The 72,089-nt window shown below is 39.5% G+C and overlaps 2 protein-coding genes and 1 long non-coding RNA gene across 3 annotated transcripts in view; all 3 read right to left on the bottom strand.

Annotated features, from left to right (window-relative positions):
* Nucleotides 1-1,844, bottom strand: part of LOC124291372 (solute carrier organic anion transporter family member 2B1-like) — a 21,517-nt gene extending 19,673 nt beyond the window's left edge. Inside the window, exon 1 of the mRNA XM_046728360.1 lies at nucleotides 1,753-1,844. The gene's annotated coding sequence lies outside the window, so the exon portion shown is untranslated. The remainder of the gene's footprint in view (nucleotides 1-1,752) is intronic.
* Nucleotides 1,845-21,170: 19,326 nt separating this feature from the next.
* Nucleotides 21,171-33,956, bottom strand: LOC124291299 (solute carrier organic anion transporter family member 3A1-like). The gene is made up of 8 exons (XM_046728273.1): nucleotides 33,311-33,956; nucleotides 32,294-32,380; nucleotides 29,186-29,350; nucleotides 28,412-28,604; nucleotides 25,685-25,814; nucleotides 24,583-24,737; nucleotides 23,375-23,439; nucleotides 21,171-21,448 (listed from the first exon to the last, which is right to left on the bottom strand). The coding sequence occupies exons 1-8, from the start codon at nucleotides 33,954-33,956 to the stop codon at nucleotides 21,171-21,173; spliced, it is 1,719 nt and encodes a 572-aa protein (XP_046584229.1).
* Nucleotides 33,957-36,101: 2,145 nt separating this feature from the next.
* Nucleotides 36,102-53,435, bottom strand: LOC124291321. The gene is made up of 2 exons (XR_006902188.1): nucleotides 53,370-53,435; nucleotides 36,102-36,136 (listed from the first exon to the last, which is right to left on the bottom strand). It is a non-coding gene; the product is annotated as an uncharacterized LOC124291321 (long non-coding RNA).
* Nucleotides 53,436-72,089: the final 18,654 nt, after the last annotated feature.

The following is a 72,089-nucleotide window of genomic DNA, read 5'->3' as shown; positions in this document are numbered from 1 at the left end:
CGATCAAATGGTTTATTTAGTACTCAGATAAACTTTACTGGTAATCTTATATTCACACTTGAGAAATAGACGTCACTAGTGTAAAGTTTACACATGAATACAATATTCATATATGATGATTCGATCGTAGGCTGTGCGATGAGTGAGTTAAAATTTAAAGTCACATCGGCAGTATTTTTGCCATATCGTGAAAGTTGTAAATTTATAAACATTGAATAAAAACAAACACAGAAAAATAAACTTACCTGTCCGCAAAGGACAGTAAAATAGCTAGTCTATCACAGATTTACACTTAAAAACATATAACCATAAAACGCTATTTCAATCTGCAACAATTCAATACAAATATGGGCTATAGGTCGCCAACACCTGAAGGCTGTGCGAAGTGAGTGAGTGAGTTAATATTTATCGTCACACCGGGAATATTTCAGCAATATCGTGACGGGAACAATCAGTGATTATATCATATATCAATAAAATAAGAAATTAAAAGCCCGTTGACGAAGAACAGTAAAAGTACTAGTGTATAACATATATTCATTTAAAACCAGCAATTAAATCTGAAACATTTGAACTAGAAATGACAAGACAATGTAAAAACAGGCTATAGACTGCCAACAACTGAAGGTAGATCACCATACTAGGGACCATGGGGACTTACAGTACATTTACTTCCTGCATGGACCCTAGCTGGAGGCTGGGCGAAGAATAACTCTGGATATATTATAAGGAAACGAATGATGCGCCGTTGTAAATTATGTCTTTAATATCTATACCACGGTTATCATTAAATCATGAACATCAAGCTATATATTTCAAACAGATTGATTTCCTGCAGAAGACATGAGACACGATTGGGATGTCACCAGTGCATGTATGCCGTCTCTCGTGTCTAACCGGAGCATCACAGTCACAGTTCCTTTGCTGTGGTTAATGGTACCATACTGATGCTATGAAAAATATGTGGTGTTGTGATACCTTTTCCATGTGTCTATGTTGACGAGTCAAGTTACTATAATTAGTTGAATATATTTATATTTCAAACAGTACGGGACGCTCTGGTCAAATTTACTAACGACACTTACGCAACCAATTCCTCGTGATGGTCAGATCATGTTGGAAAATGGGGTGAAAAACAATCGTTTATTGTTCTAATTGTAAAACGATTGTCACGATTATCCCCAGAAACTGTTCATTACATTGTGGGTAAAAGGCAAAATAGCAGTGAAATAGATTGATTGCTTAAATGAAAATTAGCGATGAAGCCAAAGCGGTAAATCATTTCCTGTCCTGCCAGTAGCCTCTGTTTGTTTCGCAAGTTTTAATGCCTCCAGATCAGCTAAAGCAATTCTTTAAAAAAATGGATGTATGTCAGAACATCTAGCTCTATTCTACGAAATATTGCGTTTTCATGACAACCTTTTGTCCAGCATATGACGCAGCAGGTCAAAAAGAAGGTCGCAATAGTACATGGTCTACAATACTGAATGAGCTACGTCAGCTTAACAATGTCAGTTATATACAAACGCTAGTATGGCCTCCATATACCATACAATACAGACAGACGTACAACACGAAACATCTACCTCAATGTGTTGACCAGTATCAGATGACGCAACCCTGTAGTACTGATCATAAAGTGATACTCCCAGGAATCCTGAATGTCAGTTATATAAGAATGCCAGTTATATAAAGACGCTAATGTGGCCTCCATATACCATACGCTACAAACATACAACAGGAAACATCTACCTTAATGTGTTGATCAGTATCAGTTGACGCAGACCTCCGTAGTATAGATCATATAGCGGTACTCCCAAGTATGTGAACATAGAGACTTTTCTATGTCCTTGTGTGTGGCCAGCCAAACATGCTCGACATGTTGAACAGAACATGACCCATCTGTCAGCATGTGATGGATGTGCCCCATCAACGGGGAACATGTGTCAACGTGAAGCTGCTTGGAAAGTATACGAAACAGAGCATTGTCTTTGCAGTCCGAGACTCCGAGCGGTAGCAAACATCGGATATGTAATACAGGCATAACCCCTATGCTGGTTTGCTGACATACTGATGTGTTAATGTAACCGTTTATGCTTGTTTGTGTTTAGTAGGTGACTTTATGACTGGCGTATTAAGTCATGTTGCGGGACAGGTTGTTGGTGGGGATTAGAGCCTTTTCCAGGAGTTTAAGGTATTTAGATGCAGGGCATCTTGTAGCTGAATCTGGCAATGTCCTATTTCTGGACATGTATGTTGGGCAAGGTCTCTTACGTGAATTTAGGACAACGGTCAGTACCAGAGTCATATTGCGAATAATGTCGCAGGGACAATGGACAGGAAGATTATCAACATTTTGAGTCGAGGTTTATTACATTAAGCAGGGCTAACTTGCGTGTTCTTGTCGCTTGCTTGATAACGGAACTAGCATCTGTACCAAGTGTACTAAATCTTCGCTTTTATTCAAACATACAAACCCTGAAACTGATGCTGCTATCCTTAAAACGAGGCTTAAATGTACTGCTACTGCTTTAATAAGAATATTTAAAAAATGGCACAGGTAGATAGATACATTTCATTCGACCTGACCAATCCTCAATAAACAGTGCCTGGGATGTGAAAAGATCACGGATCAATTTCCCATTCATTCTATAGTCAAACACCTTTGAGTCGAACTGTGATGTGTCGAACGAATGGTTGTCTCGAATCAGAACATTGGCCCCTTCATATGCTTTCACGTTTCATGATTTACCGGTTGTGTCGAAGTTGGATAACTTGGAGTATTTATGAAGGTACTTTTAACAGTGTTTGTATTACTGAAGTAATTATAGGTATAACAGAAAACAAATTCTGTCAAACATAAGCAAACGACATGTAACATTATACAGTTGACGACTTGAGAACGCGATACATAATGACAGGGAGTCATTTGATCACTTACATTACTGATTGACCTTGAAGAAGTATTCAGCACGATATAGTTGAAGGCATATTATTTGAAGAACATTCCTGACTAACAATTGCATGACATTTTGATCTTATTTCGTCGTGACAAATATACACGACAACCATCTCAGATTCTCGTTGTGTAATTGTTGGATCACGAGTATGGGGAAACTAGATTGTGAAGTATTGTGATGTTAATTACTATACGCACGGATTTAGGAGCGTTCACAGGGGCACAGATGACACAGTTGTCTGTACAGTTCGTTGTGCAGATTGTGTCTCTCAGTCTATGATCGTGTGCAAGAACACCTGATCTCTTGTAACTTTCGATGAAATGGTGTATATCCATTGCATTTAGAAGTCCCTCGTGTCCAATTTGGATGTGAAAAATTTCAGCAACATGAAGTTAGAAACGGATTGGGGATTGGGGATTGGGGATTCGAATCCCGAATCTGAATGTTTTTTTCACATTTGGGATTCGAATCCCAAATCTGAATATGTTTTTCACATTCGGGATTCGAATCCCGATTCTGAATATTTTTTCTATAGTGGGGATTTGAATCCCGAATCTGAATCTTTTCAGATTCGGTATTTTTGCACATTCGACACTCGGCATTCGGTATTTGAACTCTTATATTTCATCCCCCTTCTAAAGTACTAGGTGCTCGTTGTATACCTGGGTAACTACAGTTTCCGATATTTGAACCTCAAATCTGAGTTTTCTCAACATACGGGTTTCGGGATTTCAATCCCGATATGAATATTTTTTCCAGATTCGGGATTCGAATCCCGAATCTGAATATTTTTCCATCTTCGGGATTCGAATCCCGAATCTTAATCCTTTTCACAGATTCGGTATTTTTGCACATTCGACACTCGGCATTCGGTATTTGAACTCCTATGTTTCATCCCCCTTCTAAAGTACTAGGTGCTCGTTGTATACCTGGGTAACTACAGTTTCCGATATTTGAACCTCAAATCTGAGTTTTCTCAACATTCGGGTTTCGGGATTTCAATCCCGATATGAATATTTTTTCCAGATTCGGGATTCGAATCCCGATTCTGAATATTTTTCCATCTTCGGGATTCGAATCCCGAATCTTAATCCTTTTCACAGATTCGGTATTTTTGCACATTCGACACTCGGCATTCGGTATTTGAACTCTTATATTTCATCCCCCTTCTAAAGTACTAGGTGCTCGTTGTATACCTGGGTAACTACAGTTTCCGATATTTGAACCTCAAATCTGAGTTTTCTCAACATTCGGGTTTCGGGATTTCAATCCCGATATGAATATTTTTTCCAGATTCGGGATTCGAATCCCGATTCTGAATATTTTTTCTATAGTGGGGATTTGAATCCGGAATCTGAATCTTTTCAGATTCGGTATTTTTGCACATTCGACACTCGGCATTCGGTATTTGAACTCTTATATTTCATCCCCCTTCTAAAGTACTAGGTGCTCGTTGTATACCTGGGTAACTACAGTTTCCGATATTTGAACCTCAAATCTGAGTTTTCTCAGCATTCGGGTTTCGGGATTTCAATCCCGAATCTGAATATTTTTTTCAGATTCGGGAATCGAATCCCGAATCTGAATATTTTTCCATACTCGGGATTCGAATCCCGAATCTGAATTTTTTTCAGATTCGGTATTTTTGCACATTCGACACTCGGCATTCGGTATTTGAACTCTTATATTTCATCCCCCTTCTAAAGTACTAGGTGCTCGTTGTATACCTGGGTAACTTAAATGGCCTTGTCAACTTTCGGGTTTTGGGACTTGAATCCCGAATCTGAATTTTTTTTCATATTCGGGATTCGAATCCCGAATTTACTGCTGGTGTCATTGAGAAGGTGTCACAGATGTGGCCTGGCACCAAGATCATACATGGTAAACCACGTCACCCCCAATCCTAAGGTTCCATTGAGCCTGCCAACTGTGATGTGAAGGACATGTTAACAGCCTGGATGTCTGACAACAATGCCACTGCTTTGACCTTGGGACCCAAGTTCAGTTCCTGCTACCACAGCGGATGCGCAACCAGTTACTGTAGCTGTTCCAGATCCCTCAGCAGAAGCAGCTATGCCAGATCCAGATCCACCTGTTGTAACAGATGTGCCAGTACCAGATCCACCTGCTGAAGCAGCCGTTATAGATCCACCAGCTGCACTCGCCGTTCCAGATCCGCCATCATCAGCAGAACTCCTTGTTGCAAAGAGACGTCAGCAGTTCAGTATCTAGAGGAAGAGGGCAGTAGACTCTCAGTTGCAAAAAGCCGAGAGAATGGTGGAAAGTAGTAAAGTTGTTCAGTCAGAAGTTCACGTTGGTGACAACGTTACAGTTCCAATCCCATCCGTGGACAGGTAGAGCGCAATAGTGCAGTGGTAAGGCGTCAGTCAATCATGCTGAAGGCCCGGGTTCGATTCCCGGTGGAGGCACCTATGTTCGGGTCCCGAGGTGGGCACATTTGCGTAGTATCCTTGGACAAGATACTTAGATCCACATTGTCTCAGTTGACCCAGCTGTAAAATGGGTACCCGTGAGGGTGTGCTGGCAGTGTGAATGCTTAGTTCATTGCGCCTAACAAACAGCATGGCTTTATGATCCCAAGGGAGTTGAAAGAGTATCGGAATGTACGATAGTGTCCTATTACCGAGAATAGTAATGTACGTAGCGCCGTGAGCAGGCAATGTGCCTAGATAAGAACGCCATATAAGCGGACTATTACTATTACTATTAGAGCTGATCCCATTAATGACAGTGGGATATACACAACTGCTGTCAAAGCTAGTGTTTTATCAGGAAAATATTCTCGTAATTTCAATTTGATGAGTGCGCCACAGCTCCGTACACCTTAGGATATGTCTTCTGAAAAACTCGCCTCCTTTCGCTTAGCAGTCCAGTTTGGGTCAGCCTGTGGTGGACAAGGCTTTGTTAAGAGCAATTGTGCTGGAGTCAAGAGGTGCCAGACAAATAGATGCAAATGCTACAAGGCTGGTGTAAAATGTAATTTAAGGTGCCACTCATCACTGTCTTGTCAAAATAAAAACTGAATTGATGTTCTCCAAACATGTTCATCATGCTTTTCCTTATGCACATCATGTACATCTATTATGTTGAATAGAGATATCATTGTAGCAAAGAAACGTCTCTATCCTTCTTAATACAAAAGTCTAATTTCACATCTTTTTGGAAGAAATATACCTCAAACTATACAAGTAGTGATTTCAGGGAATATGTCTAACATTCTAGTATACTTTTCAGTGATTATGTATAATCCCTGCAAAGTTCAGTGATTATGTATACAAAGCAGCAAAAGAAACGTCAGTTTGGAATTTTCCTTCACAGAAACGGATAACTGTGAACTCATTTAATGTCTTGATTGTATATTTTTGACAACATCTCCAACTTTACCTGAGCAAAGACATTCCTTCCCAAACTCAGAATGGAACCCAGGAAATGGTCTCAAAAACAAAACCTGATCTCGGAGATGGTACGGTGTTTTTCATGCAACTGCAACTGAAACATTCACGTTGCAACGTCAGCAGGATGCCGAGACTCACGACAGCTCAGAGGAACCAGGCGCTAGGAAGACTTGAAGCTGGCAACACTGCACAAGCCGTTGCCAATCACTTCCAGATCAACGTTCGGACCATCTACAGGCTGCAGCAACGTTTCCGGGCCACCAACACCACAAATGATCGCCCCCGTACTGGCAGACCAAGGGTGACCACAAGACGACAAGACTGCCATATTGTTCGACAGCATGTACAGAATCCCTTCATGCAGGCATCCGAAACAGCACGCCAGACAGGGGGAACACACGGAAGACCAATCAGTACTGATACAGTACGAACATCCATTGCCGTTGACCTTACCGTGGACCTATCCTCACCCCTCGTCATCGCCGTGAACGACAACAGTTTGCCCAACAACACCAAAACTGGCGATACGGGCAATGGAGAACTGTTCTGTTCACAGATGAGAGTCGGTACTGCGTATCAACTGCAGATGGCAGAACAAGAATATGGCGACGACGTGGCCAGCGTTACTCAGACCAATGTGTTATGGAAAGAGACTCATGGGGAGGTGCAAGCATCATGGTATGGGGTGAATAGGCCTGAACCAGAAGGTGGGTCCTGTGGTGTTCCAGAACCTTGGTCGAGGGAGAGGAGGCGGCATCACAGCGGTGCGCTACATCGACCAAGCTCTCAGACCCCACGTCATACCACATTTCGCACGTCACCGGAACAACAATTACCAGCATGATAACGCCCGGGCCTATACTGCCAGAGCTACACGGGACATCTTACAGCAGAACGGTGTCAACATTATGCAGTGGCCAGCCCTTACTCCTGATTTAAACCCAACTGAACATCTTTGGGATGGAATTCAAAGGAGACTGAACACTGACATACCAAGGCCGAACACAGCCGATTTACTGCGCCAGGCCTTTCTCAAAGTGTGGTTCCAGGTGCCAATGGCCTTTATCAATCGATTGGTGCATAGACGCTGTGCTGCAGTTATTGCCGCTCGTGGTGGTCACACTAGATACTGATCAAGTCAAGAGTCTGAATGGACTGCAAAGTTGACGTAATGTCTTGGCATTGTGCTGAGTTATTCATCGATGTGTCAAGATATTGTACACCAAAAGTGTTTTTGATCCGCTTATTATGTCCATTTCTGTAATGATCTGATTACAGTGCCTATCTAATTTTGAGACCGCCTCCGTGGTGTAGTGGTTAGAGCGTCCGCCCGGAGAGCGGAAGGTAGCGGGTTCGATCCCCGACCGCGTCATACCAAAAAACGTTCAAATATGGTACTTGTTGGTCCCTGCCGGGTGCTCGGCATTAATGGGTACAACTGGTCGACTCGGAGTCAGTATAATGTGTCTGAGTGGGGTATTCATGCTTCACTGCGGCATGGTATCTCAGTGGGCTAGCATTATAAAACCAGCTTAAGTCTGGGCTAGTACAAGCAGCCGCACATACACATACACACGCATGCACGTCGTCATATGAGCGAAATATTCTCAAGCACGACGTTAAACCCACTTTCACCTCACCTCTAATTTTGAATTCGTACTGACGTTTTTTTGCTGCTGAGTATATAATCACTGAGTGAGTTAGACATTATACAAAATCACTGAAAATGTCAGGTATTATACATAATCCCTGGTATTACACATTCACTGTAACATATAATGATTGTAATTATACATAATTCCTGAAATTTAAGACACAAAATTATACAATTTGCTGAAATCATTTGAGTTACTGAAGCGTTGATATTACTTCTAAAGTCAGTCAGGTTTTCATAGATATGTCTTCATTTTTAGGAACAAGGTACAGCACGTTGATTTCAAGAATTTGTATTTCATTGTGTTCATGAATTTTTATTTGAACTTTCTAAACTACTCGAAAGCTCACAGTTAGTTGGAACTGATGTTTGGAAACTGAATATTTGGTTGTGGCAAAATTACTACCATTAAGAATAATCATAGACTTTGCGGAGACGTTGACCATATTTACGCCCTTTATAACATGGCTGACTTTTCCCTAATCGGTTGTTTTCATTAATGTATTTGCACATGTCAGTGATGTGTGATTATTCACAGTGATATGTGATTGTTCACAGCTTGACATTCATATAATTAGAATAAAACATCACTTAAAAATGAAATTTCTATAAATCTTAAGTCGCACACGTCATTAGCTGAGGGACACATGTTTTACATCATAATTGCAATATAAGGTATTCATAGGTGGGTTGAGACAACAGATGCATTGTTCCTCGGTCTAAATAGTGCCTCAGTATCCATTTTCGTTGTAGCTAACCATTCTTTGGATAGTGTACATTACTTGGTTCGCAAGTACCAATCGTAGTTTGCAGGTTTAATTGCATCACACAACCTCACTTATGGTGCAGTCGCTTCACATGACTCCACCTCACTTTAGTGATAAAAATGCAAGTTTTTTTCAAAGGTACATTAATATCCATTAAACCACAAACCCGCATTTAGAAAAATTGTGCTTAGTCGGGAAAATCTCAAACTTCATCCCTTCGTTTATTCAATAATGCATTCATTCATTGGTTCCTGTCACTGGTTCTATAATATAGGATGGGTGACTTAGTTGGACGTTTTAGCTGAATGAAGAAATATGAATATTGACATTGTTCGTCTTTCTTCGATCGTCATCGATGGTTGACGCCTGCAAGCAGGGAAGAGCTTCAGGACCGTTCACTATTTCCGAGGGTGCACTGCAACGTCGAGGACAGATACGCTGACAGATGAAGGTGCAAATAGTATAGTTACAAGGAGTGAGTGAGTGAGTTTGGTTTTACACCGCTTGTAGCAATAATCCAGCAATATCACGGCGGGGGACACCAGAAATGGGCTTCACACATTGTACTCATGTGAGGAATCGAACCCGGGACTTCAGCGTGACGAGCGAACGCTTTAACCACAAGGCTACCCCACCGCCCCATAGTTACAAGGACACTGAAGTTCCGAATTCCAAATATGTAAAAGAAATGCATAATAAGAGTTATACTGAATACTGAATGCCGAATGCCGAGTACCGAATGTGCTAAAGAAAAATATCGAATGTGAAAAAAATATTCAGACTCGGAATTCGAATCCCGAAGATGGAAAAATATTCAGATTCGGGATTGAAATCCCGAAACCCGAATGTTGAGAAAACTCAGATTTGAGGTTCAAATATCGGAAACTGTAGTTACCCAGGTATACAACGAGCACCTAGTACTTTAGAAGGGGGATGAAATATAAGAGTTCAAATACCGAATGCCGAGTGTCGAATGTGCAAAAATACCGAATCTGAAAAAAATTCAGATTCCGGATTCAAATCCCGAATATAGAAAAAATATTCAGATTCGGGATTCGAATCCCAAATGTGAAAAAATATTCAGATTCGGGATTCGAATCCCAAATGTGAAAAACATTCAGATTCGGGATTCGAATCCCCAATCCCCAATCCGTTTCTAACTTCATGTTCCCCAAAAATTCTGGGTTTCTTGAACTCAAATCCTGGTGCCTGCAAATGTCTTCGTTTCATTATTATACTGGTATCTGTTAGTGATTAAGGTGGACATTTATGTATAGATTGTATCAATATCTTATGATTTGTATCCAATCAGGAATGCAGGTCGGTGTTGTACTGATGGACTGATTTACGCTGAAGCACTTAAGGTCAACTAACAGCAGAGACTTTCTTGAACAGTATAATGTGGGCGAACACGCGATATTGAAAAAGCAGTGCATGTATAATTTGTCTGAAGCTATTGTTTCCGATACAAAACCGCTATGCCTGATTTTTCAGTTCGTAAAGAGACAAGGCCGAGAACAAAGTAATATGGAAACTGAATTGTATACACATTGAAATGTTTGTCTCTGATCAAAACCTCCGGACCCAATAAAAGTGTCATACATTATCAAATAAAATTGCATAGTCTATCAGGGTATGTATGTACTGTTCCATATTCCACTGCTCCTTCCATCGTAAAATAGCAAACATTATGCTTTTATTTATGAAAGGCAATGATGTTATCGATTTCTGTTGAGGAAAATTGTTTGAGGGACATTCAAACATTCATGTAATTACTCTCAACTTGTTTTCCACTAGGCCACTCAATTGTCCATCACTTAAGTGAACTTTACCACTGTGTATGAATAATATATGATGAAACTCTGTGAAAATTGGCGAATTCTTAACAAAAATTTACACCAAAACGCAGCTGTTCACATGCACGATATTTGCACAATCTTTTCAGCAATTTGATGCATGATCCTCTTGCAATTCATCTGCATAAAGTTTGCTGTTGGTTCCCCCAAGGTAGTGGAGAAATTCATCTTCGATGTAACCGCATATATATACATAACATATAGTGAGTGCTTTAAGTGAGTCTAAACTTTTGATGGGTAGTATAGTAGAGACAGTATAGTGTAGTAGACAGTAACTGTTTTCGGGTATCATAATATTAATATTATTAATAATAATATCCCCAAGTATCGACTCAAGACAAAACTCACCACATCACATTTAAGTCAATCAAAACATCGTGCACCCCATACTAGTGCTAAAACGTGTCATTCACGTGCCAACGGTCACGTGATCTTATCATTGCACGTGCAATCGATCGCACATGTTTCCATCAACTGCACAAAGTGAAAAAACCACTTTAAAGCTCTATTCGGAACAGCCAATTCTTTGGCTGCTCCTCTCAAATGTGCAGCGTGAACGTGCTGTTGGCATGCTGGAAGCGGGAACGTCAGTAAGTGACGTCGGACTGTTTATGATTTACAGACTCGACTGCAACAAACTGGTACCACTGATGAATCGTGCTGATCGCCCTAGTCGACCACGTGTGACGCCACAGGCGGAGGACCGTCAAATTGTGTTACGTCACCTCCGTATTCGTTTTTTGACGGCTACAGGAACCAGAAATGAGCAGTGTAGGGGTCGATTGTCGGCACAAAACCGAAACCGAGCGGCTCACCCTCGTATTCGACGACCGTATAGCGGAATCATTTTGACGCCATTACATCGTCGTCAGCGTTTGCTGTGGGTCCGACGACACCTTCTATGGACTCAACGAGAGATTGGAATCGATTTGTCTTCAGTGATGAGTGAGTTAAAATTTAAAGTCACATTGGCAGTATTTCAGCCATATCGTGACTAAGAAAGTTGTACATATATAAATGAATAAAAAGAAAGTTAGTAAATATACATACCTGTCTGCAAAAGACAGTAAACCAACTAGATTATCACAGAAATACATTTAAAGCTAGTAATTAAATCTAAAATACTTTAACTATAAATGACAAGACAATATTAATACAAGCTACAGATACCCAACAACTGAAGGTAGATCACCATACTAGGAACCATGGGGACTTACAGTACATTTGCTTCCTGCATGGACCCTATAGTTTGGCATGAAATGCATGTGGACCCGGGTTTTTTGTAAATATCTCTTCATCCAATGATCCAATCGATCTCAAACTGTGCAAGTGGATGTTTTGTCAGACAACCTAATCACATTGTAAATCACCGATCTTATGCATTTGTATTAAATAATCTGTCTATGTAACTGTCAACAAAATAAACAGCAGAACGCAGACGGCTTGCAAAGGGAGGGAGCCAACGACCTGTAACAGCGGCAGTGTTTGGTCATAAAGGTCAACGTTCGTCAATGTAGGTCAGCTATGCACGTGACATTTATGAAGAGGTGTCACAGGTCGTGAAGAGGGTAAGGTGGGTGCCAACTGTTAACCATCATACGGAGTCTGAGTTGTTCAACATTAACCACAAAACCCATTAGTGAGAATTATTCTGTAGGTTACAAATATTTAAATTTGTAATGTTAATGTCATATTTTGTTTATGCAGTACGTAAGTGGAAATGCATTTAAAGAACACAGAAAGTATATTTACACTAAATTATTAATCGGACCACCTATGGTTAGAACTCAACAACTGTTAAAGCCCCGTTCCCTCGGACACAAGCACACACAATCATGCACACTCATTGAAGAAAAGATAGAATGAAGACAAAAGTGTTATGTTTTGATGTCGTTCACATTCCAAATTAAGCAATGCATTTCTAATAGCTTTAAGCATATAGATAGTTAATATTTATATTTTCATGATAATTTTATGTGAAATGAGTGTTTCATGTTACACTATACGTCGTTGGAATTAGTCAGTGCTGTCATTGTGAAAAGAAGTTATATTTCTTTGAGCATATCTGGCTGGATACCATTATTATCTGTAAATATAAAAACAGAATTAAACATCATCAAGTTCACTCCATTCTTCCACAGAGGAGTCATCAGTGTCCAGACGAATGACAACTGGATTAACTGTTTGCTCCTTCAAGCCATCTTTGAGCCAGTACTCTTTCTCCACCTTCTTGACATGTTCAACACATGCATGCCAGCGTGCAATGTCAATGTCACATATAGCAGTGTTGACAATGTGCTTGACATCACTCAACTTGAATAATTGATTTTTCCGGGCCACTGTATTTTTAAGGTCTCCCCAGATAAGTTCGATTGGGTTGAGATCACAGTGGTACGGTTGTAATCTCAAGACCTTATGGCCGTGTTGGCGCAGAGTGTTGTCAATATTATATGTGTGTGAAGGGTTTGTTAGGTTTAATCAAAGAGTACAACTGTGGTTTAGTGGCCTTAATTGAAAATTGTATATTGTTATTTGTTAGCCATTGCTGCATATCTGACTTCTTTGTATTGGAAGTTGGGCACCTATTGTTTGGATCTCGAACACTGTGATAGGAAGCATTGTCCATGACAACAAGACTTTTGTAAGGCAGAGCTGGCAACAATTGTTCCTCAACATACTGTGTGAAAACCGTTGAGTTCATTTCTGTATGATAGTCCCTACCATCTGTGCCCTTTGACCGAAATACCAGATCACACCAAGGTAGGAATCCACGGTGGGAACCAGCATGAAGAACGATTAAACGTTCACCTTTGCCTGTTGATATTTTCCTACCATCACTGGGATCAGTGGGTAGCCACTGTCTGGCAGCAGTATGGTTTGCATTGACTCAGGTCTCATCCAGATATATAGGTTCGAACCGATCCTCTCTTGCCTGCTTAATTTCTCTTATTTTCACAATATCAGATCTCTCACACATTACAAGTTTCTGGTTTGCTACCTTCTTGTATCCAAATTTGAGCAGTAGTTTGCTTAGCATAAACCTAGAAACATTAATGTCATGATCCTCTGCAAAGATGTGTTTTAACTTTCTTGTGGATAGGTGTTCATTTCTAGCAAATAGCCAACGAATGACATCTCTGATGACCCTGATGTCAAAAGAATCTAACTTTGGATGCCTACCTTTTTGTACAAGGTTTTGTTTATTGGTTGTTGGTTTATTTTTCACAATTTTCAGAACGATGTTCTTTTTCATGCCAAGAGCAAAATGTGTACGTTACATGTAATCCGACACCTTATAAATCGGTTTGCTACGTTTGCTCTCTTTTGAAAAAAAGTTAAACACATTTCTAATTAAACGTTTAGCATCATCTGAATAAGCTTTCATGATGACAGCTAGAAGTAGTCAATGTGAATTATCCAAACGGTCTATCACTGTGCAGTGCGCAGGTAACTATCATGAACTGCACGTGCATTGACCTTTATGACCCACCACTGCCGCTGTTACAGGTCGTTGGCTCCCCCCCCCCTCTGCAAGCCGTCTGCGTACTGCTGTTTATTTTGTTGACAGTTACATAGACAGATTCTTTAATACAAATGCATAAAATCGGTGATTTACAATGTGATTAAGTTGTCTGACAATACATCCACTTGCACAGTTTGAGATCGATTAGATCATTGGATGAAGAGCTGTTTACAAAAACCCGGGTCCACATGCATTTCATGCCAAACTATAGCTGGATTTACACCATCCCTTCAGCTATTGGCAGTTTTAGATAATCTAGGCATATATTAAAATAACATATATGCTACGATTAAAAACAGTGGTAGGTTTAAATTAACTTTGAACTATTTTGGGACTTACGTACCCTCTCAGGAAGACAATAATTTTACGATACTTCAACCCCCTTTGAGGGTACAGCCACTAATAATCTCAGTTACTAATCCAAACTACCAATATTAAAATATATATCAATTTACAAACTATCCATCAAAATGTATCTAATAAGTCTATTCCTTTTAAAAATTCAATAATTTAATGAAAATTAACAGTACTAAAAAGATCCTGAACAGTTTTTACATCGAAATACTTATCCTTTGTGATGGAAAACTCAATACAGTCAAGCAGGACATGCTTGACCGTGATTCCTACAATGGATGCAAAACGGAGGGTCTTCGCCTTTTAACAAATATTCATGAGTAAACCTTGTATGTCCAATGATGACCTCTTCAAACCTGGACTGACAACTCAAGTAGGTGTAACCAATATAGGGTTTTATTTCATGTAATTTGTTAATACCTACCTGGGTGTCCCACTTCTTTTGCATCAGATCACGGATGTAGGTTCTAATGCTAGCTTTGTAATCAGAGTATGGGATAAGAAGTGGTGTCACAGATTTATTGAGTGCTGCCTTAGCAGCAAGATCAGCAATTGTATTCCCATAAATGCCAACGTGGCTGGGTAACCAACAAAAAAGGTGTCGCATTGGCCAGTAGCAAGCTCATTATACAATTCAATAATTTCTATTAAAAGTGGATGTTTACAAGATAGATTTTTATAGCCTGAAGACACGAAAGAGAATCGGAAAAGATTCTGTATTGTTTATATTTACGGTGTTTATTAATATATTTAAGAGCTGTTAATATGGCGTTAGATTCTGCTGTGAAAATAGAGCTGTTATTTGGTAGTCGAGAAGATATTGTTCTGGATCCAATGACAGTGGAACATGCCACCGCGCCACCATCCTTGGAACCATCTGTAAATAAGGATTTGTATGTATTATATTAATTTTTAATTGATTATATTCTTGTTTATATTGTAATTCATTAGTTTCAGATTTCTTAAACTTTGTCAGAGTTAGGTCAAATTCAGGCCTTACCAGTTGCCAAGGAGGAGAAGAAAGAAGACGGGAAGGAGATATATTTTCCAGCTCAATGCCGGCAGTAGAAATGAATGGTTTAATTCTTAGCCCAAGAGCCGAAACAAGAGAAGTCTTTTTGTTGTATAAATCCTCATAAAGAGGATTGAAAACACAGTTAAATGCAGGATTAGACTCGATAGAATAGAGTTTTGTTATGTACTGTAAGGATAATTTGATACAACGTTGGTTAAGGGATGGCTCATCTGCCTCAACATAGAAACTGTCAACAGGAGAAGTTCTAAAAGACCCAAGACAAAGCCTTAGGCCTTGGTTGTGGACATAATCAAGTAGTTTTAGGTTGCTTTTGCAGGCTCCACCATATACGATGGAGCCATAATGAAGTTTAGATCGCACCAATGATCTATATAAATGAAGGAGGGTAGTTTGATCCCCTCCCCACTTTGAATTGGAGACAACCTTTAACAAATCTAGTGCCTTCAGACATTTAGCTTTAAGGGATTTAATATGTGGCAGGAATGTTAAATGGGAATCGAAAATTAGGCCCAAGAACTTGGCCTCCTTTACAACTTTGATGGGAGTGCCATTTAAAGATAGTTCTGGGTCCTTATGAGGCTTATATTTTCTACAAAAATGTATACAATTGGTTTTGGATTTAGAAAATTTAAAGCCGTTTTCAAGACACAATTTATTCATTTTGTTTAAATATAACTGCAGTTGCCGTTCAATAGTATGCATATTTTTATCACGACAAGAAATATTGAAATCATCAGCAAATAATTATCTATTAATTGAATCATTTAAAACCGTTGATAAACTATTGATCTTGATGCTAAACAGTGTAACAGACAAAATACAGCCTTGAAGGGACACCCTGATCTGATTGTAATGATCAGACAGGGTTAAACCCACTCGGACTTGAAATTGCCTGTCTTTTAAAAACTGTGATATAAAAAGAGGCAAACGGCTTCTCAAACCAAAATCATGTAAATCCTTCAAAATGCCATGCTTCCAGGTCGTATCATAAGCTTTCTCAAGATCAAAGAAAATTGATACAGTATGTTGTTTATTTACTATAGCATTTTCAACAAAGGATTCTAAACGTACCAAATGATCATTGGTACTACGATTTTTCCTGAAACCACATTGAATATTTGTTATACGGTTATTTGTTTCAAGATTCCAAGTTAATCTATTATTCACCATACGTTCCATGGCTTTACCGACACAGCTAGTTAGATATATCGGTCTGTAATTAGACGGATCTGTACGATCCCTGCCAGGTTTTGGTATTGGGACTACAATGGCATTACGCCATGAAGGAGGAAATTCTCCAGACGTCCATATTTGGTCAAATATATCTAAAAGTGTCATCGGATATGGTTCAGGTAAGTGTTTCAGTAGCTGGTAATGTGTATTATCATCACCCGCTGCAATGTCATGAGCTTGCTCAAGAGCAGTATGTAGCTCATGTAATGAAAAAACTTCATTATAGTCTTCACCGTTATTTGATTCGTAATTAAGTTTTGTCTTTTCCTGTTGTTTCTGATATCTCTGAAACTCAGGGACATAATTTGCCGATGATGAATTTTTTGTTTTAGTTTTGTCAGTAATTAAGTTATCACCATCTTTAAGATGGTGAACAGCAGATTTGGAACCTTTGCCTTTAATTCTTTGAACCATGTTCCATACCTTAGACATTGGCGTGCGTGAATTAATTTTGGAGACATAATTTCTCCAAGATTTCGGTTTGTTTTGTTTTTTCAATGCCTTTGCATTGAGTATTTTTTATTTATTTAAGTTATGGACAGTTGGATGATGGCGGAAATAATGCTCTGCCTTTTCCCTTGCTTTTCTGGCTTGTCTACAATCTGTATTAAACAATGGTTTTCATACATGTGAAGTCGTAGAGGACTTTGGTATACACTCATCAGCTATTTAATTTAAAACGTCAGCAAAACTTTGAATGGGATCGGTTATATCACTTAAACATTCAGGTCGCAGTTTCGATTTACAAATAGTTTGATATAAGACCAGTTAGCATTCGAAAAGTTCCATCTTGTATACGATGGAGAATCAGATGGAGTTATTTCTGAAAGGATAGTTGGGAAGTGGTCACTTCCACAAAGGTCATTATGAACAGACCAATCAAATTCATTCAGGAGGTTAGAATCTGCAAGAGATAAATCCAGAGAAGAATAAGTGCCAGTTGCAGGATGCAGATAGATACTTGAATCATCATTGAATATGCACAGGTCATTATTGGAAATGAAATCTTCAAGTATTTTGCCTTTAGTATTAGTGTTAGTACTGCCCAAGAGTAGTTGTGACCGTTTAGGTCAACCATAATAACACATGGCTTTGGGAGTTGATCATAGAGTGATTGAAGATCAGTCTGCTGAAGTGCCGATGAAGGGCATAATGTAAATGCTACACTCAGAGTAAGCCGCACTGCAACAGCTTGCAGATTAGTGTTAAGGGCTGTGAATAACATCCTGTCCTATAAGGATAGTAGAACCTCCAGTGGCTCTATCACCCAGAGGGGAAAAGTAATGATAGACTTCAAACTGACGTAAGCTAAAATTATCTGTCTGTTTCAGATACTGTCTCTTGCAGACAGAACGCTCATGGTGTTAAATCCTGGATTAATAGCTGTATTTCACTACAATTTGTCCACAGTCCTCTACAGTTCCACTGCATGATATGTTTAGATAGTCCTATCTTTTAGGTGGATTAATAGGGGATCTACCCCGCACCTTTTTGGAGGACGACAAGCTATGTGCCCTAGAATGGACGTTTTCGGACACGTCCATGTCCTCAAGTGATCCGTATTTGTTAAATAATTTGATTTTATCATCTGACCCTTTTGTGGGTCTGCCACTTTGTTTTTCAAAGAATCTGGCTTCGGTTTGCTTTTGCCTTTGACGGTTTGTTGAACGTTTCTGTAAGATTGAGTCATTTGAGATGCCTGAGAAGATGTATCACTTTCATAAGATGGTTCTGATTGGGTTTTGGGCGCGCCAGGAAGTGGTTCCAAAGTTTTTGTAGACATTGCAGGTGATAAAATCTTAGGAGACTCGGTTTTGAGCCAAGTCAAGTTCGTCTGATAGCTTGCAGATGACTTGGTTACTGTAGGGGTTATATCAGACGATGTTGTTTCTATGGACGCATAAGTTTCCTTGATCTCAGATCTTAAGACAAGCTTTTTTGCATCAGAGAAACTAATGTTTTGAGTAAATTTGATCTTATTGATCTCCATATGCTGTTTCCAGATCGGACATTCTTTGGAAAATGATCAGTGAGTGCCTGCGCAGTTGGTACATTTCTTAAAGGTACTCTCACAATCTTCTGTTGTATGTATCTTCTCACCACAGTGAGCACACACAACAGACAATGTGCAAGTACTAACACCATGACCAAGCTGATGACATTTAAAACACCTCAGAGGATTTGGTATGTAGGTGTCAACAGTAATGTTACAGTATCGTGCCTTTATTGATCTGGGAGCATTGGGAGAAGAAAATGAAAACAGGTAAGTGTTCGTCTGAATGGTTTCCTGGTTTTTACGTGTTGTAAAACGCTTAACATAAGTGACCCCTTGATCTGTCCTTTCTGAAACAATATCAAGTTCGGACATGTCAGTGAACAATCGATCTCGGTCTCTAACGATTCCTTTGCTGGTGTTAAGTGATCTATGAGGAGAGACTGAATGCCGACGAACGTTTCAGTAGTCATCAGGTTAGTTGCCTGTTGCCTTTTGCTGCACTCAATGAGCAATGACCCTGAACGCAAAAGTTTAATGTCTTTCACATCACCGGGTATGCCTTGTATGCCTTTTTGTACTGCAAAAGGATTCAACTTCAATCTTGTGTTATCTTGAGTCTCCATCACTACGAAACGTGGCCAGTAGTCAATTGATTTGGGCTGTCTATGGTCATCATCATCAGGATCAGTGTCAAGAGGACGTTTTTTTTTTTTTAGGGGAGTTTCGTAAGCCATGGTTAGTGTTTAAAGATTCATCATCCGAGCTCCCCACCCACCACGGAGTATCATGAAGACAATCCTAGAAACAAGTGTGTCCCCAACTTGCTGCACGGATACTCGGATGATATAATCCAGCAGAAAAACTAAAATAATAATTCTTCGACCAGATTGGCCCATGAGCCACCGCCTTCTGGGCATAAGACTCTAGGTTCATAATAGACAAGTCAAATGCTGTCCTATAAACAAAGGGTGCCAAGACCAAAATTTATACAATTCCAAATCAAATTTTGTGCAGTTGCAAAAAATCCCTGCACAGGGCATGGCATGACTAGCCGATTGATTGAACCGGGCCCATTCAACCATCCCTCTAGGTGAAGTAAGGGTCGAAGTGGTGTTTTGGGGCAAAGGAACACTGTTCCTGGAACCAGTGCCCTCAACCACCAGACTCCCATCGTCCACCGACACACGGGCGCAACCCACGGCAAACAGGTTGCCCAATTCGGTCTAACGACCAGCAATGGGGTGCTGTGGACCAAATATATCCCCGGGTCCACACGGGGGGTTGAAGAGCTCTTAGCGTTACCCAGCACCCACCACGAGGAGGTGGCTCTTCACGGGTGCCGATGCTGGGATGAGAGTGTGGAGGCTACACCGTGAACGTTATGCTCAGTGTTGTGTACTGGAAGCTGACAGATTTGGGGGCGGAAGTGTCATGGTTTGGTGGGCTTTCTGTGGGATTGTCCGTTCCCGACTTCTTGTTATCCGTGGGAACCTTGATGCTGCAGGTTACCGCGACCAGGTGCTAGCCCCCGAACCTATTCCATTCACGGCAGCACTTGGTCCAGGTCTGCTCTTTCAACAGGAGAATTCAGACCCCATACAGCCATCTTGACCAGGAATTACCTGCAGAACGCAGGAATCAACATTCGTGATTGGCCGTCAAAGTCACCTGATCTCAATCCAATCGAGCACATCTGGGGTGCTCTTGGTAGATGTCTGCGCACTCTCAGGAACCAACCCCAGAATTTGCAGGATCTTGGTGCTGCTTTGCAGGATCAATGGCGCCGACTCCCCAATAATGTGTTTACACATATCAGACAGTCCATGAGGACGCGTTGCTTGGCAGTTGTGAACTCACGGGGTGGCCATATACCAGATTTAATTTCTTGTGACTTGAAACTTTGTTTACGCCTTTTATTGATAAATTCTGTAACCACATGGAACGGATTTTTGGCATTGTGATTATTCTAAGTTCATCCTATCGACCTTAACAAATAAATGATACCGCATTCCTGTGTCCTTTCTTTTATATATTATTTAATATATACTGTATATGATTGTGTAGTTTCTAGTTTGACTCAGTATATATCAAATGTATGTCTTATCACTAACAGAGCTGAATAGGTTCGCTAGGTTTAGTTTTTAAGCTATTGGTAAAACACGGGAAATAAGACGAAATTTCAATCTTTTAATTTTGAACTGCTGAACGGCACACTGGAAATAAAATTGAATCTGAGTGCAGTGGAACGTCAAAGTGTTGATAACTGTGAATACACTCTGGAAACTGTAGAGGGGAATAGGTATGAATCGAAAGTCTGCAGTTTATTAAATGCTTGAATTCAGTTTTAAAATATTTCCAGTGAAAGTAACGCTCATTCATTTGGCCGACGACTCCATTTTCTTGTCCGTTTTCCTTGTCAGTTCAAGGGTTTCCTCAGTGGGTTTATTGCCACCTTGTAACTTGAGAACAATTAAGGCGACACCGAAAAAGATCAAGGCAGCAACCTTTAAAGCGGATTCCACAGCCTTCAGTCTGACTCGCAAGGATTCCAGGTTGTACTGGCCGCACGCACCACTTACTCCACATGGCCTCTCCCAAATAAGGCATGCACTGTCGATGATGTAGCCGAACACAATTGGAGCCGGAAGGTATCCTGCAACAGCATGTCTCAATTTTGAAACTCAATTCTGTATCTGTGACAATAATCCTATGACTACAAAAACATTATACATACATAATTCATACGTGTGATCGCACGGTCATTGAATGTTGTATTATGTAATGTTAATGACATCAACAATATGACATGACGGCTGATCAAGTCTGGTTCTGTACACCAATACCTGAGAACATGAGCAATGCTCTGCGTCTTCCAGGCACGATGACACAGCCAAGGTTAGACACTGTAAAGCCAAATCATCCAAACTACTCCGCTCTCACAACAAGCATGGGCTGTATGCCAAATGCAATCCTCGGAATCCCAGCGGTCTTGCCGTTCAGTGAGTGAGTTTAGTTTTACGCCGCACTCAGCAATATTCCAGCTATATGGCGGCGGTCTGTATATAATCGAGTCTGGACCAGACAATCCAGTGGTCAACAGCATGAGCATCGATCTGCACAATTGGGAACCGATGACATGTGTCAACCAAGTCAGCGAGCCTGACCACCCGACCCCGTTAGTCGCCTCTTACGACAAGCATGGGTTACTGAAGGTCAATATTCCAACCAGGACCTTCACGGGTACCGTACAGTGAGTCATACTAAACCTACAAAGAAAAGGTCAATACCGACAGCTCTCAAACATTGAAAGTACAAGCGGCAAAACCCTTTCCAGATCCATAGGAAACCTCTGCTTAGCAGCAGAGTCAATTTTACAGTTTCCCCTCTATTACGAAAACGTGTTGTTTTGTTAAATGCAACATTCAGCTACATTACAGCTATATAACGTCGGTCTGTAAATAATATAGTCTGGATCAGACAATCCAGTGATTGACATCATGAGATACGATGACAGAGAATGTCACTATCAAAAAAGATTGATACCAGATGTTCGCGAAAAGGAGAATGTCATACACCCACGCAAAAGCTAGTCAATTGTTCATCTGAAACCAAAATGGCACAAGTCAAAATAGGGCGGTCGCATCGGATATCATCTTTGTCATTGATGCATCAAATTTTGATCCTGAACCTATGATGATAGTTATGTAAGTTTGTTCACCTCATTTGTTGAAAATACAGATATGGATCAAGGGATGTAGATTCCCTGAAGTGTCATGTGCGATAGTAGTAGGGCTGGCTTTCGATATAGATCATACAGATCGATAATCGTTAACTAAATATTGATCGATTGGCAATAATATATATCGGTGATTAACTTTGAGGAAAAATGCCCCCAAAATCTCAAAGAAATATATATATATATATTTTTTACATCACAACTGAGTGGGGACATGTTTATTGAAGAATTACCATTGTAGTAACAAAACAGCGCTCTGAGCATGATTTATAAGCAGCAATGAATAATGTCCAACCTTTGAATATTGCGTGGGTAAATTAAAACATTATGCTATGACAAAAGTTTATGTACGATAGTATCGATGACACAATTTCCATATAGATAGTCATTAATATTTTGTCCTATCGACGATATTTCCAATTATCAGTCAGTTGAGCCAGCCCTAGATAGTAGTGTACAACGTTGAAAAATCAAATGTTCTGACCGAAGATTTTAGAAATGTTTGCGTTGTTGAGAACAAACCGAGAACCGAAATAATTTCCGTGAATATAGGAATAAATAGAAAGTTCGTCCTTGACAGTATAAATATATATACTTTGAGATCTGGAATTGGTGGTACATTAGCTGGACCCAGCAGTATATTTTATTCCTCTTTGTACGGATTTTATGGAGCTTTGGAATCCGTACTGACAAAGAGAACTGGACATCTTCAGGTTTTAGAGTCAAGCCAAACGTTGATACTACAGGAATTGTCACTACAGTCTTATAGGGTTGTAATCAATTCCAAGGGGCACTAAAATAAATTCAATACATGCAATACCGACATGTTATACATGTACATACCTAGCAGGGATGATAAAAATGTAAACAACCCAAACGCCGTTGCCTTGTCTCTGCCCTCTACGCTCCTGCATAAACAAAACATGCACAGTTGTCTCAGTAGTTGTGACGCAAGTATCATTAGATGAGGTTATGACAAAATAAGTATTCGGAAAGAAACTACAGTGTAACGAGTTTTTCTGAGCATATCATTGTTGAAAGGCGATTTGGTGCCTGACTCTGAGGGTGTGGGTTCGAAACCCGGACGGGAGTCAACCCAAAAAGAATTTGTACTTTACTAAGAAAGTGTAATCCCAAATATAACATATGTTGCATTTGACCACTTTCTAAAGGACATTGTGTAATCATGAAAGTTGTTTGTTCAGTTGGCCAAACAGGTCACCCGTTGCGATAATAATGTTCTCTGTACCTTGTGGAGAATATACGTGGAGACGCACGTTGTATCTCTCATATGGTGCAACAACGACTTGAAATGTGCTCACCCAAATACCTTAAGGAGGAAGAATATTTTACTGTACAATTGTAGTGTGATACAGCTACCCTTGCAAACGCTGTCTGTGAAATTCACGCACATCACTCATCATTTTAACGAAAATCTACCATCTGTACGGATGCAAATCTCTACATTTTGTGGAACTGAGCAACTGAGATGACCATTGAGGATATCATTTACGACAAGACATCAATGTTGAATAACTGGGTGATTAAGTAAAGTAATTAACACCTGGTTGTGGATGGGAACGACAACACGCATGGTGATCTTGTCCCTGTAATGTACGCCAAAGTCCTAATAACTAGTGAGTGTCCTATTTTGTGTGCATGACGTACCTTGATGAGAGTCGTGTCATGAACTGTCTGCATGGTGAACTTAATGTGGGCCATATCATATACATGTATTCCATGTATGACGTACCTGATAACGATCATATAATCTTCTGCATGTATGGCGCACCTGAGGAGTGTCACATTATGCATCGAAGGTATGACGTACCCAGAGAGGGTCATATGTTCTCTTGCATGTAAGACGTACCTGATAGTGGCAAATCATGTCATGTTTGGGATGTATTACGTAACTAATGAGAATAATGTCATCCTTTTTATGTATGACATACCTGATGGAAATTATTATGTTTTGTATGCATAACGCAACTGATGAGAGCTATGATGTGTATATTTGACTGTACGTGATATTTTGTCTATGTGTGACGTACCTAATGAGAATCAGGTAAATAGGCAAGATGGACATGGTTCCGATCAGCTTCTGTATCATGTCGGCGGCAATGTAGTAGTAGAAGTAGGGGCAGTCGCTGACACACGCCCCTGCCGTTGTCTGGCCGCTCGTCACCTTGCTACAACCACCATACATCTGGGGAACAGACACACGTGGATGATATTCTGTCATTCGGACATTGAAGACTATCAAGGCTAGCTTCCAGCAGTAACCTTTCTGTAACATCTGGATCCTATTGTATTATAATTTAGAGGCATCTAACCTTCAAATATGCATTGACGTGGCCGTTGACTGAGTGTAGAACACCAAACTATATATTTCATTATTGCGGCTTTCCCATCCTTACGAGGCACCCATTCACAGCTGGGTGGACTGGGACACATAGTCACAGTACTTTGTCCAAGTTTACTGCACGTTGCTGTACCCGGAACTAGGTGTTTGCATGTATTCATGTGGCCACCATCTGGTAATATACCAACGGATTCGTGGGTTCTTTTAAGTGCACAGCAAGTGTACTGTACACTAGGGGTTGTGACAACACTGAAAGAGTCTGCGCCTTAGCCAGCTCGCCCACCACGCCTCACTTGGGGCTGACACATATTGTCCTTAATAGTTAAAATGTTTTAGATTGAATTACTAGTTTTACGTTTAACTGTGATTTCCTAGTTGTTTTACTGTCCTTCGTTGACAGATTTTTATAATTTACCTTTAGTTATTCTTTAACTATAACTTAATTAAGTCACAAAATATTGCCAAAGTGGTTTTAAATTTTAACTCGCTGACTCACCCAGATTACTCAAGCCGCGTCATACAAGAAGACGTTAAAAATGCGATTTGTTGTTACCCCGCCTGGTGATCCGTATTAACGGTACAACTAGTGGTGTTCAGCTTTGTATTGAGCAGTATCCAACAGCAGCATGTTATCTCTGTGGCCAGCACTATACACAGGTGCTCACACGTCGCCATCATATGTAAGTGAAATATATCTGAACGCGAAGTTACACCACATTTGCCCTCACTTGGTTGGTGCTAAGTACGTTATATAGCGATTTCAATACTCAACACAATGGATGATCCCGTACCGATAGAGTTTGGTTTGTACAGCCAGCGAAACATGGGGAGAAGTACGTCATCCCGTCGTCTCCACAGACAGGAAAGTAACTGGTGCTGTCGCACGAACACAGTCTGATGCCGTCGTCAAATGTGATGATTCTGAAAACATACCACATAACCAGAGTGCACACAGTGAAAGAGTTTAGGCTGTCCGTGTTTTTTTCTCTGTGTCCCCAATCTTCCATCTGCAATGAATTTTCATTCCGAATGATAAAAATACATCCTTTCTCAATTTTCCAAGACGCTGGAACTGATTGCCCTGATTGCCCCCCATACCCCTGTACATCTGTCAGCTTGATCTTTCTTCATCTTACTTTTGTGAAATGCAACAAGATCTACATCAAAATTTCATTTAAGACTACAATTACCAACTGCTCCAGATTAAACAATTTCATAAAAAAGGTTACGCAAAAGGAAAAAAAAGCATACATTTTATCATTACTAAATTTCATGTATTTATTCGAGCGTCCGCACTCTTGAGGTTGGGGTTGCACGTAGAAAATACCGATAGCATTAGAACTGGTATCCTGCTGTAAAATGAAGAAACAAGCAGGGCAAATCTGAAGCCTGGAAGTGTACCCCTTCACACTGCATTGACGTGCCTCCGACAAAGTCAAAGACCAGTAACTCTGTTATGTGGGTCAGACAGAGCTGGGAAACAAATTTATGATGTCAATACTTTGTTTTGGTCTTTACGGCTTTGTCATTGGCACGTATGAACTCACAGGCATACATCTGTGGTACAGAAGCGAATTGTAATCTACTATTTATACTGAATTCCTCTTGTACAGATGTTTATGATCATGCTACGTTGAACTATATTATCGTTAAATTGAACTATATTATGTTGTCATGATAGTGCCGCGGAAGTTTCAAATGGCGAGATTTTAATCAGGAAATAAACTTGTAGGTGAAGTAGGCATAAATAGAGATTACGGCCCCACGGTCACAAAACTGTCACTTTCTTCACTTAAGGTCTGTGTCATTGGGTGGGTTGAGCAAATTCGGTGGTTCTTCGACACTGGTTTGATTAGAAACGTAGAACGTACGGGTAGCATTAGAGTGAGTGAGTTAATATTTATCGTCACATCGGCAATATTTCAGCTATATCGTGACGAGAACAATTATTTATTGCATTACAGAACAATAAAAGTTAAAAATTAAAAGCCTGTTGACGAAGGACAGTAAAACTACCAGTGTATCACAGATATTAAAGTAAAACTAGCATGTTATCATAAAACGATATTTTAAAAGAGAACAATACAATATAGAACCAGGCTAGAGATTGCCAACAACTGAGGGTATAGCCTCATACTAGGGACCATGGGGACTTACAGTACATTTGCCTCCTGCATGGACCCTAGCTGGATTGACACCACCCCTTCAGCTATTAGCAATTTGAGATAATCTAGCCAGAAATTAAAAGAACATATATACTAAGATTAAAAATAGTAGGTTTAAATTTAGTTGAATGATTTGGGACAATAATTTTACAATACTTTAACACCCTTTGAGGGTACAGCCACTAACAATCTCAGTTACTAATCTAAACTACCAATATTAAAATATTTATCTATTTACATACCATTTATCAATATTTATCTCTTAATTTCTTTTAAAAATTCAATGGTTCAAATTAAAAGGATCCTTCACTGTTTTGACATTGAAATATGTATCCCTTGTGATGGAAATATCAATACAGTCAAGCAGAACATGCTTGACCGTGATTCTTTCACCACAAGGATACACAACGGAGGATCTTCACCTTTTAACAGGTATTCATGAGTATATCTAGTATGGCAAATACGATACCGTCGCACGATCACCTCCTTAAATCTGGACTGACAACCCAAGTAGGTGTAACCGATACTTCATGTAATCATGTAATTTATTGATACCTACTTGGGTGTCAGATCACATATCTAGTATGGCAAATACGATACCGTCGCACGATCACCTCCTTAAATCTGGACTGACAACCCAAGTAGGTGTAACCGATACTTCATGTAATCATGTAATTTATTGATACCTACTTGGGTGTCAGATCACGGATGCAAGTTCTAATGCTAGCTTTGTAATCAGAGTATGGGATGAAAAGTGGTGTCACAGATTTATTGAGCGCTGCCGTAGCAGCAAAATCGGTCATTGTGTTCCCAGAAATTCAAACATGGCTTCGTAACCAACAGAGGACGATGTCGTATTGGCCAGTAGCAAGTTCATTATATAATTCAATAATTTCTTTTAAAAGTGGATGTTTACAAGATAAGTATTTAACAGTCTGAAGGCAAGAAAGAGAGTCAGAAAAGATTATATATTGTTTATGTTTAGGATGTCTTTGAATATATTTAAGAGCCGTTAATATGACGTTTGCTTCTGCTGTAAAAATAGAGCTGTTATCCGGTTTTCTAGAAGATATTGTTCTTGATCCAATGACAGTGGATAGCATTGGAACTGGTATGTTGCTGTACAATGAAGAATCAACAAGGGGAAATCTGAAACTAACGACCTTGAGTGGGTTCTTGTAATTAATGTAACCCATACAATATTTCACCATATCGTGACGAGAACATATTACATTGTGCCTCAGTGTGTTGTAATTAATGTTTTCTAAAACATTTTAACCATAGGGGAAAGAATTAAAATGGGCTAGTGAATGGTTAAAATTCTTAAATAGTAATTATCGTTCAGATGCTTACCGCTCCTTGTCATGGAAACCAAGAATCTGTGGTGTATCACAGCCGAGGAATACCATAACCACAGTGGCCAATGAGGCTACAATTTGCGACAACAGGATAAGCTTGAGACAGCCAGCTCGTGTGAGTTTTAGACGACTTGTCAGAAGTCCCCCAGTGAAGGTTCCGACTGACAGGCTGATGAGACTCTGTATCCCTACAACACAAGTTTAGGACTACATACCAAGGGAGATACTGATGCCAAACGATGGGGTAGCGTCTAAACCCGTGTACCACAGATACGTCGTGATATAGAAAGTGAGTGAGCCTTACCAAAGTCCATGTTAAAAAATAATGTTAAAAAATAATGAACGTTACTTACACGTTTTACGATTGTGAAGGAGTGGATGAGCTCTTTTGGCTTGAAGTTGCTTTTTTAAGCAAAATTAGTTATTACACTCATATACTTATACCACAGCGTATCAGTCTCATGTTACAGGGATCCTACCTATGCTGCCCTGAACGTGAAATTTTTGGAGAACCTACGAACACAGATGCTGACAAACAAAGAATCGTTCTCAAAGTGAGTCCCGCTATAAGCTCGCGGTCATCAGGTTATGGTACCACCGAGTACCACAGCGTTGCAGCGCAAATTGCAATTTTGCCTTATATGAAGTTGGAAATACTTGTACAATATTTGTTCTGCTGAAGCCATTCCATTTGCAGCTGACGGGAGAAAACAAAAGATTAGGAAATGATTCCCAAACAGATTTAACAATATTTGAAGATGTCACCCACCTAGGATGATGTTTGTTCTGGATGCGGGGACCATAAACTGCTTCTCGGCGTACTTAGATGTGAAAGCCTGAGATCCGGCCACGTGAAACTTCAAGAAGAGGATGCCCACCAGCGACAGACTGTAGACAGGACTCCTCAACACACGGAACATTGACCTAGGCAGATCTGAAACCAACGCCATATTTATAAACAAGTAACAGTTGCCGATGAAAAGAGTGAGTGAGTTTAGTTTTACGCCGCACTCAACAGTATTCCAGCTATATGGCGGCGGTCTGTAAGTAATCGAGTCTGGACCAGACAATCCAGTGATCAACAGTATGAACATCGATCTACGCAATTGGGATACGATGACATGTGTCAACCAAGTCTGCGAGCCTGACCACCCAATCCCGTTCGTCGCCTCTTACGACACCCATGGGTTACTGAAGATCAATTCTAACCCGGATCCTCACGGGTCTCCGATGAAAAGAGTTTCCTCCTGAGGAATAATACACTATCTACGATACTGGAGAGATATTTGCATGCGCATATGTAATGAGTACGTTCCTTATTAGGAACTTATTCTCTTGTATATTCTCTCTAACGGTGCACCCAGCAGTAATCCAGCTCTTTGATAACAGCTGTAAGCAGTTGAATCCAAACCAGACGACATAGCGCTGCGGGCAACGGTTACCACCGTCTGGTTACATTGGCAAGCTTTCAACCAATTCACTCAGCCTGTCCACATCTTAAGGATGAGATATAAAGTGGCCCACATCTGTGATCTTATTATCAATGTGAAAGAGTGCAAAATATAGCACAAACGGTCATGATGTATAATAACTGACACTGTTTCAAATATATTTCTTCAGTCTGTCAAGGCACCACAGACATGTTTTCAGTGTGCAAGTAAACTTCAATATTATGATATCTTGCACCTTTTATTTTCGCCTTAATAGGAACATCCTCTTTCGGTGTTTCTTCAGTTGGAACAATTTGTTTCGGGAAGAACAGTAAAGGTATTCCAACGACGACACCCAAGCAGCCGAACAGGAGAAATCCAATCCACCATGCTCCAATCCATTCGGGATGTCTTGGTGTCAGCACCGTATCTGGGGAGACAGAATCGTATTATGATTGTTAATATGTAGAAACGGTTTACACATATATTATTACGATTCGCGTAATGATTCCGACATAGACAAAGACCATTAGCTTTGTTATGTGGGTCAGACAGAGCCGGGAAGCAAATTTAAGACGTCAATGCTTTTTTCAGTCTTTACAGCTTTGTCATTGACACTTATGAACTCATAGGCATGCGTCTGTGGTACCGAAGCGACTGGTAACGCACTATTCAAATCAATTTTTCTCGTACAGATGCTTATGATGAATGCCACTTTAAACTATATCGTTGAATTAAACCATATGATGTGTGTGTCATTGTGTGGGTTGATCAAATACAGTGGTTCTGGATCTGCTCTCGTTGGATCCCAAAAATTCTCAGGTATAAAGCTCAATAGAAATAGCTAAATGTGCTCTTACATCTTCATCATAAACTGGAAAGAAGAAGTTGAATTCAAATGCGCTTTGCCTTTTATTTAATAGCATCCCTGTGTCCATCTGGCGTTACCAAGGACTCGATAGGTTCTTTGTAAACATTATCCATCACAAGGGATAAATATTTTAAATCACGAACTATGAAGGATCTTTTTAATAGTATCAGTTCTCATTTAATTATTGCATTTTTAAAAGAATTAGATTTGTTAAATGATTTGTAAATCCATAAATATTTTAAGATTGGAAGTTTGAATTCGTAACTAAGATTGTTAGTGGCTGTATCTTCAAAGGGGGTTAAAGTACTGTAAAATTATTGTCCTCCTGAGAGGGTATATAAGTCCCAAAACATTCGAAGTAAATTAAAACGTTCCACTTTTTTAATCGTAGAATACCTGTTCTTTTAATGTATGGCTAGATTTGCTAAATTGCTAACGGCTGAAGGGATGGTGTAAATCCAGCTAGGGTCCATGCAGGCAAGCAAATGTACTGTAGTGAGTGAGTGAGTGAGTGAGTGAGTGAGTTTGGTTTTACGCCGCTTTTTTAGCAATATTCCAGCAATATCACGGCGGGAGACACCAGAAATGAGCTTCACCCAATGTACCCATGTGGGGATTCGAACCCGGGTCTTCGGCGTGACGAGCGAACGCTTTATCCACTAGGCTATCCCACCGCCCCCAAATGTACTGTAAGTCCCCCTGGTCCCTAGTATGGTGATCTACCTTCAGTTGTTGGCAATCTATAGCCGGTTTTTATATTGTATTGTCATTTAAAAGTAACATATTTTAGATTTAATTACTAGTCTTAAATTTTCCCTGTGACATTCTAGTTGTTTTACTGTCCTTCGTCAGCAGGTTTTTTTTATAATATACATATATTTCATTTCAATATCAAATGTTCTCGTCACGATATGGCTGAAATATTGCCGATGTGACGTTAAATATTAACTCACTCACTCACTCACTTTGTAAACATTACATTATGTGCTAGAAAATACGAGAAAAGTCACTATTACAAATCCTGTTTTGTTTCCTGGTTAGAGATCATGTTTGCGTACAGTCAAATGATGAACGTTCAGCCACGCAGGCTTTTGTTTTAAGATGACGGTGTGCAGTGTGGAATTCTGTATATAATCAGTATATATATATATATATTCATATCAAATATATATCACTGCAATAATGCAGTTAAATAATGTTGGGAAGATCCGTGGAGAACAAGCTGAGTCTTGTTGAAAAACGAGTTTGAATTTATACTTTTGATTTATACGTGGGAAAATGTGACGTATATTTTAGAATGGCGATGAGTTCTGCCTAACAATAAGAAGTTCATCGGATCCTGGTGTGGGAGGTGCTAGGACTGAAACACACAGGCAAGGCATGCTTCCTTGATTTCAGATACAACTTAACAACAATAGCAATACATATTCGTTGAAATCAGTACAGGTTATGTTTGACAGTTTTTAATTGAAATAATGCCTTCGAGTAACCTAGGTAGGTAGTTATTAAATTTTAAAGTATTCATTTATGTCATGGTCACGGGTAATGCAAAATGATACTACTATCGCAGTATTACCTTGCAGATCAACAGGTATAGTCCTAAACACGCCTCCTAGTGCAATCGCTATTGCAGGGCCAAACAAGGTCATCGTTGCACTGATACCTGCACATCAACAGCAGCAATGGAAGGATAACACAAGCATCAATATTCGGATAACACAAACTGCAATTTGTGGATAAATCTAGCAATACAAGGATAAAGCAAGCATCAACGTGAGGATGACACAGTCACCAATGGAGACATATTATATGTACACAATCAGGTCAAATCTGGAATTTAGACGCAGATAATGACGTATAAGAACGTAGTTCTAGGCAACGGTCACCCGAGGTCACTCATTGATAATACTTATGTGCCAAATCCAAGCTACCCTAACATGTAAGCAAAGAAATGTGAAAAGGTAACTAAAGACTCCCCTTTAGGGCCTCAACGTAATAGTCGAGTTACTAACCAGATGACAAACTGGCTGCATGTTCGAGTATAACTGTCTATCAGCAAGCATTCTACGCGGTACAAACGTGAACATTAATAATCAGATTCCTGATTGACTTCAACCTTCCAATAAACGTAATAACCTGAAGAGCAATTTTCCTCCACCTTCAGGATTTGGTGTCTACATTTCATATGTCTTGGGATACAATCAAGCATGCTCTCTGTACACTGATTTCAAGGAGCGTCATATGACTCTTACTAAAATGTGTTTGATCATGGTTATAACTTGTAAGGTCTTGGCAAAGCTTTAAGTCGGTTTTATTGCAGACAAATGGAGGATATTTCCCATTGTGAAGCATAAGTGACAATGCTATTCTACGTATATCATAATATTGACGTGTACAATTATATTAACTGACATTACTTCGCATTTGGCTGGCACTGAACAACCTCACCTAATATCGCCATTATTTGATAGTGGATCATAAAAATATGCTGGTATTGTCGGAACGGAGCAAAATACCCCGTTTTAGCATATATTTCTATGATTTTGGAAAAGATCGTATGATTTACTTAGATTTTGATTAGTTTTGTTCTTACCGATGTAAAGTCCACTTTTGGTCTTGATGGGATTGTTGTCATCTATGTAAGTAGTTGATAGAGATACGCGAGGTGATTTTCCAATACCTTGAAGAACCATACTGATACCAAAAAACCACACTATCCATTGTGCACTGCCAGTATCACTGGCTACACCCTCCTCACCACACCCATGTGACGTCGTGTTGCCCTGGTCACACAGAGGGGCCACGAAAGTGTGATCTAACGACGAATTCCTAACATCCTCTGTTGACAGCTTGGGCAACTGGTAGGGATCAAAGAAGTAGCACAGACTTGCCAAAATGCCTGATACACCAAACAGGATGGTAGATAGAGAGATGACTCGTGGAATATGGCCGTAACTTCCAAAATGACTAATGAAAAGAACGGCACAGAGGAAACCTATGTCATTGCAGCTAAGGATAATGCCAGTTGCCGTACTGCTAAGATTGAACTGCTTTTCCAGGGCTGTTATTTGTGAGACAATATAAATACCCAATGACTGTGTAATCATGGCTGCGAGGCCGAAGAATATGGAAAATGATAAAACATTTTTGAGACATTGTAGAGCTTGAGGACGACACGACCCAACTCCACAGTGTGACTCAAATACTTCCTTGTCATCACCACGTTTGGCATCATTCATAGACGTCGTCTCTGCACTGTGGTCATCGTCTGGAAGATGAAAGAGGTGATGAGGGAAGACAAATAACCATTCTATCCACCATTCATCAATCTAATATATCTTAACCTACAGCCAAACATTTCTGATTCATTGTGACAAAAATTGAAGTGAGTATTTTCTCCATATGCATATCAAAAGGTAAAAACATGGATACGAACGGTAAAGACATATGTCAACGATTCGTTATTTGTTGCAATGAAATGACAGTTATCGCACACATACAAATAGAATAGAATATGTTCGAATAGAAAATGTATCATTAGTATCATTAGGGTGAGTAAACTGCAGTGCAGATGAAAAGAAACACCCTTGTGCGATGTTCAGAAATGAACAAACTTAAAACTTGACATATTATGTAATGGTGATGTAATGGCTACTGGTAGCCTTACATACATCACATCAAAACTCACAATAAAGAGCAGAGACATGAGTTAAATGTTATATGTTTGTCACAAATCTACTCGACTTTTCCATGACATCGTCACCTGAAATCCGTTATGGCCTCTGTCTTCAAACTGAGCTCCGGGAGTCTACGACCTGACTGAAGTGTTGAAATGAAAACGAGCTAAATATATGTCCGACAGAAGCCATTCAATATGTGCGGAATAGATTCACATCTGTCTGTGAAGAGCGTATAAGCAGACGTCAGCTGTCACATCAACACACTGGTAGGAGTTGATTGGCAGAAAAGAGGAGGTCCATGGTGTGTATGACTGCCTCAAGGACTCCGGTATGACCCGACACACGGGGAGCTACCGTCAACAACACACATCAGGGACAACACACCTCATGTGTTCAATAGACGCTTTGTTGAGGAAATTAAACCTGCTACCTAATTTGTTCCACAATGTACCACAATATTAAATAACATTTAAACACAAGCTGTGAGATACATTATATTTGTGCTGTGGAAGGAACACTGCTGGAAAGAAAAGTAATTGTCACAACCATGACTATACAAATGTTTTGGATACGCTTACATATATAATTACTATTATTTTCTTCAAGTTTTTTTATCAATTTTATTTATCTTCTACAATCTTATATTTTTACATTCTCAATCCAGTTAAGTCACATAGTTTTCAGAACCTGCATAATTATTCTCAGCACTAGAACATTCACGCTGTCAAAACCGGACGCGGCTTATCTTTCACCTTTACTATTAAAATCATAGTTATTAGAAAAGTGAGTGAGTGAGTGAGTTAATATTTTTCGTCACATCGGCAATATTTCAGCCATATCGTGACGAGAAAATTTTATAATTATATTAAAGATGAATAAAATTAGAAATTAAAAAAACTGTTGATGAAGAACAGTAAAACTACTAGTATATCACAGATATCCATTCAAACCTAGCAATTAAATCTAAAATATTGGAACTATAAATGACAAGACAATATAAAAACAGGCTGTAGATTGCTAACGACTGAAGGTAGATCACCATACTAGGGACCATGGGGACTTACAGTACATTTGCTTCCTGCATTTAAGAGAAAAGAAGTTTAGAAATGTAAGTTTATGAATGTCAGAATGGATTATAAGGTGACAGTAAGAATAGGTGAAACAATACTTACTTTGCTGTATTATCTTATGATAGTGTTTGGCGTTACCATATTTACCATAATGTAAAATGGATTCATTACTCAAGCAGAGTATTTCAGAGTGATCGTTATATATATATATATTACATAACGTATATTATATTGTCTTAACAATGAATTATGAATTTGAATGTTGATTATTGAATGTTAGTTGAATGCATGTTGCTTTCACCTTTACTTAATACAAAATCTTTTGCGTGGGATCCTCTCTGTTGTATTTGAAGGCGTGGACAGCCCTGAGCTAATTCCCCGAAATAATTCTAAGTTTGAACAGTCACACACGTCAAGACTGTTTCACATGCATACAGTATTCTCAGAAATTATTGACAAAGCTGTTTCGGCAAGTATGTATATAAACTATAGAAGTTTTACTAAAATTAATATGTTGAGATGTGATTCTCTTACAGTCTAAGTGTCTTTTCAGTACTTTGTGAGTGAGTGAGTGAGTTAAAATTTACTGTCACATCGGCAATATTTCAGCCATATCGTGACTAAAACAAGTCAAATTGACCATAAATACATGGAAATTATAAAAACAAACTGTCAACGAAGGACAGTAAAACAAACTAGAATATGACAGTAGTTGGCTATAGATCGCCAACAACTAAAGGTAGATCAACATACTAGGGACCATGGGGACTTACAGTGCCTTTGCTACCTGCATGGACCCTTATTGGATTTACACCATCCCCTCAGCCGCTGGAGATTGTAGGAAAAGATTAGCCGAATTTTAAAAGAACAAATATACTACGTTTAAAAGTCGGGTAAGCAAAAATTTAACTCTGAAAGTTTGGAGGACAATAATTTTACGACACTTTTACCCCCTTTGAGGATACAGCCACTAGCAATCGCAGGATCTTCGCCTTTAAGCAAATATTCATGTGTATATCTTGTGTGGGCAATACGACATCGTCGTATGATGACCTCTTCAAATCTGGACTGACAACCCAAGTAGGTGTAACCAATATAGGGTCTTATTTCATGTAATTTGTTAATACCTTCCTGGGTGTCCCACTTCTTTTGCATCAGATCACGGATGTAAGTTTTAATGCTAGCTTTGTAATCAGAGTATGGAATAAGAAGTGGTGTCACAGATTTATTGAGTGATGCCTTAGCAGCAAAATCGGCCATTGTATTCCCGGAAATGCCAACGTGGCTGGGTAACCAACAGAAGACGATGTCGTATTGGCCAGTAGCAAGATCATTATGTAATTCAATAATTTCGATTAAAAGTGGGTGTTTGGAAGAAAGATTTTTGATAGCCTGAAGGCAAGAAAGAGAATCGGAAAAAATTATGTACTGTTTATATGTACGGTGTTTATTAATATATTTAAGAGCCTTTAATATGGCGTTTGCTTCTGCTGTAACAAATAGAGCTGTTATCCGGTATTCTAGAAGATATTGTTCTGGATCCAATGACTGTGGCACATGCCACCGCACCGCCATCCTTGGACCCATCTGTAAATAAGGATTTATATGTATTATATTTATCTCTTAATTGACTAAATTCTTGTTTATACTGTAATTCATTAGTTTCTGATTTTTTAAATGCGGTCATTGTTAGGTCAACTTGGGGCCTAACCAATTGCCAAGGAGGATAAAAAAGAAGACGAGAAGGAGATATATTTTCCAGCTCAATGCTGGCAGCAGTAATGAATGGCTTAATCCTGAGCCCAAGAGGCGGAACAAGAGAAGATTTCTTGTTGTACAAATCCTCATAAAGAGGATAAAAGATACAGTGAAATGCAGGATTAGACTCGTTAGAATATAGTTTGGTAATACATTGTAATGATAATTTTATACGGCGTTGTGCAAGAGAAGGCTCATCTGCCTCGACGTAGAGTGAGTGAGTGAGTTAAAATTTTACATCGCATCGGCAATATTACAGCCATATAGCGATGAAAACAAGGTAATCAAGGTAATTCTTCTGCATCAGATCGCGGATGTAGGTTCTAATGCTAGCTTTGGAATCAGAGTATGGGATAAGAAGTGGTGTCACAGATTTGTTGAGTGCTGCCTTAGCAGCAAAATCGGCCATTGTATTCCCAGAAATTCTAACGTGGCTGGGTAACCAACAGAGGACAATGTCGTATTGGCCAGTAGCAAGATCATTATATAGTTCAATAATTTCTATTAAAAGAGGATGTTTGCAAGAAAGATTATTTATAGCCTGAAGGCAAGAAAGAGAATCTGCAAAAATGATATATTGTTTATATTTGGGGTGTTTTTTAATATATTTAAGCGCTGTTAATATGGCATTTGCTTCGGCTGTGAAAACAGAACTATCGCCTAGTAAGTTCTAGAGTTAGTTCTGGATCCAATGACAGTGGCACAAGCCACTGCGCCACCATCCTTAGACACATCTGTAAATAAGGATTTATATGTATTATATTTACTCTTTAATTGATTATATCCTTGTTTATATTGTAATTCATTGGTGTCTGATTTTTTAAACTGTGTCAGTGTGAGGTCAATTTGTAGCCTCACTAATTGCCAAGGAGGAGAGGAAAGAAGGCGGGAAGGAGCTATATTGTCTAGCTCAATGCCGGCAGCAGAAATGAATGGTTTAATTCTGAGCCCAAGAGGCGGAACAAGAGAATACTTCTTGTTTGTACAAATCCTCATAGAGAGGATTAAAGACACAGTTAAATGCAAGATTAGACTCGTTAGAGTATAATTTGGTAATATATTGTAAATATAGTTTAATACGGTGTACGGTAAGAGAAGGCTCATCTGCCTCAACATAAAGGCTGTCAACAGGAGAAGTTCTAAAGACCAAAGACAAAGTCTTAGGCCTTGGTGGTGGACAGAATCTAATAGTTTTAGGTTGCTTTTGCAGGCTCCACCATATACGATGGAGCCTAATCAAGTTTCGAGCGGACCAATGATCGATATAGGTGGAGGAGGGTAGCTTGATCCCTTCCCCCCTTTGAGTGGGAAACAACTTCCAACAAATCGAGGGGCTTCAGGCATTTGGCTTTAAGTGATTTAATGTGCGGCAAAAAAGTTAAATGGGAGTCGAAAATTATACCCAAGAACTTGGCCTCCTTCACACCATTGATGAGAGTGCCATTTAAAGATAGTTCTTGGTATTTATGGGGCTTATATCTTCTACAAAAGTGTAGACAATTTGTTTTGGACTTGGAAACTTTAAAGCCGTTTTCAAGACACCATATATTTATTATATTTAAACACAACTGCAGTTGCCGTTCAATAGTACGGATATTTTTACCACGACAAGAAATATTAAAATCATCCACAAAAAGTGATCCATCTACTGAATCATTTTAAACTTTGGATAAACGGTTGATCTTGATACCAAATAAAGTGACAGACAAAATACTGCCTTGGGGACACCCTGATCCTGATTGTAATGGTCAGACAGTGTTGAACCCACACGGACCTGAAATTGCCTGTCTGTTAAAAACTGTGAGATAAAAAGAGGTGGTACGTATGCTTTCTCGAGATCAAAGAATATCGAGACAGCATATTGTTTATTAACTATAGCATATTTTACAAAGGATTCTAAACGTACGAATTGATCAATGGTACTACGATTTTTCCTGAAACCACATTGAATATTTGTTAGAAGGTTATTGGTTTCAAGATACCAAGTTAATCTATTGTTTACCATTCGTTCCATGGTTTTGGAGACACAACTCATTAAAGAGATTGGACTGTAATTAGACGGATCAGTATGATCCCTGCCAGGTTTTGGAATGGGGACTACAATGGCATTACGCCACGAAGTTGGGAAATTCCCTGAAGTCCATATTTGATAAAAACTTTCTAAAAGGATTACTAAACATGATGAGCACGAAAAGAAAGTGTACCTGTGTCTTGGATGCGCGAGGAGGGTACACAACATATTGAATGACCGAGTGCTTCATGTTTGACATAAATGTTGGGGGGTTGGGTGCGGTGCTATGTGATATATATCATTTGATCCTTTATTAATGGCCCCTAGTGTGTGTGTATATATATATATATATATGTGTGTGTGTGTGTGTGTGTGTGTGTGTGTGTGTGTGTGTGTGTGTGTGTGTGTGTGTGTGTGTGTGTGTGTGTGTGTGTGTGTGTGTGTGTGTGTGTGTGCATCCCTCCCCAAAACACATGGATAAAACATATGATGCGATAACCTCTGGCATGTCTATAAGAAAGGCTTCTGCAAATTTTTTAATTCCTTTTGCCACATTACATGACAGAATAAGTGGGAAAGTTTCTGCTGAATGCATTACAACAGGGCGGGATCCAGCATTATCCGTAGAAGAACAGAAGCAACTCATTGACCATGTTCAAGCTATGTCAAATTTTGGTTATGGCTTTTCCAGAGCTGAGGTGACCGCTAATGCTACTGATTTAGCCGTTTGTCTAGGAAAGAAGACGAAAGATGAACCCTGTATTTCCTTACAGTGGTTTTCTGGCTTCCTTAAATTTGTATATGATTGATGACCAAAAAGATTTTTCATGACGTAACATAACGTTTTCTTCCACGGAAGCTAGGTGGGGGTCGAAGTGACAATGATATTGTAAGTATAGTATTATATTGACACCCACCTCGCTTCCACGAGAGAAATTGTTATGTTATAAGCAATGTCATGTGAAATCATATTGGTCATGATTCAAAGACATATTTAACTACGAGTAGGAAGTAGTTTTTATTTTCTAACTCGATGAAAACAAACCATAATCTCATTAATTCTTTATCAGACTTTAGCCCGTGACTTTACGATTTTCAAAAATGGCGGCGCCCTGTCACGAACAGCCACCAGTCTGAGGATAAATGCTATTTAGGTTTGTTTTCACTGAGTTACAAAATTAAAACTACTTTCTACTGGTATATGTATTTGATTGATGGCCAATGGGATTTTGCATGACATAGCTCATAACATAACAATTTCTCTCGTGGAAGTGTCAGTATAATACTACTTACAATATTATTGTTACTTCGACCACAACCTCGCTTCCGATAAAGAAATCGTTATGTTACAAGTTGTGTCATAGGAAATCTTTATGGTCATCAATCATATTCATATTTTACTAGTAAGTAGTTGTGATTCTTTAACTTCCGTGAAGCGATCTGAACACAAGTAAGATATCGTTCCAGGCTTCCACAACGCTCGCCTCGCACTCACAAACATAACCCATTATCACGAACTCCGGGGTCCTGTGGAAATCAGTGCATGGTGACACCATCACCCGACCCCTAAGAGCAATTGACGGCAACGCAACGATTCGGCATATCTTCACTGACGTCAAGAACTCATCAAAATGACGAGCTTGCTAAACACTTTATAAACAGCTACCTGAAAATCCCTCCTCACATGACGTCACTTCCGGTTAGCTGCAGTGCACTGGCGACAGAATTCCGAAACCTTTCTGTGGTTTCGTTGGCGGGCGAGAGTGAAGCAGCCGACTTTTTGGCAACTTTAAATCGCTCGGTATTAATTAACCACAAGTTTTTTAAGAACGATTTTGGTGTTCCGCTTAAGACTAACCATGCGTCTTTCATATGTATTGGTTAAAAGAGTACAAAAAACAAAAGTTTATTTGTTCTTTAAACGTTGGCCCGATTTATCAATGAGACGACCTCGATCGTTAGAGATCCAGAGAGCGCGTGCTATGTCGGAGGAAACAGTTTCGAAACAATTTTCTGAGCTTGATAACATCTTTACAAAGTACCCTGTATTTCCTTGCAGAGGGTTTCCGGTTTTCTTAAACGTTAGTCAGATTTGTCAGTGAGACGGCCTCGATCGTTAGAGATCCAGAAAGCACGTGCCTCGTCGGAGGAGACAGTTTCAAAATTCTTTTCTGAGCTTGATAACATCTTTACCAAGTACGACTTTAAGTCGAACCCACAACGCCTTTACAGTGTGGATGAAAAGGGACTTGTAAATAACCACTCCCCTCCTTCTGTGGTCACATCTAGTCAGGGAACCCCAGTCTCTGTGACAACTTCATGCTCTACTACTACGTAACAGTTATAGGATGCGGCAATGCAGCTGGTGCGTCCATTCCACCGTATTTTATCTTCCATGGTAAAAGGATGAGGAATGAACTTCTTAAAAGATCCACTCCGGGGTCAACTGGCACTGTGAGTGACTCGGGATGGCCGAACGCCGAAACAGGATTATTTACAGGAACATTTCCTCAAGTACTGTTGCTACGTCTGCCGATAGTCCCCTTCTCATCATGTATGATGGCCACAAGTCTCACGTCTCCTTACCTCTCATCAACTGGGCAAGACAACACCATATTGTATTGTTTGCTCTCCCGACACATATTGGCCACGTGTTACAGCTGATGGATATGGGGTGTTTTGGACCCTTTTCCCGGATTGCGCCACAAGTGTATGCGTTAAAATGCTACCAGCTCAGTCAATAAGCATTCGGTCTATCAACTTGGATGTAAAACATACAACTTGTCGTCAACCCCCTCTATTTTGCCATCATCATTTAGAAAATGTGGCATATACCCGTTTAATCCAACTCATATGACCCATCTACTGTTTTCAGAACATGTGTGAACATTTATATGTACAATATGCCCTTTGTGAACATTGATATGTATAATATGCTCTGTGGGAACATCGATATGTTTAATATGCCCTGTGTGGACATTTATATGTATAATATGCCTTGTGTGAACATTGATATGTAAAACATGCCCTGTTTGAATATCGAGATGTATAAGATGGCCTATGTGAACATTTATATGTATAATGTGCCTGTGTGAACAACGATATGTATAATGTGCCCTGTGTGAACATTGATATGTTTAATATGCCATGTGTGAACATCGATATGTTTAATATGTCTGTGTGAACAACGATATGTATAATTTGCCCTCTGTGAAGATTGATATGTATAATATGCTCTGTGTGAACATCGATATGTATAATATGCCCTATCTGAACATCGATATGTATAATATGCCCTGTGTGAACATCGATATGTATAACATGCCCTGTGTGAACATCGATATGTATAATATGCCCTGTGTGAACATTGATATGTATAATATGCCTTATGTGAACATCGATGATATGCCCTGGGTGGACATATATGTATATGCCCTGTGTGAACATCGATATGTATAATATGCCTCTGTGAACATCGATATATATAATATGCCCTGTGTGAAGATTGATATGTATAATATGCTCTGTGTGAACATCGATATGTATAATATGCCCTGTGTGAACATTGATATGTATAATATGCCCTGTGTGAACATCGATATGTATAATATGCCCTGTGTGAACATTGATATGTATAATTTGCCCTCTGTGAAGATTGATATGTATAATATGCTCTGTGTGAACATCGATATGTATAACATGCCCTGTGTGAACATTGATATGTATAATATGCCCTGCGTGAACATTGATATGTATAATATGCCCTGTGTGAACATCGATATGTATAATATGCCCTGTGTGAACATCAAGATGTATAATATGCCATGTGTGGACATTGATATGTATAATATGCCCTGCGTAAACATTGACATGTATAATATACCCTATGTGAACATCTATATGTATAATATGCCCTGTGTGGACATTGATAAGTATAATATGCCCTGTGTTGACATTGGTATGTATAATATGCCCTGTGTGAACATTGAAATTTTTAATATATCCTATGTGAACATCGATATGTATAATATGCCCTGTGTGAACATCGAGATGTATAATATGCCCTATGTGAACATTGATATGTATCTTATACCCTGTGCGAAGATTGATATATTTAATATATCCTATGTGAACATCGATATGTATAATATGCCCTGTGTGAACATCGAGATGTATAATATGCCCTATGTGAACATTGTTATGTATCTTATACCCTGTGCGAAGATTGATATGTATAATATGCCCTGTGTGAACATCGAAATGCATAATATGCCCTATGTGAAAATTGACATGTATAATATGCCCTGTGTGAACATTTGTATGTATAATATGCCTGTGTGAACATCGATATGTACAATATGCCCGGTGTGAAGATTGATATGTATAATATGCTCTGTGTGAACATTGATGTGTATAACATGCCCTGTGTGAGCATTGATATTTGGATGAGTCTCGTGTAAACATTGATTTGTGTGAACATTAACATTAATAATATGCTTTATGCGCACATGAACATGTGTAATGTATCTTATGTGAACGGGGATATGGATGATGTGTCTTCTGTGAAAATTAAAGTGCCTTGAATGAACATCGACTGGCATAACGTGTCCTTTCTGCATATGCATTGAACATCTAATCTCGAGTGTCTAAAATGGAAACTGTAACATGTTTGCCTGTAAGTAAAACAAATACAAATCTAAAATTCATATGTGGTAAGAATTTGAGCAAAACAGGAATACACTGAAACGTGAAAATCTACAATTCAGGAATGCATGGTCTCCATGTCTCCGCCTAATACTGACAACAATGCATCGCATTCTCAGCATCGGGATACCTGTGAAGGTCCGGGTTAGAATATTGATCTTCAGTAACCCATGCTTGTCGTAAGAGGCGACTACCGGGATTGGGTGGTCAGGCTCGCTGACTGGGTTGAGACATGTCATCGGTTTCCAATTGCGCAGATCGATGCTCATGCTGTTGATCACTTGATTGTCCAGTCCTGACTCGAGTATTTACAGACCGCCGCCATAAAGCTGGAATATTGCTGAGTGCGGCGTAAAACTAAACTCACTCACTCACTCAGCATCGGGATGATCTGCCATTCCTCATGGAGTGTCAGTTCCTGCAGATTTTGGTCGTGAAGATCTCCAGATCGAACTGGGCGTCCAAGATAGTCCCAAAGATGAGGTTCATATCGGGGCTCCTTGCGGGTCCTGGTAATGTTTCAGCGGTTATGGTTATCAAAATGTGGCACGACGGCGGTATTCGGAACCTATTGACAACGCTGACCATTGGTGTTTCAGGTTCTGTAATGAGATCCAGCTTGTAGTCATACGAAAACCAACGGATCATTACGGATGGTCTCCTGGTGATATGCCTCGTTAGGATGTCACAATCCGCGACACGAGTGTAGGTACTTTCATTAGCCAAATGAACCCTATGAGGATTTCCCGGAGACAGCACCACGCCAGACGTTTCTGTCTGCACCTCACTGTGAGGAAGGAACGCAGTCCACTTGGCCCAAAAAGTAAACACTTGGCCCAAAAAGTAAACATTTACTATATACCGACCAAGTAAAATGGGTCCCTTTGATACTTCTTTTGACAATATCATCCCCCGAAAGATAAAAAATATAAATAGAAAGAACAATATTGATTAAAACTGTTATCAGACATGAAGATCATAACAGTACCGAAATGATATAAACAGCCACACACACACACACCATTTACAGTTGACGATATGGGTATGTGCTTTAGTATTTCGTGTCAGCTACCTATTGTCACAATACCATATACTTAGTACATGGAATTGAACGATCACATTATAAAGCATGATTCGCACAGTTACTTCAGCAAGATTGATGAAGCATATATGACAATTATGGCCTATTGTTATTTGCTGGAAATACATTGAACGGCCAATAATATAACTAGTAAATGAATTTGATCTGTAATAATGATGTTCAGTGGTAGGATCAGTCATCGGCTCTGATATATGGCCTCTGGGGCTTATTGATATATAAGTCCCTTTGTTACCTTATTATCTTGCTAGCGTAATCATGAATAGAATTTAGCAATGAGAAAAAAACCCATAATTGATTATTCCAACAATGCGTTCGCATTTTTATGTGGGCAAATTTGCAAATTTCGACAGTTATGGTCCACGGTTACCTGCTGGAAATAAATTACACATAATCATAAATAGATTCAATAATTTCAAAAACATAATTGATGAATTGAACCATGTGTTTTTGAACTATATATGTGCTTGCAACTTTTCTATCTATTAGTAACAATGTTATAGACTTTCTGAACACGATATTGAAAACATCACAGTTATTACAAATAGACAATGTTCCCATTTTTCTGTTGTAATACTAACAATGGCAGCGGTAATTTCTTGTTCCACCCAAGTTATGATGATATATGCTTGTTATTAAAATTCCAATAATGCAGTTTAAGGAACACACGCACAATACGCACAATGAATCACAACTTTCAACCTAAATTATAATTACTCTTGTAAAATCTCTTTTTGCCATTTACTGTTTATTCCAATGTTTCAATGAGAGTGACAATACAACAATACAAGCTATTTCCCCACAGATTCTACCTGAAAAGGACACCCCAGAACATGAGTGAGTGGGTGAGTTAAGAATTTAAGTCACATCGGCAGTATTTCAGCTATATCGTGACTATATCAAGTCATATACTAATACTAATTTATGTAGAAACCTGTCAACAAAGGACAGTAAAACACTAGACTATCACAGATATAAATGTTAAACTAATAATTAGACCATGTAACCATACCTGTCAAGACAATATAAAAACAGGCTATAGATTGCCAACAACTGAAGGTAGATCACCAAACTAGGGACCAGAACATGAGACACTGACCATTGAGAGCATCTCACCTACATGTGTTACCTCTGATCTACCAACAAAGGTAAAATGATAGATCAAATTATGTATGCTGGCATATCTATCAATTCATTGAACGGTTCAAAGTATTAAAAATTCATTGAGGGCTTGAAATATTTCAGTATACAGTCAAACCTCATTGTGGCGAAGCTGTGAGGATCAGACAGTAACTTCAACATATCCATACATTCCACATAAGCGGGCATGATTCAAGTCTAAATCCGAATGGCGTAACACATAAGCATGCAAACATGTATAGTCATGTTGTAGATGATTTATTGCTTATTCAAATATTGTGTATGCCTCAAGTTCATAACGTCGTCAGTTTATAAAACTGAGTCAGTCATGAAGTCATTGGTCATCACAACAAATTGATTCCCGTCTTTCCAATAAGGACTACTCTATGCCCCGAACTAACTTTGAATGATGTTGCTTCTATCTGCAGCTGTATGAAAATCCATGAACGTAGAGATAAACACTTTGATTATTTCAACTTTTCTTGCCATATTCAACTGTTAACTTAACAGATAACAGATTTAAGTGATATATTAATTCCGACCTCGACCTTTAAGGTCAAGGTTGTGTTTATGTCGAGTTTGGCAGACACATTCGATGCAGTTCAGACTATATTCACGTTCACGGGTTGAGAGGATATAGCACAAATGCCTCTTTCTTTGTTTTTATGTTTGTACATAGTTTCTTTTATATCATCTTTTTTTCTAGAATCAAGTACAGCTTCTTTCAGATCTTCCTTTTCAACAGCTCTCAGTACTTATGTTTACTACATCATATTTATAGTAGTCTTCCAAAAATTAAGACATTGTTCTCAACCATTTACATCAGATGATCTAACATGTCTTGAAATACAGCATATATGCATATATCATGTTACAAAACTCAAGCGTAATCCTAGAGATTTCAATTATATCTCAATACTTAAAGATACTATGATTTTAACATGGTTATCAGATGGATAATAAAAAAAAATAAGGATGATTTCTGCTAACTGTAGGGGTCTGGCAAATAAAAATAAAAGGAAAGAAGTTATGAATCTCTATAGAAAGAAATCATACTCAATAATTTGCTTACAAGATAACCATATAGCCAAAGAAGAAGTTAATAAAATGAGAAATGAATGGGGATGGCAGAGTATAATTGCACCTTTCAAGTCCAATTCAAGAGGTGTTGCAATACTTTTCAATAATAATATTGATCTCACTATACATAAAACTCTGGAAGATGAAGGTGGAAATTTTATTATTGCAGACATAACTGTAGAAGATAAAGATTTACCCTCACAAACCTTTATGGACCAAATATTGATGACCCACTATTTTATGTAAAGCATTTTGAAAGTATATCCAATTTTGAAAATGAATCTCTGGTTATGGTAGGAGATTGGAATCTGGTTCTTGATCCTTAGATTGATTTAGAAAATTACAAAAATATCAACAATCCCAAGGCCAGAAAAGTAGTTTTAGACACAATTGCAGCTTATGATCTTGTGGATGTTTGGCGTGATTCGAATGATAATCTGAAAAAATTTACATGGTGGAAAAAACATCCAAGACAACAAGCCAGACTGGACTTTTTTAATCGCACAAGATTTGCTGAACCTTACGCTTGATTCCGATATTCTACCAGGCTATAAAACGGACCACTCAGCTCTTACCTACTTTTTTTCAAATACTATTAACCAAGAAAGAGGGCGGGGATATTGGAAATTTAATACGTCTTTATTGTTACAACCTGAATATAGCGAACTTGTTAGATCCATATTAAAGGACACAGTTGAAGAATATTCTGATATTGATGTATATGATGAAAATGCTAATGACCTTAATATAAAACTTAAGATTGATGATAGTTTATTTTAGAAACCTTCCTTATGAATGTTAGGGGAAAATCAATTTAATTTTCAACCTTTCTAAAAAGGAAAACCATTGATAAAACCACAGAATTAGAAACTAAAATTAAAGACTATGAAGAATCAATAAGAAAGGAATTTCAAACTATAGATGAAAATTTATTATCTGAACTTGCAAAATATAAATTTGAACTACAACAAATTAAAGAAGATGATATAAGGGGTATACAGCTCAGAAACAGAATTTTATGGTATGAAGAGGGAGAAAAGCCAACCAAGTATTTTTGCAACCTAGAAAATAGAAATTATGTCAGCAAATCAATTAATAAGATTGTCACGGATAACAATGACGAAATTACTGACAGCTTTTCTATCTTAAATGAAGTAAAAACATTTTACAAAAAACTTTACTCTTCTGGCAGGAAATATGAGGATGATACTTGTTTACAAGATGTGGTAACTCCCACTTTAACTGACCATCTTAGAAACAAATTAGAAAAAGATATTGACATGGAAGAAATAACACTGTCTGTTAAACATATGAAAAATAACAAAAGCCCTGGTGTAGATGGATTTCCAATAGCTTTCTTTAAATATTTTTGGAAAGACTTTAAATATTGGATCTATACATTTATTAAAGAAATTTTTAATAAGAATCAAATGTCTTTCACAATGAAAAGAGGTGTTATTACATGTATATCCAAGCCAGATAAAAACAGAACCCTTTTAAAAACTGGAGACCAATAACTTTATTGAATTCACTGTATAAAATAGTAAATACTTGTATTTCTAATCGTTTAAAAACAACCCTGTACTCTCTTATACATGAAAATCAGACACAAGATTACTCTATGACATTATGTTTGAGACAAAAAGAAGAGACATCCCAGGTTTATTAATTTTGATCGATTTTGAAAAGGCTTTTGATACTGTCTCTAAAGCTTCTATAAATTTGGTATTAAAAAGTTTGGTTTTGGTCCCCAAATTATTAGGTGGATAAATATCCTAACTTATAATACAACTTCTTGTGTTATTCAAAATGGACATCTTTCAGAATTCTTTTCAAATGAACGGGGCTGTAGACAAAGGGATCCGTTATCACCATATCTTTTCCTTTTTGTAGCTGAAATCCTTGGATGCATGATAAGACCAAATGAAAATATCAAAGGTATAGTAATTGATGATACAGAGTATAAATTAGGACAATATGCAGATGATACTGAGTTGTTTTTAGATGGTACAGAAAATTGTCTATATTCTGCTGTTGATGCAATTAATACTTTCTATAAGATGTCAGGACTAAAAATAAATATTGATAAGACTAAAGCTATCTGGATTGGATCTAAAGCAGGTTGTGGTGATAAACTATGTCAGGATTTGAATATTGAATGGCGAAAAAATGAATTTGATGTTCTGGGAATTATACTTAATGCTGAACTGAAGGATCTATGGATCATCAATACAAAGAAAAAACTAGAGGAAATTAACAGATTATTGGCAGTGTGGAGAAAAAGACATTTCACATTAATCGGCAAAATCACTGTTATCAAGACACTAGCTATGTCAAAATTAGTTCATATTTTCAATACTTTACCAAACCCACCCCAAGATTTTGTTACCTCCCTTGATAAAATATTTTTCAAATTCATCTGGACTGACAAAACTGATAAAATTAAGAGAAGTACCTTGAAAAAAGATTATATACATGGGGGTTTAAGAATGATCGACATAAAAACCTTTATCAATGCCTTGAAATTATCCACTTTGAGACTTTATTCAAGAAAATCATCAATATGTAATCCATGCAATTTTCCGTTACATGATATCATGACATTTGGTGCTAATTTCTATAATATTGCTGATATTCATAATCCATATTGGAAAGATGTTTTAAAAGCATGGAACATGTATTCTACTAACATTACCATAGAGGAAAACAACATTGATGAAATTTTAGCACAGCCATTATGGTTTAATCATAATTTTAAATACCAAAATCATTATATCAGTCATTGGGCAAATAAAGGACTATTAACCATCAAAGACATGTGTGATGAAGAAGGTTTGATGTCTTTTGAATCTTTAAAAAGTAAATATGCAATAAAAGGGACAGAATTAGATCATAGATATGTTCTAAATAATATACCTGAATCATGGAAAAATACAATAACAAATCACAGGTGTATAAATAACTATGACATGAATCTTAACTCCTATCAAAATAATTTTATGAAATCATTACAAGGATCAAGATTATTTTATGATATATTGTTATTTAACAATAATAACCCTCTTATGTGTCATAAATGGGAGAATGTGTTTGAAGATACTGACTTTGATTGGCCAATGATTTTTAAGTCTTACAGACAAGACATTAATGATGTAAAACTCTTAGAGTTCCAATATAAATTTTTTACACGGTATTATCTATACCAAAAAGGAACTTTTAAAAATGAACCTTATCCAGAGCGCCTCATGCAGCTTTTGTAAAGATGAAGATGAAAACTTGTGCCATGTTTACTGGGAATGTAGTGAAACTAAGAAGTTTTGGAAGGATCTTCAAATTTGGATTAACACTTATTTGATACAAAAAGTCAATTTGACAAAATATTTGGTGTATTTTGGCTCCTTAAGAAAAAATCCATTACTTAATCATATAATCATTTCAGCAAAAAAGACAGATCTATGTCTCTTCTTTGAAAAACAACATTCCAAAATGCGATAACTTTATAAAGACTTTAAAAGATATTTTTTCTGTTGAAAGCTTCATTGCCAAAAGGAAGAATAAAATGAAGAAATTTGCTAATAAATGGCATCCATTATTCCCAGTATTCAAACCTGACCTGTGTATGCAGCAACCGCTTCTTTTGTAAAATTTTGATCTGTTTCCCCTTTTGAAAAATTATCTTTGTGTTAGTTATATATTGACTAGTTAGTTAATGGCACTGGTGTAACTTTGGGAACACATATTATAGGTTGGATATAAGACACAATAGTTGGATGTGGCACTACACACAACACCCTATACACCATTATATATCGGAGGTTTAACTGTGTCACAGCCTGATATGTTGGATGATTATATTCATGTATTTGTATGTGTCATTATGTAACGAATGTTATGATGGAAGACTTTATTTTTTCATGAAAATAAAAAAAAACAATAAAAAAACAATAAAAACAACACCATGTTCCATTGCCAGTCAACCCTTGCCATTGGTAATGAAGTTATCAACAATTTCATCTCGAACTTGTCCTGCACATGCAACATTTCTGTTACCTCCTTATTGCTAAAACATGGTTCATTTACATACACCTGTTTCCATCTCACTTTCGTTGTTATACACTGCGTCACTTCTTTTCTTAAGAAAGTTGTGAATGACAATACTTGCCAACGCAACTGAGACAGCGGTATCCGGTGAACCATAGATAAATCTACAGATAGCTTCCACTAATGCCAAAAGGATGATGCTAAAGAACTTTTCGTAATTGAAGAATACCGAGCCACTGTTGTTTGGTGCCTTGATGGCAACGTGTTTCCCATCACGGGCTCCAATATAATTCGGAAAGTCCCATTTAGACATGAATTCTTCTGGAATTCCAAGCCATCCTTCTTCTGAATTTTGTACCTGAAAAATTGCTAAGAAATATGAGTGAGTGAGTCTAGTTTTACGCCGCACTATTCCAGCTATATGGCTGCGGTCTGTAAATAATCGCATCTGCGCAAGACAATCCAGTGATCAACAGCATGAGCATCGATCTGCGCAATTGGGAACCCATGACATGTGTCAACCAAGCCAGCGAGCTGCCCACCCGATCCCGAGAAATATGAAATATGATGCATGAATGTTCACGCTAACCCTGATACAGATAAACAATGAATTTTTCATTTGAAATCATTTTATGTTGCAGTCTGAAGTCTTTTTGACCTCACCTATGGTCACACCTTGCAAGAAGAGGAGGCGAGGCAGTGACAATGGGGATGTGAATAAACTGATGATACAGATTTTAACTCCGATCAGTGAAAGAAAGAAGGACAAACAGGACACAGAATCAGACGGTGACATTTTAGTTGTCAAGCAAGTAGGATTGGAAGTAAAGAAGATTCATAATATCACATATGAATCTGAAAACGAACCATGAATATTTACGATGACTATTGACTCAGTACTTTATCATCTAGAATTCAAGAATAACTGAAATGTTATGTCTCACACACACACACACACACACACACACACACACACACACACACACACACACACACACACACACACACACACACACACACACACACACACACACACACACACACACACACACACACACACACACACACACACACACACATTTCCAGGCTCATCGGCCTCGAGATAGAGACTGTCAACAGGAGAAGTTCTAATAGACCCAAGACAAAAAGTCTTAGACTTTGATGGTGGACTGAATCTAATAGTTTTAGGTTGCTTTTGCAGGCTCTACGATGGAGCCATAATCAAGTTTTGATCTCACCAATGACCTATATAAGTGAAGGAGGGTATTTTGTTCCCCTCCCCACTTTGAATTGGAAACCACTTTTAACAAATCGAGTGCCTTCAGACATTTGGCTTTAATGGTTTTAATATGCGGCAAAAACGGTAAATGGGAGTCGAAAATAAGAACTTGGCCCCATTGACAACTATGATGGGGTTGCCATTTAAAAATAGTTCTGGGTCTTTAAACAGTTTATAGTTACGGCAGAAATGTATACCATTTGCTTTTTATTTAGAAAATTTAAAGCCGTTTTCAAGACACCATTTATTTATTTTGTTTAAACACAACTGCAGTTGCCGTTCAATAGTATGCACATTCTTACCGCGACAAGGACAATTATCCACAAAAAGTGATCCATCGATTGAATCATTTAAAACCTTGGATAAACTGTTGATCTTGATGGCAAACAGTATGACAGACAAAATACTGCCTGACACTGCATGTTGTTGATTAATTATGGCATTTTTTTACAAAAGATTCAAAACGCACTAAATGATCGATGGTACTTTTGTTTTTACGGAAACCCCATTGAATATCTGTTATTAGCTTATTGGATTCCAAGCACCAAGCAAGTCCATTATTTATCCTGCGTTCCATGGTTTTGCAAACGCAGCTTGTTAGTGAAATTGGTCTATAATTGGAGGGATCAGTATGATCACGTCCAGGTGTAGGTATGGGACTAATAATAGCATCACGCCACGACGAAGGAGTGAGTGACTTAAGATTTACAGTCACATCGGCAATATTTCAGCCATATCGTGACTAAAACAAGCTTCAAATTGACCATAATTACATGTAAATGATGAAAACCTGTCAACGAAGGACAGTCAAACCAACTAGAATATCACAGTATCAAGAATTAAAACGAGCATCTCTATCTAAAATTGGATTTCAAATGGTTTAAACATATTTTAATTTCGCCAAAGCAGAAACCTGGATAGGCGATCAAGCCTAGTGGCTTATATTAACGCCGCTCCAGTACATTGTTCAAAATTAATAGCTGGATACATAATGACAACAAAAGAATAATAATACCATAACAAATATATGATTGAGTAACAAATATGTTCGTTCTGGTGTTGGTTATGCCTAGCAACGAAATGGGCTGCCGCAGAAAATCACGTTATATAACATTTGTCTTACACTGAATATATATGTTGAATGGGTTAATCACTGGAAGCGGTTACTTTTAGAAATGAACTGGGGTAATGAGTTAAGAATGTCACTATTATAAATTAGTTGAGTTATTCAATGCGCCGTTACCGTATAAAGTAGTGTCATATCATATCCTTGAATATAAAAATACACAGTTGTTCTTAAATTTTGATAGTTCCGACATGTGAGTGAGTGAGTGAGTTAAGATTTAACGTCGCATCGGCAATATTTCAGCCATATCGTGACGAGAACAATTAATTTTATGCATAGTTAGCAATGGTAAACTATAAAAACCTGTCAACGAAGGACAGTAAAATAACTAGATTATCACAGATTCGAATTTAAAACTAGTAATTAAATCTAAAACAGTTTAACTATAGATGACAATACAAGGTAAAAACAGGCTATATATTGCCAACAACTGAAGGTAGATCATCATACTAGGGACCATAGGGACTTACGTTCCGACATGTAAAAAGGTAGTGAATAACGTCTTCGTTATAATAACCACATGAGCACCTGGGTGTGTCCGATATAGTACAATCAGAAATTATTGAGAATTTAAAGATTGTAATTGTTTGTTTTTTTCCACTCATTACTCACGTATTAAATGTGGTGTTATCATTTTAAACTATTAAACTGTAGCACTATGCCATGGACACCACCTGTTAAATTTCAATTTAGCAGTAATCCAACTCTTGTAAATTGGAATTTTGACCAAAAGACTCGACGTACCCTGCTAGCTACCATGTCGCGTATTAATGTTCATGTCGTGCTCGTGCATCACGGTTATCAGAGAAATAACATGTTTTCGAATGCCTTTGTTATTTGTAGTTCTTAGCACAAATTCCTTTCGAGATATATTCGATGGCACTTCACTATCATCACCACTCATAATTTTACACCATGCATACACTCTGCATGTTCTATCTTGATAGCTACCATCTCGCATAGTAATGTTCGAGTCGTGCTCGTGCATCATGGTTATCAGAAAAATAACATGTTTCGAATGCCTTTGTTATTTGTAGTTCTCATCACAAATTCTTTTCGAGATATATTTGATAGCACCTCACCATCATCACCACTTATCAATTTACACCATGCATAAACTCATTTTAGTTTAATTTACTCTAGTAGCAATTGGAAATTGACAAAATAACAACACAGAAAGAAGTAGCATTATTCCATCCTTTTCATACAAAAGAATGTATTGTTTGTTTTCACAACCGACGCCTATATACAAATTATATCAATATTAATGTGTTTTCTGCAAGTTTCATATGCGTACAACTCAAACCTTAGTCGACTCGATGATAGACTTTCCTTTGATTACTTTTCAGCTAAACCCACCGCAATTTCCGTATCAAATATTCTAGATGTCCATTGATATAAATCAGCATCGCCAAGCGGTGGGTTTATTTTATCTACACGTCCAAGTCAAATCTGCCTATAACTTTCTTAAAGTACCTCTTTTATGCATCAACCGTCGCATTTACAATAGACAAGCGTCAATATTTATCACTCTCTTACTACTCATATGCGGCGATGTTCATCCTAATCCAGGACCCTTAACAAACCAGCTCAAAGTTGTTCACTTGAATATTTGCAGTCTTAAAGATAAAACCGATATGCTAGAAGCCGAATTTGAAGATTACGATATCATTTGTAGAACAGAGATCTGGCTACATAGTGGTATATCTAATAATGAAGTTACACTTCCAGGATTCAATATCTTCCGTAAAGACAGGCCGAGTCGCGGTGGGGGTGTTGCAATTTACGTTAAGAGTAATCTTGACGTTGAACACATGCATAAATTAGATATAACAGGACTGGAAGCTATCTGGATAAAACTTAAACTTAAAAAAACAACTTATATAGTTAAAACAGTGTATAGAGCGGATAAAAGTGAAAAATATTGGGACATGATCAATCAAGCAATAGCGATGCTTTTGACTTAAGTCTGAATACAATTGTAGTAGGTGACTTCAATATGAATATATTGAAAGACGGTAGACTTAAATGTGAACAACTGCAACTTTTGTATGGACTTTCTCAAATTATCAACGATCCTACTAGGATAACCCAAACATCTAGCAACTTTAATTGATCTAGTTTTGTTTCTAGTACTGACAGTATCCTAGAGTCTGGAGTCTTGGATCCTATATGTAGTGACCACTGTCCAATATTTGTTACCATCAAAGAAAAACTTAAGAAATGTAATACATACAAAGACAAATATTTGATTATTCATCCGTAGATATGACGTATATTACGGACATAGTTAACAATATCAATTGGGATTCCCTGTTTATATCCCAGGATGTTTCTAAAATAGCAGCTGAAATCTTCATTGTGCTTAAAAGTATCAGAAATACATGCATACCTAATAAAACTGTTACCATGCGCCCTAATGACTGTCCATGGATGAATAATGTAATACGCAGTTTAATCAGAAAACGCAATCGAAAACATAAGATTGCAAAAAAGAAAAATTCGCCTCAGTACCTTCAGACAAATAAGAAATTCAGTTATAAACGAAGTAAGGAAAGCTAAAAAACCGTTATATTAATTACATTGACGACAAAATCAGTTCATCGTGCGGTAGTAAAACGTGGTGGCGCTTGATAAAGCAATATCTTAAAACAAATAAATCCATAAGTTCATTCCCTAATATTGTTCATAATGATGTACTATATGATGACGATCAGGACATTGCAAATATATTAAACAATTATTTCACTAATCAGGCTGTTGTACCCGAACCAAATTCCGAAATAGAAGATATTTTTATAACACCAACAGGATCCTTGAGTGACATATCTATTGACAAGAATGAAGTTAAGGATATTCTATTGTCTCTCAATGTTACAAAAGCGTCTGGTCCGGACGGCTTAAGTAACAGATTCTTAAAAAAATTATCCAATCATATATCCGAACCTCTAGCGAAGTTATTTAATATCTCTTTAAAACATAGTGAGTATCCGAAAATCTGGAAGGAAGCGACGGTTGTGCCAATTCACAAGAAGGGTAGTATTCATGAATGTAGTAATTACAGGCCAGTTGCTTTAACAAGTTGTTTATCTAAAGTTTTTGAAAAATGCGTTTTTAAATACTTATTAAATTTTCTTAATGACAACCATATACTTTCGAACCTGCAATCAGGTTTTATGCCCGTCGACTCAACCTCTAATCAGTTAACATTTCTCTACAACTTTATATCAAAAACACTAGATCAAGGCAAAGAAATTAGAGCTGTATTCTGTGACATAAGTAAAGCCTTCGATAAAGTATGGCATAAAGGCATAATCCATAAACTGGAGCGTTACCGTATTAAAGGCAACGTATTAAATTGGTTTAGAAGCTATCTAAATGAAAGAACACAGAAAGTTGTCATCCAGGGGCTCCTTTCCCGAAGCAACCTTTACTAAGGTTAACCTTAACTCCCATTCTTCAACATTGCACTTAGGTTACCTTAGTGACTTACGATCACCTTAGTGCTTTGTGAAAGGAGGCCCAAGTTATAAACTCATCTAAACGTGCTGTGTTAGCTGGGGTTCCACAGGGGTCAGTCCTTGGACCCTTGCTGTTCATAATCTACATAAATGATATTACAGATGGTATAGATAGTAACATACGTTTATTTGCTGATGACACCTCATTATACATCATTATCGAAGACCCAGCAATTGCGGCTCGCTACCTAAACAGCGACCTGTCTAAAATTTCATCGTGGGCAAAAATATGGAAAGTCTCATTTAATCCATTAAAAACAGAATCCATACTTTTTACTAGAAAAAAATATCCGAGCTCTAAACAACCACTTTTTATGAATAATACTGTTACCTGTAAAGTCGTAGTCTTTATAAACATTTAGGGGTTACTCTGTAGAGCGATTGCACTTGGAGCAAACACATTACCGATGTCGCAGACAAAAGTAAGCCCAATGATAAATTGCTTACGGAAATACAAATACCGTCTTAATCGTAAAACCCTTGAAATTATGTATAAACAGTATATATTACCCTTGTTTGACTATTGTGGTCACATCTGGGACAACTGCACTAAAGAGCAATCTGAATTTCTAGAAAAATTAAACCTAGATGCTATACGAACAATATGTGGAGCGGTACGCGGAACTAGCCACAACAAATTATATGACGAAACAAATATCCAGCCTTTAAGGATGAGAAGAAATAATAATAAATTAATTTTGTTCTACAAAATGGTAAATAACTTAACGCCTGGCTATCTAACCAGTCTTGTCCCTCCTTGTGTATCTGATTCAAACCAATGCAACTTAAGAAATCGTAATAACATTCAAACTATTAATTGCAGAACAAGTAATTACGAAAACTCGTTTTTACCCGATACTATTAAACTATGGAACAACTTACCCCAACATCTTACTCAATTAGAGTCCCTGTCCAGTTTTAAAAGACGACTGAGGACCATTAATCCAACTCGTATATGTTTCAATCTAAACTATGGAAGCCGTTTTGCTCAAATCGTTCATTCCCGCCTGCGACTCGGCTGCAGTGACCTCAATGCTCACAAATATGAAAGATACATTTTAGAAAGTCCGATATGCTCATGTGGACTAGCAAATGAGGATAGTTTTCACTTTTTCTTTACTTGTCCAACATATACTGTAACTCGAAATAACATGTACTTTTACCAAACAGGATATACATTAGACTCCGTATTATTCGGAAATGTCCATGCAACTGCACCTGTAAATATGCAGACCCTTGAATCTGTTCATTTATATATCGTAAAATCAGGTAGATATGAGGCCCTTTTCTCAAGATAATGATTGTTTACTCTCAACCTATGATGTCGACATACCTCTCTTCTTTTGGACTATGTACAGCGTATACATGACTAACAGCCAAACTATGTAATTATTATTTGAGTTTGTAAGGGAGAGGTGTTCATATAAGCTTATAGCTTGTTCACCGACCCCTATTCAATTTAATTTGAATAAAAATAAGTTTAAACCATATAGCAGGACCCAAGTCAAGGTTGTTTGACAGCTCGTGGATGATTTTGATATTATAGAGCTAGATTCAGATGGTGTTTTGGTTACTGTAGCATAACTTTCTGTAAGGTCGGGTCTCTTAACCAATTTTCTTTTGCATCAGAAAAAAAGGATATTTTGTTTAAATTTGATTTTGTTAATCTCCATTTGCTCCTTCCAAATCTGACGCTCTTTAGAAAAAGATGAATGGTCGCCTGAGCAGTTGGTGCATTTTGTAAAGTCACTGTTACAATCTTATGTTGCGTGTGTTTTCTCACTACTGTGAGCACACACAACAGACAATGTGTAAGTATTTACATCATGTCCATATTTCAGACATTTAAAACACCTGAGCGGGTTGGGGATGTAGGTGTCAACTTGGATGTTACAGTAACCTGCCTTCAGTGATTTGGGAGCATATGGAGATGAAAAGGAAAACAGATAGGTACTAGGTTTGAAAGTTTCATTGTTTTTTCGGGTTGAAAAGCGTTTTACACAGAGCACACCTTGATCTTTCATCTATGACACTATGTCAAGCTCCGACATGTCAGCAAACATTCGATCACGGTCTCTGACGATACCATTACTTATGTTTAATGTTTTGTGAGCAGAGACCGTGACCGGAATGCCCACGGACGATTCGGTACTCATGAGGTTGGTTGACTCATACAGCAGCGCACCCGAACGTAAGCGTGTAATGTTCTTAACATCCCCAGCAATACCTTGAATACCCTTAAAGGTTAAACTTTAACGGTATCTTGTCAAGAGTCTCAATCATACTGAAGTAGTATGGTGACCGCACATTTCCGAGGTGACGTAACATGACGCAACCTCGAAAATATGCGGCCACACTGACGTCATACACGTATGACGTCACGACGATAGGTCTCGTGACGTCACGACCTACAAACGAAGGTAGTGACGTCACTTGATGGTGACGCAACCTCGAAAATATACTACCACACTGACGTCATACACGTATGACGTCACGACGATAGGTCTCGTGACGTCACGACCTACAAACGAAGGTAGTGACGTCACTTGATGGTGACGCAACCTCGAAAATATACTGCCACACTGACGTCACGACCTACAACGACGGTATTGACGTCACGTGGTCATTGAACCGTCACAAATAGGGGAATGGTCATCTAGTACGTGTGCGTGCATGTACGTGTGTGTGTGTGCGCGCGCGCGCATGTGACACCTACTAATGACGTCACACAAACAAAAATGGAGACCATAAGAATCCGTCCGTCAAGCTAAATTCTCAATTGCTCTCAGACGCGTTTTTACCTCATAAATGCACTATTAGCGTGCCAATAATATTTGAGTTTTTGAAGGAGGCTAGGGAATCTCGTGCTGTCTATGTAAAGCTCTCTACAATACTAGACCGCAAGAAATACCTAGACACTCTTAATCACACGACCACCCCGTCTGTGTAAAGCTCTCTACAATACAAGACGGTAAGACGGTGATATTCTACATGAAACAAAATGTGAGGTAGAAAACGGCAAAGCAGCAAGAGTGGTACGGAGTGTTACGTTCTTTACCTCGTATCGTAAACCCAAAGCGGGAACGAATAATAATTTTGAAGGAGGTCTGTAAATGTCGTACTGCCAATGTAAAGCTCTCTACAATACTAGGCAGCAAAACAAATGTAACAAGACACTCAAAAATAACACACCCTCCAGTTTATGTACAGCTCTCTACAATACAACACGGGAAGGCGGTTATATTCTACCAAATACGACAAAGAAGATATTGAGTCGGGCAGTCTATGTAAAGCTCTCTACAATACTAGACCGCGCGAGCACCGTATCCTTCGTTGTTTAAACCACCCCAAAATATACCCACGAGGTAGACAACGTCAACACTTTTATATAAAACACAACAGAGACTAGTAAAAACAACATTTCACAAATTTTATTCGTACATATGCACAGCTACATTTCTACTCACAAAACAGTTGGGAGACCATATTTCCCGTCCACCGACAAGGTGTCTTCGTTTCCAGAGTACGATGATGGCGATACTTCTCCCTTCTTATTGAATAAAAGTTTACATCTTTCTCCATCCCTCTGCTCATTATAGGATTCGGGAACGTAGCAGCAGGACATCGTGGTACGGAGCACTCAAAATATACAACCTCGCTCTCGGGCAGACGGCTTCTAACTAGCTACTGCGTGTCGGTGCGCATGATACTCTTGTCACCATCAGCGGTTACGTGCGAAAAGAATAGGGGGCGTGACCTAAGGGCGCCTCGTCCTGTCATTGGACGGTAAGGGGTCAAATCCCGGTCCTGGACATAATTATACCTATTACATCAAACACAGGCGTTATCGCCGTGGGTACCTAGCTGCGTAAGCGCTAAAAGCCTCGCTTAACACCTCTTTGTATGGTTGGCTAGTAAAATCGGTTTGCTTCGAGACGGCGGTGTGGGAAAAAAAGTCGAGAACATTCCTACAGCTCTATCAATAACCTAATTTTTCCCTCGTCAAAATCCATAGCTCTTAAAGTTCCTGAGTATACTCTTCTTGGCATTATCATGCCATCTGAAAACCATGGAAGCGTATTACTTTTACTGAAATGCCTAACTATATCGTCGTTAGAAATACCTCGAGATCGCCAGCTGCCGAAATATAAACAATGGTGACCGCAAGCTACCGACGACAGATTCGTGTGTAATCTATACCGTACGAGTCGTGCATGTGTAATCTACCCGGTTCGCTTTTTCTGTCCGTGTTGCAAATAAACAGTATAGGATATTCCAATCCCTTCACCCCACTACAGTCTATTTTATTACCACACACCTTTACCAAAGTATCTCTGCTACTTATACCGCCATAGTTGTTTTTAAGAAAAGGCTCATCACGTCCAAACTGTACGGATAGCTGTTGACGGTATGGTTTGAGAGTGATATGAACCCCATGGTCCTGAAGGGTAATTGGACGTGTCCTCGTTGTAGTCATAGCCGTCACAATGTACGCTTGGTACGCGCAGTAGGAAGACGAAAATCGCCTCTACTATCTTACACACCATGTGTCCACGGCTTATCGTATATTGCTGCTATTAGGTCTAACCATCCTTTATTACACAATCGTTGTGTGTCAACACCATCGCCTCTACATCCTTACGTACGTTGTCAATAGGTTTAATTGCTCTAATGGTCCTCTAATACACAGCCGTGAGTGTTGATGCCGTCGTCTCGCCAGTTTTCCCCAACTTGCGTATTGTCACCATATACACCATTTCTCTCTGTCGATGTCTTCCATGGTGTGCGTTGGGCGCTATAATCATTTCAACTGCTGGCGTAAGGTGTGGTCTAACCAGCCCTTATTAAACAATCATTTCGACCACCGTGTAAATAACCCCTACGTACATCGTTAATTTGGCCTAACTGCTCTAATTGTCCCCTATTATACACAACCGTGAGTGTCCACCCCGTCGTCTCTACACATTTTCCTTCGAAAATAACCCCTACGTACATCGTTAACCGGTCTAACTGCTCTAATCGTCCCCTATTATACACAGTCGTGAGTGTCCACCCCGTCGTCTCTACACCTTTTCGTTCACATAGACTTACCTATTGTCTCGAAAATAGCCTCTACGTACATCGCCAACAGGGTTAATTGCCCTAATCGTCTCTAATACACAGTCGTGCGTGTCGTCGCGGTCGTCTCACCAGTTTTCCCCAATAAACTCACGTGAAGTCGCGAAAATTACATTTACTATCTTATGCACCATTTCTCTCTGTCGATGTCTTCCATTGTGTGCGTTGACGCTATAATCCTTTCAACTGCGGTCGTAAAGCAATGCCGCCACAGATGGTTTTAAGAAAAGGGTCAGTATTGCCAAACCATTGCAAATCTCGCCCCGTACAGTATTTTAGATGGAGAGGTAAACTGCCCGTCATCTGCATTAGTGTATAGCAGTACTGCTAAAATGATCACGTTGTATTATATACTGTCCAACTCTCTATAGCCGACTAGTGTCAACCACAACATGCGACACTTTAATAAACCAATTTTTTACTGCTGTGTAACCATCGGGAGTGGAACATCTTGACCTCATGTCTAGCAATCAGACACGCTAAGAAAGGCAGGTAAACACGGCTTAGGTGTAGTGTGTCATAGTTTGAAAACACTGTATCGTATTTTTATAAGGGTCGGTGATACTTTTGGAATGGTCTACACTACTTCTGATACGGTTGGTCATACTTTGAAAACAGCTTATCATATTTTCATAAGGGTGTGTCATACTTTTGGAACAGAGTGTCATACTTTGAAAACAGCTTATCGTATTTTTATAAGGGTGTGTCATACTTTTGGAACAGTGTGTCATACTTTGAAAACAGCTTATCATATTTTTATATGGGGGTGTCATACTTTTGGAACAGTGTGTCATACTTTGGGCGCGGTTATACATTCTCCTGTCATTTTAGTAGTAAAATCTGTGAGAATTGTACGAGGCTAAGTTACACTTTTGGGAGGATTTGTCATACTTCTGGAACGAATTGTTCCACGTTTGGGACACTGTGTCATACCTTTGGTAGGAGTTATACTTTCTCCCGTCCTTTACTGTAGATACATCTGCAGAAAAAGTACAACATGAATGTCGAACGTTTCGAAATCTGTTTAAATTAGATAAGGATTGAATGGTATTGATTAAGAAAAGTACGTATTGAAACACACAATCTAGAGGTGTGAGAGACAGCTGTAACATCGGTATGCAATTCATGACCTCGCAAGGACACGTGGGTAAATTTGTATTAACTCTCGTCATACTTCAACAACGCCATGCTCGCGCACGGGGTGATGACGTTATGTCCTTTGAATGGCTGAGCCCTGCTATATGACGGGGAGGGGACAGGGGCTGTGTTACAACTGATAGGATGGAAGACTGGGAGGCAGAATTATTTTCAATGGCATCAGAAGGGGGCAAGAGTGGAGTCACTGCTGCAACCATGGAAGAGAACTGGGATTTAGAGCTGATGTCGGTGGAAGCATCAGCACCATCGCCACCATCACCATCCCAATCATCATCAGCGTGTCCTGCATGGCAGTGTCGCCAATGTCGGGGGTGTCTACCAGTCTATGCAAACGGGGCTATAGACTATAATGGTACATTTCAGTGTGTATATTGTGGTGCCATCCTGAAGGACACATACATGCGACGTTTGACGCACGGTAGTAAGTGTCATATCAGGCGAGGGATGACAATTCACCAGTGTCAGTGCACACTACACCTGTGAGTCCACCTCACACCACCCAACGGTCCTTTTCAGGACCACCCATCTCTCCCAAAAGAATGCTTTGTACATTGCAAACAACGATAGCATATAACTTGTTTTCTCCAGAGGCGGTAGCACGACCAACGTTGCATTATTCGCGACCTCGTAAACTCTAGGTTGACCTACACTGTGCCTTATGGTTACAAAAAACCAATGCCACATGATTCGTCGATCCGTGTCCGACCGGTAATAGCTCGCTAGACAGTCGCTCTCCATTTTAAAAGCCACGAACAACTCCCCCAGTTCGCTTCTAGCTGTATAAGAACCTTTTTTCCTCACCTCGCTCCATTCACCATTACCTACGGTCATGTCTCTACAGTCAAACGACCATATGTGTAAGAACGACGACGTGTTCCAAATCAGCTACGCTCTGACGAATGCCCTGTCACACGTCATGGTGGCTCTGCGTCTCAGCATACAATCCTCCAGTCTGTCACTTCAGGGAACCAAAAGACACCGCACCACCACCGACAACGATGACCACGACGACGCAGACCACCCGAGCACGACCAACAACGGCAGCAGCACCACCGACCACCACCACGAAAAAAAAACACTCGCGGCGACGACAGACCAGACAACCACGAACCACCCGCCGAAGAAGCCGACCACGTCAACCACACGCCAAAAGAGAAAACTCGGCGACGACGCAACGACGCAGAACAAGAAGAAGCAGAAGAAGAAGAAGAACCATACAACATTACCGTCGCCTATGCGCGACACCGAGGACGGCGAACAGCACCCGAGGGAAGGAGAAACCAACGTAGACATCGAGTTGCAGAAGCTCGTGGCCGAGCTGATAGGCAGTACTGAAGGCTCAGATACTAGTGCCTGAACAAGCGCACGCCCCCCTTCTCGGCGTGTCGATATGACGATTCTAACAACGATGATGATAATAATATTTAAAAAAAAAAATAAACGAACGGATCGCGTGTTCCGTTGAAAATGTATATTCTGCTATTTCTGTCGTTATTCTCGCACCCCCAGCAGGGTATGTCGAGGTCTGGATTGGAAAAGGGGTGCATGGTTGTCACAGCTTTTTTTTTAGAACTATCCCCGTCATACTTTTAGATCAGTTAGTCGTACATTGTGAGCGACGATGGATACTTTTAGGAATAGCGTGTCGTAATTTTGGAACGGTATGTCATACCTTTTGGCGTGATTATACGTTCTACCCATACTTTTTAGTAGTAAAATCTATGGAACGGGTCCACGGCTAATGATACGATTTTGAAGGGGTCTGTCATACTTTTGGAACAGTGTGTGTAATTATTAGAACAACGCGTCATACTTTTGAAACGATGCGTCATACATTTGGAGCGGTTAGTCGTACATTGGGAAGGACGTGTGATACTTTTAGAATAGCGTGTCGTAATTTTGGAACAGAGTGTCATGCCTTCAGGTGTGGTTATACATTCTCCCTACATTTTTTTTCAGTAGTAAAATCTACGGACACTAGAAAACCGAGACAGTAATACGTGTTTTAACAAAGACGTCACGGTAACGCTTTGATAAGATTATTTATACGCGCAATGTTAGCGGTTAATTTACGCCATTCCTCCGTGGAGATAGATATACCTAAAATTGTCTCTTTGCCAGCTATAAATTGCCTGATATCTACGATGGGTAAATTTTCTTTCAAACAAACGGAAACACGTTTTGTTGTCGAAAGGCGTAGCTGATTGCGCATACACTCGTTATCCGTTAGATTCACGCCTGTTCCCGCGACAAATGGCCCGAGGGGTGTTGTTCCGTATGAGTGGAGTGGCAAAGCTATGACGATCAGCGTGCAGCACGCGATAACTACCAATAGCCCGAGGGCTGTCAGACATGCATGCTTTGATACACACGAGTCTCTTTCTCCCTCTCTTGCCGTGGTTTCCATTTTCAAATAAAGACAATCGACATTTTCAACGCATACACGCGCACGCAATACAAATACGGCATAAGCGTATTCCCTCCTCTACTCGTACACTCTTACCCCCTTTATATACTGTCGTGTTGAAAGAGAGAGAGACTCCCCTTTATATACTGTCGTGTTGAGAGAGAGAGAAGCCAATAGCGTTGTCACCACCTCCCGAGTAAACATGGACGACTATCGCGCTGACGGGCAGAAACGTCTAGTCGACAGAATTCATTTCCAATTCCCCAAGATATTCAGACTCTTAATAGGAGGTCCTAGCGGTGCGGGTAAAACCACTTTCGTGAAGCACATGCTAGAAAACGATATAGATGGTCCGTGGCATTTACTACAAAAATTACCAGACGTTATAGTATGGGTCTACAGTGAAACGCAACCCATATACGACGCTATAAAAGCCATCTGCGTCAGGGGAGGTATCGACATTCATTTCGTGCAAAAGATTAGTGATGACGTAGAAGGCTACGTTGACGCTTCCAAGTATAACTGGCTAGTCTTCGACGACGTGGCAGGCGATTTGACAAAGGAGGACGAGCAAGAGTCACTCAGATGGTTCGTTAAGAGATCGCATCACAGACAGACCAGTATACTATACTTACAACAGAATATTTTGCGCGAACACCGTTCCATAGAACAATCAGTTTAAATTGTACGCACATTGTTGTGTACAAGAATCCCCGGGATAGAAGCCAGATAGAGCATTTAGCTAGACAAATATTTCTGGGTCAGTCGGGCTTTATAAGAGAGGCTTACGCCCAAGCTACCTCACAACCGCACACTTACATACTGCTAGATTTAACACCGAATACGCCCGACGAGTTTAGAGTGCGTGGAAACCAGTTTAACAGAGAACACGGAGAAATAGACGTATACCGACCTAAGCAAAAGTGAATAGAATGGATTGCCATAACGCTCAGAGTTGCGTTTTGGGGAATGAAATGCTGAGCAGAGGACGGTCGTGGGGGGAAGCTGCAACTCGGACCACGACGGACGAAGACCAGGATAGCAATAGTAGCAGCAGCACCTATGACGACGACTATTCTTCGACTCTAGTACTAGTATAGACGATACGACGACGTCTACAACCACGAGTTCTTCTTCTTCGTTTGGGGTTGCTACATTGTCGGGATGATGTAGCTTTGTATAACGACGACAGCGATAGCAGCGACGATACCGAGGACGACGTATACAGCGGAGAACGTGTCACATTCGCCCCGGGCGACGAGGGTGGTGGGCGACGCCGTAACAACAGCAGAGATCAGATAATACCTCCTATACCAATACCCAAGATTGTTCTGAAAAGGAAATAAATAACCATAAATACGAAGATCGTGAGTTTTAGTCGTCATTTTATTGTACACCCTCGGAGTAGAGCGACACCCTTCCCCTGACATGAGTAAATTCACCGAAAATATGCGTCGCTCTAACGGTAAATTACACTCGACCTCACGCTGTGGCGTGCGGAAGAGAACACAGTGTGGTAAGAGAAAAGGTGTCGCCAAAGGCGATTCGGTCAACAGGGTTAAAGCCAACACGGACATTATACACTACCTATGTAGGGCCCCAACCGCTGTCAGACGCCGACTCGTTAATTGTTTACCCAAAGAAGTCATAGACGCTTTTAGCGAGTCAGCCGTTAATGTGTATTCCGGCAATTTACCTATGACAGATGATCAGAGACTCGGGTTAAATCGCAAGAAAAGAGCTCTTCATACCCTATGCCAGAGACACAGAGTTTCGCACGCTTGCAAGAGGAAAATATTGGCGCAAAGGGGTGGTATATTACCATTGTTGTTTCCTCTTTTAGCTCCAGTCGTAACAAACCTCGTATCGAGTGTGGTAGGGTCTATTACAGGCTCCAAATAACCACGCGATGTCCTCCTTTACTAAGATGGTCATGCTACCTCAGGCAGCGTATTCCCGACTCGTACATTCCTCTCGCGACGAATGGTCAGGGTCTCGGACAAGATACTCTCCTCTCCAAGGAAGTGCTCTTTTAACGAAAGAAAGGTGAGACAATTTAGATGAAATGAGAAATGTTGTGTATGACGACGAGCGGCGAGTAGGGGATGTTGCGAATAGGACGTCATCTGTGCCGGTTAAACTACACGAGAAACTGTTGCGCTATAACACCCTATTGGAAGATGCCTTAGATTTACAGTCGAGAGCCTGGCGTGTGGAAGGGGTAAACGGGAGTCGAGATGATACACATTTTCCCCGGAAGCCATTAAACGACACTAGCGTAGCAACGACTGTAGCTCCCGTGGTTATGCCGGGAGTAACAACATCGGGTTTAGATGCCACGCTTTCTAAGGTTTTGACCGATTTACCTAAAACGTACAGACGAGATGCTAAACATATTACTGACTTTATTAAAAACGATCCAGACTTGGGGGTGTCGGACGAAGGAACTTTGAGCTATAAAGTCTCTGGGATCGGAGACCTTGCGCGACGTATTACACGAGCTGACGAAAAAGAGGGGTAGTAAATACAACGAGGTAGCTGCTTTCCTGTCGTCGAGAATGGCAGACACTGGCTATGGCGCTATTAAAAACAGGTTATACACCGAGGGGGGCGACACTCCTAGGAGGTCGCGAAGGAAGAAGAAACGAAGTAATGAGGAAGGCTGGAGCTTGGACAATGCCGGAGGGAGGGAAAAGAAAGGGCGACACGGTGGGTCGACAATTATCGACAATAGCTGGAAAAGCTATTAAGCCTTACTGGCTGAAATGGTTGAAACGCACGTATTATGATGTATCAAGGGGTTTTGACTCACGGGTTGGCCTCTTAAGAAAATTATCGGAGGCTAGGGAACGAAAGGGTTCTGTCAAACCTACCCCTGCTCAGGTAACAGGTTGGTTAAAGAGACAGCCCGCTTACAGTCTACATAGACCTCGCCCCGCCAAGCGCTTTCCTAGAACACCCTATTCCGCTACCATATGTAGAAAGGACCAGTTGTGGCAGGCTGATTTGTCGGACGTGTCGCGTATTAGCAAAGTCAACGATGGTTACAAATTTATATTATGCGTTATAGACGTGTTCAGTAGATACGCGTTTGCCGAACCGCTCAAGGATAAAAAGGCTAAAACGGTGACCAACGGTTTCAAAAGAATTCTGAACCGTGCTAAGCCTTGTATATTCCATAGCTTAATGACCGATAAAGGTAGTGAATTTGTCAACAGTTGTTTTAAGCATCATATTAGGAACGTTCTGGGGAAATGTTTTTATACTAGTCAGAACGATGACGTGAAATGTTCCGTCGTGGAAAGATTTCAGAGAACTCTAAAGACCCGCATATGGAGATACTTCAACACTGTGTCGCAACCTCGGTATGTCAGGGTATTGGCTAAAATATTGAAAGCCTACAATAACGCATACCACACTTCCATAGGACGTAAGCCTAGCGACGTGATAACTATTCTTGACGAGATAGCGGTATGGAACCACACGCGCAGGCAGCAAACGCAGTCAAAAGATTCCCCTCGCAAAACGTTACATTCCCCAAAACGTGAGAAATACTTATTGCCACAAACACCAGTAAGAATTTCGACGAAATCACCACAAACACCAGTAAGGGAATTTTGTTAAAGGTTACGAGGCCAATTGGACCAGGGAAATATTTTACGTGGTCAAAAAAGTTAGATATAGGAAACTGATTGTCTATAAAATACGCGACTACAATAGAAACGCTATAAAAGGAACATTTTACCGGGATGAGTTACAAGTCGTGTCGGAGCCGGAGGCGTACGAAGTAGAAAAAGTGTTAAAGAGAAGGGTCAATAAGACTACGGGTAAAAGAGAAATACTGGTTCGATGGAAGGGATACCCTAGCAAAGAATTCGACCAATGGCTACCAGAAAGTCACATGGGGTTTGACGTGCATGAGGAAGCTACCACTACACACCATCCTGCTATGCGTGCTGATCGTATGCTACCTGTCGCTGAAAGGTACCACATCGTCCGATCTAGCCGAGGATATAAAGAAGGTTGAAGAACCGTTGTTTGAATTACTGAAAGTATCGCTGTCTGCGCGCTCGGTTCATACCCCTCCCGGCCTTTTAAGAAGTCGTAACAGCAACAAACCTCATCTGTCACCGAACGTCAGCGTATGGGAGAACAGCACCGCGCATTATGAATAACGGTACGAAAGCGACAGATTTTTACATTACCCTACCAAGCGATGCCAGTCCCGAAACTCGACCGGATAATGTACAGCACACTTACACCGTAGATTTACCATACCCCCTGAAGGTAAACAGAAAGGATAATTGGAGGGTTGGCGTTAGTACTGTGCAGATAACCGTGACATGGCACAATTTACCCGTTCCTCATAACGCTTTCAGCGCGTATATGACTGTCCCCAGCCGTGAGAGAGTGTATAAGAAGGGCGTGGTGAGAAAGCATAAATTCGGCTTAGAAACCAAATTTCTGGAGCAGATAATGCTGCCGCAAAGGAATTATACGGTCGCGAGACTCTTAGATACAATGAATAGCTCCATCAACGCGCGGTTGCACGCGTTGCGTGAAGAATATCATAAACATAGTAATGCAGGGGGTGGTGTGGAAATCGATATAGAATTGATAACGCCTAAAGAGACTAGTAAATATTTGTACTCCCGAGACGATTTAGTCTACATGGCCTCGGGCTTTGTGGAAAGCGATTTCGAGGGGGTCGATGCTGAAGAGGTGAGACATGTTTTAGGAAAGTGTGGTCCTAGATTCGACGTGTCTCCTTACTGGGCTTCCATGCTGGGTTTCACAACCGTAGTGCCCGAGGCAGGGGGCGACACCAGTGTATGCGTACTCGACCCCAGAACGACTCCCGTAGCCGATACGTGTTCCAATTTCTCCAAAGAACAACTTTTCCACAATATGTACGTCTATGCCGACATTATAGACGACCAGATAGTTGGTCACACAATGACGCCTCTGTTGACATTGATACCCGTCAAAAGGAAAATGTTGAAAGATGTAGTATACGTGAGCGAAAAGAACCCTATTCAATATCTGTCTTTAAAATTTGACGAGATACATTCTGTGACTATTCTTATAAGAGATGATCGCGGACGACCCGTATCATTTGCTAGCGATCGGTCGGTGGTGATACTCCATTTTAAAAGCGAGGGATAAACGTGTAAGACGTCTGTAAGGGATGTACAGGAATCACATACCGGTGTACGTGGGCAGGCATTATGGTCAAGGTGGTGCTGGACTCGGGAATGTTTTAGGCGCTATAGGTAGAATAGCGATGCCCCTGCTAAAGTCAACGGGTAAAAGACTATTGAGGGAGGGAGCCAAGGCTGCTGCGGGTGTTGTGGGCGATGTGGTGATGGGTAGTTCAAACGCGTCAGAAAGTATAAAACGACGTAGTAGCAGGGCGCTTAAAAGCACGATGAAAGGTGTTTTGGGATCATTTCCATCGGGGACGTCGAGCCATAAGCGTAGACTCGTTAGTACGGGTACTCAGACACCTCGTAAAAGAATACGCTGTCTAAAAGAGAGAATTCCGGCTGTTGGATCCCTCCCGAGCAGAAAGAAGCGTAGGAGAAAGTCTAAGAGGCGTTTGGTATTTTAGTAGAGATATCATAGCATCCATCACGATGTCGAGGGATATGGAACATGCGCAATGTGGTAAAAGCGAACTGGATTTATTTTCATTACCGGGCATGGTTTCCACGATGACGGATTCACACTGGACCAAATATAGTTCCGTTACAGGCCTCGGGCAGTTGGACGGCACCATAAGGTTTGATATCAATAACCCTATAAACAGCTACGTAGACTTGGCCGAATGTTACCTGAGATTTCATGTCAGACAAGTAAACGTAGCACCAGCTATTAGAGATAGCCATATTAGAGGTTTGACGCGTGGAAGTACCGTGAAATATCCCATAGCCCAGGTGAAAACTACGGCACACGACATTCCCCAAGGCCTGAGGGAATATAATTCCGAACATTTAATAATGGGTCACATTCCTAAAAGAATAGTACTCGGTCTCGTTGACAACGAATCCTTTGCGGGGGTTTCGAACAAAAATCCTTTTAATTTCCAACCTTTTGGATTGACGGAAATAGCCGTTAAAGTAAACGGTCAGGAGGTAGGCAAAAGATGTCATACCGTCAATTTCGAACCCAACTCTACAC

Source organism: Haliotis rubra, unplaced genomic scaffold, assembly GCF_003918875.1.
Source record: "Haliotis rubra isolate DU_JTF1 unplaced genomic scaffold, ASM391887v1 Scf49, whole genome shotgun sequence".
Taxonomy (NCBI): Eukaryota; Metazoa; Mollusca; class Gastropoda; order Lepetellida; family Haliotidae; genus Haliotis; species Haliotis rubra.
The sequence above is the reverse complement of the archived record's forward strand: the minus strand, read 5'-3'. Positions and strand labels throughout refer to the sequence as shown.

Bases quoted from the DNA above. Each gene is read 5' to 3' on its own strand.
- LOC124291299 (XM_046728273.1), bottom strand. From the start codon at position 33,956: ATGAATGATGCCAAACGTGGTGATGACAAGGAAGTATTTGAGTCACAC. The intron at 32,381-33,310 runs GTAAGAACAAAA...GTTGATGTGCAG, and splicing joins CAAAAGTGGACTTTACATCG to GTATCAGTGCAACGATGACC. The intron at 24,738-25,684 runs GTACGGGATCAT...TCTGTTCCCCAG, and splicing joins GTACAAACCAAACTCTATCG to ATGTATGGTGGTTGTAGCAA.